We start from the raw sequence: 72,089 nt of genomic DNA on the forward strand, positions 1-72,089 counted from the left end.
CCTCACCCTTATAAGGCTCTATGTGCCTTTTAAAGTCAGCATCACCTGTCCAGTGTCGGGTCTCTAATACCCTCCTGACAGAATGGACATTGCATTAATTCTGGATGCCAGCCGGCAAAATATCCCTCTGTGCATCCCTCATATATAAGACGACGTCTTATGTTCGCAAAATAGTATCCCTGTTTGACAGGGTTACAGACCACGCTGCAGCAGCACTATCTGCAGGTCTCAGTCTAGTACCTGAGTGTGTAAATACAGACTTCAGGATAGCCTCCTGCTTTTGATCAGCAGGTACCTTCAAAGTGGCCGTAACCTAAGACGGCAGTGCCACCTTTTTTGACAAACGTGTGAGCGCCTTATCCACCCTAGGGGATATCTCCCAGCGTAACTTATCCTCTGGCGGGAAAGGGTACGCCATCAGTAACTTTTTAGAAATTACCAGTTTCTTATCGGGGGAACCCACGCTTTTTCACACTTCATTCACTCATTTGATGGGGGAACAAAACACTGCCTGCTTTTTCTCCCCAAACATAAAACCCTTTTTTAGTGGTACTTGGGTTAATGTCAGAAATGTGTAACACATTTTTTATTGCTGGGATCATGTAACGGATGTTCCTAGTGGATTGTGTATATGTCTCAACCTCGTCGACACTGGAGTCAGACTCCGTGTCGACATCTGTGTCTGCCATCTGAGGGAGCGGGCGTTTTTGAGCCCCTGATGGCCTTTGAGACGTCTGGGCAGGCGCGGGCTGAGAAGCCGGCTGTCCCATAGCTGTTACGTCATCCAGCCTTTTATGTAAGGAGTTGACACTGTCGGTTTATACCTTCCACCTATCCATCCACTCTGGTGTCGGCCCCACAGGGGGCGACATCACATTTATCGGCATCTGCTCTGCCATCACATAAGCCTCCTCATCAAACGTGTCGACACAGCCGTACCGACACACCGCACACACACACAGGGAATGCTCTGACTGAGGACAGGACCCCACACAGCCCTTTGGGGAGACAGAGAGAGAGTATGCCAGCACACACCAGAGTGCTATATAATTTTGGGATTAACACTATATTGAGTGATTTTTTCCCAATAGCTGCTTGTATATACAATATTGCGCCTAAATTTTGTGCCCCCCCTCTCTTTTTAACCCTTTGAGCCTGAAAACTACAGGGGAGAGCCTGGGGAGCTGTCTTCCAGCTGCACTGTGAAGAGAAAATGGCTCCAGTGTGCTGAGGGAGAAGCCCCGCCCCTTTTTGGCGGACTTTCTCCCGCTTTTTCTGGAATACTGGCAGGGGTAATTTTACATCTATATAGCCTCTAGGACTATATATGATGTAGATTTGCCAGCCAAGGTGTCATATATTGCCCTCAGGGCGCCCCCCCCAGCGCCCTGCACCCTCAGTGACCGGAGTGTGAAGTGTGCATGAGGAGCAATGGCGCACAGCTGCAGTGCTGTGCGCTACCTTGGTGAAGACCGAAGTCTTCTGCCGCCGATTTTCCGGACCTCTTCTTGCTTCTGGCTCTGTAAGGGGGACGGCGGCGCGGCTCCGGGAACGAACACCAAGGCCAGTTCCATGCGGTCGATCCCTCTGGAGCTAATGGTGTCCAGTAGCCTAAGAAGCCCAAGCTAGCTGCAAGCAGGTAGGTTCGTTTCTTCTCCCCTTAGTCCCTCGATGCAGTGAGTCTGTTGCCAGCAGGTCTCACTGTAAAATAAAAAACCTAAAATAAACTTTCTTTCTAGGAGCTCAGGAGAGCCCCTAGTGTGCATTCAGCTCAGCCGGGCACAGAAATCTAACTGAGGTCTGGAGGAAGGTCATAGTGGGAGGAGCCAGTGCACACCAGATAGTACCTAATCTTTCTTTTAGAGTGCCCAGTCTCCTGCGGAGCCCGTCTATTCCCCATGGTCCTTACGGAGTCCCCAGCATCCACTAGGACGTCAGAGAAATATGTTTGGCAATAATAGCTTCCTCCTGACAGTTTCTAGTCCTGTCACCTTTACATTATGAGCTCAGATAGGTGCTATACCTGTGTGCAGTGTGGCTATATTAAACACTTACGTATTCATCTGTCAGCCTGAAAGGGGAATAGCCTCTCCCTCGACTCCTCCTCCCAACTCAATTATTGGCCAGGACAACTGCCCTTCAGTCTCTAGGAGGCTGTGTCCTCTATCCAGCAGCTCCGGAGGGTCGCGTCGCTCTTAGTATCCCAGCCGCACCTCCCTTCTACCTCTCTGCCTTGCCAGTACGTACCGCCCACTCACTTAGGAGGCGGACTTCAATGCGGCTTCTGACGGGTCATAGCCGAGATCCACCCGCCTCTGTTCGGCTTACAGCGGATCGATCAATGTGGCAGGGAGCTTCGTGGATACACTCCCCCAAATCTTTCCGTAAGTTCACCTCTCCTCTATCATCCGGTGCTCACACTAGAGATGAGCGCCTGAAATTTTTCGGGTTTTGTGTTTTGGTTTTGGGTTCGGTTCCGCGGCCGTGTTTTGGGTTCGAACGCGTTTTGGCAAAACCTCACCGAATTTTTTTTGTCGGATTCGGGTGTGTTTTGGATTCGGGTGTTTTTTTCCAAAAACACTAAAAAACAGCTTAAATCATAGAATTTGGGGGTCATTTTGATCCCAAAGTATTATTAACCTCAAAAACCATAATTTACACTCATTTTCAGTCTATTCTGAATACCTCACACCTCACAATATTATTTTTAGTCCTAAAATTTGCACCGAGGTCGCTGTGTGAGTAAGATAAGCGACCCTAGTGGCCGACACAAACACCGGGCCCATCTAGGAGTGGCACTGCAGTGTCACGCAGGATGTCCCTTCCAAAAAACCCTCCCCAAACAGCACATGACGCAAAGAAAAAAAGAGGCGCAATGAGGTAGCTGTGTGAGTAAGATTAGCGACCCTAGTGGCCGACACAAACACCGGGCCCATCTAGGAGTGGCACTGCAGTGTCACGCAGGATGGCCCTTCCAAAAAACCCTCCCCAAACAGCACATGACGCAAAGAAAAAAAGAGGCGCAATGAGGTAGCTGACTGTGTGAGTAAGATTAGCGACCCTAGTGGCCGACACAAACACCGGGCCCATCTAGGAGTGGCACTGCAGTGTCACGCAGGATGGCCCTTCCAAAAAACCCTCCCCAAACAGCACATGACGCAAAGAAAAAAAGAGGCGCAATGAGGTAGCTGACTGTGTGAGTAAGATTAGCGACCCTAGTGGCCGACACAAACACCGGGCCCATCTAGGAGTGGCACTGCAGTGTCACGCAGGATGTCCCTTCCAAAAAACCCTCCCCAAACAGCACATGACGCAAAGAAAAAAAGAGGCGCAATGAGGTAGCTGTGTGAGTAAGATTAGTGACCCTAGTGGCCGACACAAACACCGGGCCCATCTAGGAGTGGCACTGCAGTGTCACGCAGGATGTCCCTTCCAAAAAACCCTCCCCAAACAGCACATGACGCAAAGAAAAAAAGAGGCGCAATGAGGTAGCTGTGTGAGTAAGATTAGCGACCCTAGTGGCCGACACAAACACCGGGCCCATCTAGGAGTGGCACTGCAGTGTCACGCAGGATGTCCCTTCCAAAAAACCCTCCCCAAACAGCACATGACGCAAAGAAAAAAAGAGGCGCAATGAGGTAGCTGACTGTGTGAGTAAGATTAGCGACCCTAGTGGCCGACACAAACACCGGGCCCATTTAGGAGTGGCACTGCAGTGTCACGCAGGATGTCCCTTCCAAAAAACCCTCCCCAATCAGCACATGATGCAAAGAAAAAGAAAAGAAAAAAGAGGTGCAAGATGGAATTATCCTTGGGCCCTCCCACCCACCCTTATGTTGTATAAACAAAACAGGACATGCACACTTTAACCAACCCATCATTTCAGTGACAGGGTCTGCCACACGACTGTGACTGATATGACGGGTTGGTTTGGACCCCCCCCAAAAAAGAAGCAATTAATCTCTGCTTGCACAAACTGGCTCTACAGAGGCAAGATGTCCACCTCATCTTCACCCTCCGATATATCACCGTGTACATCCCCCTCCTCACAGATTATCAATTCGTCCCCACTGGAATCCACCATCTCAGCTCCCTGTGTACTTTGTGGAGGCAATTGCTGCTGGTCAATGTCTCCGCGGAGGAATTGATTATAATTCATTTTAATGAACATCATCTTCTCCACATTTTCTGGATGTAACCTCTGACAATGCTAAATTCCTTTGTCGTATAACCAACCCTTTATGAAGTCTAAGAACACTGTACGCTGTTTACTTAAGAAGTATCGTATGGGTACGCTAGTTGCGTAACGATCGCTCAGCCGTAGGCGAGACGCTCAAGCGTCACGTTCGCTCACGGCCCAGAGATCACAGGACAGAATGATTCGCTATGGCGTAGCGGTTCGCTCGAGACCACGAGGAGATCACCAGCGGCGCAGACGCTCACAACGCTATACCTTTATGTCTAAACCTTATACCAATTAAATACACAGAATACCTTAATGTGAGTACAGGGTGTAAGTGCAACCTTGTGTAACCTGACTAATTACAAAGCTGCTTGAGCGTCACCGACGCTCAAGTGAACACTTAACACTATGAGAAAATACACGGATACCTGTTTAGGGTCCAAGGCCTATTATCTGTATTATATCTAATATACTTGTAAAAAGGGGATAACAGTACAAATGATACACTACAATATAACAAAGACTTCCTAACCAAAATAGCTACACTAGAAATACAATACAATACAATTACTATTTATGGGAAAATGGAAGGGGAAGAGAAGAAGAGAGAGATAGAGAGAAATGGCTCATGATAACATTAAATAAGAGACAACATGGTTGCAGATAAAACTACACATGTGAGAGACAATCGCTGCGCAGTTAGTCAATGCTGAATACAGCATGGGATGGAAGCTAGACTCCATTTTGAGAAACCTCCACTTGATTCCAAAGACCACACCACATGGCTGAAAGGGGGAGGGGAAGACATCCAGCAGCAGCCATTTTAGATTTGCAGGTCCAAACACATGGCACTTTATTCCAAAATGTCCAAGCCTCAAAACAATGCATATGTTCTGATTTTACAATTCCAAACCATCTAAATCACCTTTCACAATGTAATCCAACTTCCTAGAACCATCTCATAATTTCACATCCCAAACAACTTCAGTATCTCAATAACCAGAGCATATTCATCACAAGACCAGATCACAATGTAATTAACACAAACGTAACTGCATGGTGGTATTTGTGATTAACAGGATATATATATTATAACTAACCAGCACAATCTATTTTAAATCTCCATAGGCAAGCAAATACCACAAATACTATGCTACAGATTGTATACTGTTCCAATTCATCACGGACTTCACAGAGTATCCACAAACACCCAACAATCACACAACCAAGTTACAATATCCTATTTAAACCAGAAAGCAATCTATCTGTTTCCTTATCTAGCCATGTGAGGTTCAATACTTAGCCTTTAGTTTGGAGGATGTCCTGGGGATTCAGCCGCCATGCTGCTGGGTGCTAGGTAGCTGTGTGTGTGTGTGAGTGTAGCTACATTACATCTGTTCTCTGAGGCCACACCTGACCACTACCTTCCTGTTTGACCAGTACCTGGGGGAGGGGTCTTTCTTTCTCCTTTGTATTGAGTCACCATTCTCTTTGTATGTGCTAATCAGGTTCAGCCCTGAAAACTTAGTAAAAGGTTGTCTTGAGCATCCATTGTTCTAACAATATGATCTTAGCTTTTATACATATAATCATATCTATCCGCTGCAATGTCCCACAACAACACAACAGGCCTCAAACTAACCCACACCTCATTCTGCTTGCTTCAATACCAAACATGATGTGTTTATCTGGTTCGGTTCGAATGATACACATCCATGACATTAATTCATTAGCCAATTCTAAATCTCCATGATGTCTGGTGCTGTTCATTATTATAACCATGTACTGTATGAAACAAGTGCCGAATCCATCTCTGTGCCATGTCCGAGCAAATGCGTGTGTTTCCATATATTGCTGTGCTCGCTGCGCATATTTGCAAGTATAGCGACTTATATGTGTGCAGTTTATATGGTCTCTCTATGTAATATTTTTGACTTTGACAGTCCACCCTTTGGCAGTCACCAATAACTGCCACTTCCTAAAACATTTCAAAAAGAGAAAAATATATGTCAGGGGTTAATACATTTCCATGGTTGGGTAAGGGAGGAGAGAGGAGAAGGTGTGAAGAGGGTATGACCTAGTGAGATAGCAGAAGCATGTGTGTATGAATCCATGTTTGGGGGGTCATGTATCATCGTGCCGTACGTGTTGTACATCAAGCTTCGAGGTATTGCGAAGTATACATTTGAATTCCTTCTTATCCCGTACTAAGGGTCTGTGGATGGGCTGTCAAACTTTACCGAGCTCATTTCGGCTGTGGTTGTAACAAAATGGGGGAGCACATTTTAGTTGATGATACATGAATGGGGGAGGTATGTGGTTGCTGATATCTGTGCCTGTATTCCCTATCGACTATGTGTGTCATTACCTGAGGGTTGTAGAGATGAAGATAAAGAACACTTATGGAAAATGCAATGATATTCTATGTCAGGGAAATGTACATCTGTTGTTGAAGTTTTGTTCGGTATCTGTTGAGAGTCGTCTTCTTTGCGCTGTATTGCTCTTTGGGCATGAGCAAATAGCTTTGTCAGTGCCATCAGATTTACAAAAAATGTTGGGCTAGCGTGAGTTTAAAATACTAGGGAAACTGGGGATCCATGGCAAAGTTCATCAAGTGTCCATATCATAGGTCGTCAAAACTTCATCTTTGGTTCTTGTCTGTTGTCTGTATAGCGTCTCGTTAACTTCCTCGTCCAAGGGGTCTTTGTATCTTGGAGAAAAACAGAAAAACAGGTGAAAGAAACGGACCGTATAATCGCATTTTCATCACATCATGGTTTCTATCATTGAGTCATATACCAAATCCAGGTTAATTACAGTTTCCTCACTCCTTAGACTCATTACCTCAGGTAGTACTTTTCCAATACAACACAATCCTTCAGAGTTTGGGGCAAGCCGCTCATACGCCTTTCTCCCGCATATGAAATATGCGTCATCCTCTACTGGCTATGTGGCGTACAAGCTCTGTATCTGTAGGCATTCTATCTGCTCTATGCGAAAAGGTCATGGTTAGGTTGCTCCATGACACTTCCCAATTTCCCGGCTTTCGGGGATTGGAGATGTTAAAACATAATAGGGACCTATCCACATGGTATTGGTGGAGCTTCAAACTAGGAGGGCTGGAGATGTTAAACCTCCGGTCCACCGGTCTCCCACACTTTAGCTCAAGTACCTCCCCTACCGTTAAAGGAAATGGTACTAGCCCTGATTTACTATGACCCTGAGGTACTTGAGAGCATACCCAACAATCTGTTTTATTTAACACACTACCCACTAAGGAGTGATAGTCACTCAATGGATGCCGGTCCATATGGACATTAAAACTGGACTGGCATTTCTTTATGCATCCATCCTCCACCAGACCGTCACAGAGCCTACAGATACAATTTTCTTTTTGAACTAACAATCCTTCACAATTGTTTACAAATAACATGGTTGTTAGATCGTGCCCGGTACTCGCCTTTGCTTGGTGATTGGGTTGCTATTGGAAATTTACACCTCCGTCTCAGTCATCAGGACCTTTCTGGATCCTTTCTCGACCTCGCTGGTACTCTCACCGAAACAGACTGCTCTGGTCAACATCATGGTCAACAGGAAAATCCATATCACAGTCTCTTGGGGCAAGTCCATCTTACAGGAGGAGAAAAGAAGAAATTTGTAAAGGGGGTATAAGAAATCAGTTTGAGGGGGAGAGAACTTGTTACGATAATAAGTTCTCTCGTCTTGTTGTTCTTCTTGTTCTGCTGTCCTCTCAAAGGTGCTGTCTCTCAGTCTTCCAAACGAACATTCTGGTGATGCAATATTCCTTCCTAACCGGCGATCTTTCTGTAAGGAGAAAAAAAATCTGGCATTACCATTGGTCCAACTGAGGGGTGACATACCATCTTTAAACCATGGAAACATGAGTGGGAAGAGAGAGACAACAAAAAAACAAAAGAGATAGAGAACAATTCATGTGCATATATACATTACATAACTCGACAATAACCACCAATGAGAAAAGAGAAACAAAACATTTTTAAACATTGTCAACATTAAGAAAACATTGTTAGCATTAGAAAAACATTGTCAGACTTATTAGGCTGTCATATCTATGTGTCTACTGGTCTCCTTGAGCAGTCCCTCCCCACCAGCACCTGCATTACTCCACTGTCTGTATCTGGCCAGAAATACATTGTGGCGGAGGTCATGCTGGGGTTTGGTAGACTTCTGCAAGGACCAAGTGGGTATGCAATGTGTGAATTCTTACCAATACTCGTCAGAGATGGGGATAGAGAGAGAGAGAGAAAAAAACATTTCACTGATACATTTACAACGTTTCACCTGGTCATTCCTGTGTCTTTCAGTGAATGACCTCCCAATTTATTAACCGTTACCTCAGGCTTACCATCAGTCGTATGATCACCTTTCTTGACTACCTATCATGGGTGTGGCTCAAAATTCTTCCTATGTGATCCCTGATTATAATTTGGTGTGTCATAACTTTTGCTCATTTTCATGTCTAGGGGGTCTGATTTTATGTGGGCTGTTGCAGTTACTGGCATAATGCCCTTCTCTTTTGCACAGATCACAAATCCTTAAGTTCCTCCATGTGCCAATGGCCTGGGGTTTTGGTTGATTTGATGCCTCCTCAAACGCTTGGATGCTCATCACCATCAACCGCTTTCCCTGTACCTACCTGATTCCTTGGATACCATGATTATGTCGTTGTCTAGGGGGTTGGTATACCTTCTGTGAATCTTTGATCATACAGTTAGATCTTTCCTAGGATCTGGGTAATCAGACATGATTGATCTCAATTCTGTCCGGGACCAGGGATGGCGCATTGCACTGTCCTTGACGGGAATGGTTCCCTGATCGTCAGTCTTCCCATTGGGGACTGTGATCACCCTGACAGGACTAAACTCAATTACATCACCTTGTTTTGGTCTTATAATATGGGGTACATTTGTTTGTGCGTGATATAAAACATTGTACGTACCTGTGGACACGACCTCACCTGACCCTCCGTTAGGGGGTTTGATTATTGCCTTTACCAATTTGGTCGCGTCCACCTGGATGTCTTGTAGGATGGCTTCTTTAAGAGGTGCCGACATCGTTCTGGGCTCACTTTCTTGTTGGTAATCCTGAGGGAAGTTTAACATGGGGTGCGACTTGCACAGGTTAACATTTGTAATTTTTACACTTTCATTTTCATAAACATTATTACATTTAACACTTTCATTCTTAATACAGTTACTAAGTGCATTTTTATCGTACAACATTGTGCCATTTCTCTGCAACCATAATCCTCTTCAATGCCATGTCTCTCCTCTCAAGATGAAAGTTAGATATGTAAGTTACATTTCTTTGCATTTCACTCTCCTGTTGCCATATCTGTAAACAATCATAATGCTTGATTCGTCTCTTTGCTGATTTGATGAGACATATCCTTCGCCTTAAATTATGCAACACCTCTGAGTCAAAACTACCTATCCCGGGAAATGGTGCCTTATCCCCCGCAGTCATTCGTGTCCATTCATCACAAAAGGTCTCAGAGTGGGGACCATATTTCCCCCACATTACTAACCGAGCAGACCCTCTGGGTCTGCAAGCCTCTGGAGTCTGAATCCTGACCTCCGACCGTCTCTGTGTTGTGCACTTGGCTGCCATTGTGGACCTTTTTAACACAGAAAAACTTCCTAAAATGCACCAAACACAGAACTTCGTTGGAAATCCTTAAAGCTCTTCCACTGAACTTCTTCTGCTCCGGGTATCTCCGGTCCGCCTTCTAGCAGACACGTGTAGCCGTTGCAGGCCCTATCTCTAGAGATTTTCCTGAGAAAATTCCCTTCCTTTTTCTTTACACAAATCACGCTTGCATGTGCTCCCTACAACACGTATGAGGGCAAGATTTACGCATGGATATACGACCTCATATCACGTTGCGTTATTGGTCACACATACAACCGTGCGGTCCAATCGTACCACTTATAGACACTTGTTGCCCATAAATGGTAGGATCATTGGAGTCTCCCTACTGTGCTCCAAAACAGCCAGAGCGTAATACAACGAAAACTTTATCACACTCTGTTGCACGTTTTCACTCAGATCGTGCTCATCACGTTCCACATAGATCACACAGATCACAAAGTCCACAAAGCGGAATTCAATACCGTTTTATCACATAGATCACAAAGTCCACAAAGCGGGATTCAATACACTCATACCGTTTTCAACCCACTATCATTCTTATAGTTTTCTGATCAGAAAAATCATTTCCCGTAGTCTGATAGCTCTCCCCAGAGGCGTTACAGTAAAGTAAGGTATTTAAACTAAATTTTGGAAACTGAACAAATGTGTGCTATTGTCTTGTGGCTTCTGTATCGCCTTACTATAAGCGATATTTCACTATATAAACGCTTACCAAACACCACACAGTATCTTCTATGCTGTGTGCTTGTTTTTTCTCAGCACGTTATCAATGCAAATGGCAAACAGGAAGGTGAGATGTGAAACTTACACAGATGAAAATGCAATTCTAAATTTAATCTAATAACATACATTGATGTAAGCACACGCATATGAAATTACATATAAGTACCAATCACTATTACTTATGATTGACTATGATATAGATTAAATAAATGCCTAAAAAAAAAACTCATTAAATGATGATTTCTTTTTGACAGTGGATGGCTGATTGTTTCCTGAGTCAACTGAAAACCAGCCGCTCGGAAAAAAAAAAAAATTTGACCTTCCCAAAATGGCCGCTGCTCCTCCCCCTTCCACCTCCATGAGGGTCACACAAAATGGTGGACAGACCATGCGGCCTCTTGTCACAAAGAAAGTCATCATTCAAAACTCCTAAAGTTATTCTAGGCCTGAGTGTGTAGTTGGCACCAAATTGAAATAAAAACCAGATTTTCAAAGACAATAGCGTACTGTTCTTACCTCCGGTCCCGGATTCCCTCAGCACCCTTTACTAAGCGAAACAGACGCTTATCCAATCAGCACTGCAAGGAATATGATCCCGCCCTTTGCTGATGGATAATGTCTGCTGATATTACCTAGCAGAGATATGTGAAGGATAGGACGAGTCCCCCAATTGACAATGCTAAATTCCTTTGTCGTATAACCAACCCTTTATGAAGTCTAAGAACACTGTACGCTGTTTACTTAAGAAGTATCGTATGGGTACGCTAGTTGCGTAACGATCGCTCAGCCGTAGGCGAGACGCTCAAGCGTCACGTTCGCTCACGGCCCAGAGATCACAGGACAGAATGATTCGCTATGGCGTAGCGGTTCGCTCGAGACCACGAGGAGATCACCAGCGGCGCAGACGCTCACAACGCTATACCTTTATGTCTAAACCTTATACCAATTAAATACACAGAATACCTTAATGTGAGTACAGGGTGTAAGTGCAACCTTGTGTAACCTGACTAATTACAAAGCTGCTTGAGCGTCACCGACGCTCAAGTGAACACTTAACACTATGAGAAAATACACGGATACCTGTTTAGGGTCCAAGGCCTATTATCTGTATTATATCTAATATACTTGTAAAAAGGGGATAACAGTACAAATGATACACTACAATATAACAAAGACTTCCTAACCAAAATAGCTACACTAGAAATACAATACAATACAATTACTATTTATGGGAAAATGGAAGGGGAAGAGAAGAAGAGAGAGATAGAGAGAAATGGCTCATGATAACATTAAATAAGAGACAACATGGTTGCAGATAAAACTACACATGTGAGAGACAATCGCTGCGCAGTTAGTCAATGCTGAATACAGCATGGGATGGAAGCTAGACTCCATTTTGAGAAACCTCCACTTGATTCCAAAGACCACACCACATGGCTGAAAGGGGGAGGGGAAGACATCCAGCAGCAGCCATTTTAGATTTGCAGGTCCAAACACATGGCACTTTATTCCAAAATGTCCAAGCCTCAAAACAATGCATATGTTCTGATTTTACAATTCCAAACCATCTAAATCACCTTTCACAATGTAATCCAACTTCCTAGAACCATCTCATAATTTCACATCCCAAACAACTTCAGTATCTCAATAACCAGAGCATATTCATCACAAGACCAGATCACAATGTAATTAACACAAACGTAACTGCATGGTGGTATTTGTGATTAACAGGATATATATATTATAACTAACCAGCACAATCTATTTTAAATCTCCATAGGCAAGCAAATACCACAAATACTATGCTACAGATTGTATACTGTTCCAATTCATCACGGACTTCACAGAGTATCCACAAACACCCAACAATCACACAACCAAGTTACAATATCCTATTTAAACCAGAAAGCAATCTATCTGTTTCCTTATCTAGCCATGTGAGGTTCAATACTTAGCCTTTAGTTTGGAGGATGTCCTGGGGATTCAGCCGCCATGCTGCTGGGTGCTAGGTAGCTGTGTGTGTGTGTGAGTGTAGCTACATTACATCTGTTCTCTGAGGCCACACCTGACCACTACCTTCCTGTTTGACCAGTACCTGGGGGAGGGGTCTTTCTTTCTCCTTTGTATTGAGTCACCATTCTCTTTGTATGTGCTAATCAGGTTCAGCCCTGAAAACTTAGTAAAAGGTTGTCTTGAGCATCCATTGTTCTAACAATATGATCTTAGCTTTTATACATATAATCATATCTATCCGCTGCAATGTCCCACAACAACACAACAGGCCTCAAACTAACCCACACCTCATTCTGCTTGCTTCAATACCAAACATGATGTGTTTATCTGGTTCGGTTCGAATGATACACATCCATGACATTAATTCATTAGCCAATTCTAAATCTCCATGATGTCTGGTGCTGTTCATTATTATAACCATGTACTGTATGAAACAAGTGCCGAATCCATCTCTGTGCCATGTCCGAGCAAATGCGTGTGTTTCCATATATTGCTGTGCTCGCTGCGCATATTTGCAAGTATAGCGACTTATATGTGTGCAGTTTATATGGTCTCTCTATGTAATATTTTTGACTTTGACACCTCGTACGCCGATTGCTGACAAGGTGAGCGGCGGCACTAAACACTCTTTCGGAGTACACACTTGTGGGAGGGCAACTTAGGTAGAATAAAGCCAGTTTGTGCAAGGGCCTCCAAATTGCCTCTTTTTCCTGCCAGTATAAGTACGGACTGTGTGACGTGCCTACTTGGATGCGGTCACTCATATAATCCTCCACCATTCTATCAATGTTGAGAGAATCATATGCAGTGACAGTAGACGACATGTCCGTAATCGTTGTCAGGTCCTTCAGTCCGGACCAGATGTCAGCATCAGCAGTCGCTCCAGACTGCCCTGCATCACCGCCAGCGGGTGGGCTCGGAATTCTGAGCCTTTTCCTCGCACCCCCAGTTGCGGGAGAATGTGAAGGAGGAGATGTTGACAGGTCGCGTTCCGCTTGACTTGACAATTTTGTCACCAGCAGGTCTTTCAACCCCAGCAGACCTGTGTCTGCCGGAAAGAGAGATCCAAGGTAGGCTTTAAATCTAGGATCGAGCACGGTGGCCAAAATGTAGTGCTCTGATTTCAACAGATTGACCACCCGTGAATCCTTGTTAAGCGAATTAAGGGCTCCATCCACAAGTCCCACATGCCTAGCGGAATCGCTCCCTTTTAGCTCCTTCTTCAATGCCTCCAGCTTCTTCTGCAAAAGCCTGATGAGGGGAATGACCTGACTCAGGCTGGCAGTGTCTGAACTGACTTCACGTGTGGCAAGTTCAAAGGGCATCAGAACCTTGCACAACGTTGAAATCATTCTCCACTGCACTTGAGACAGGTGCATTCCATCTCCTATATCGTGCTCAATTGTATAGGCTTGAATGGCCTTTTGCTGCTCCTCCAACCTCTGAAGCATATAGAGGGTTGAATTCCACCTCGTTACCACTTCTTGCTTCAGATGATGGCAGGGCAGGTTCAGTAGTTTTTGGTGGTGCTCCAGTCTTCTGTACGTGGTGCCTGTACGCCGAAAGTGTCCCGCAATTTTTCTGGCCACCGACAGCATCTCTTGCACGCCCCTGTCGTTTTTAAAAAAATTCTGCACCACCAAATTCAAGGTATGTGCAAAACATGGGACGTGCTGGAATTTGCCCATATTTAATGCACACACAATATTGCTGGCGTTGTCCGATGCCACAAATCCACAGGAGAGTCCAATTGGGGTAAGCCATTCCGCGATGATCTTCCTCAGTTGCCGTAAGAGGTTTTCAGCTGTGTGCGTATTCTGGAAAGCGGTGATACAAAGCGTAGCCTGCCTAGGAAAGAGTTGGCGTTTGCGAGATGCTGCTACTGGTGCCGCCGCTGCTGTTCTTGCGGCGGGAGTCCATACATCTACCCAGTGGGCTGTCACAGTCATATAGTCCTGACCCTGCCCTGCTCCACTTGTCCACATGTCCGTGGTTAAGTGGACATTGGGTACAACTGCATTTTTTAGGAGACTGGTGAGTCTTTTTCTGACGTCCGTGTACATTCTCGGTATCGCCTGCCTAGAGAAGTGGAACCTAGATGGTATTTGGTAACGGGGGCACACTGCCTCAATAAATTGTCTAGTTCCCTGTGAACTAACGGCGGATACCGGACGCACGTCTAACACCAACATAGTTGTCAAGGACTCAGTTATCCGCTTTGCAGTAGGATGACTGCTGTGATATTTCATCTTCCTCGCAAAGGACTGTTGAACAGTCAATTGCTTACTGGAAGTAGTACAAGTGGGCTTACGACTTCCCCTCTGGGATGACCATCGACTCCCAGCGGCAACAACAGCAGCGCCAGCAGCAGTAGGCGTTACACGCAAGGATGCATCGGAGGAATCCCAGGCAGGAGAGGACTCGTCAGACTTGCCAGTGACATGGCCTGCAGGACTATTGGCATTCCTGGGGAAGGAGGAAATTGACACTGAGGGAGTTGGTGGGGTGGTTTGCGTGAGCTTGGTTACAAGAGGAAGGGATTTACTGGTCAGTGGACTGCTTCCGCTGTCACCCAAAGTTTTTGAACTTGTCACTGACTTATTATGAATGCGCTGCAGGTGACGTATAAGGGAGGATGTTCCGAGGTGGTTAACGTCCTTACCCCTACTTATTACAGCTTGACAAAGGGAACACACGGCTTGACACCTGTTGTCCGCATTTCTGGTGAAATACCTCCACACCGAAGAGCTGATTTTTTTGGTATTTTCACCTGGCATGTCAACGGCCATATTCCTCCCACGGACAACAGGTGTCTCCCCGGGTGCCTGACTTAAACAAACCACCTCACCATCAGAATCCTCCTGGTCAATTTCCTCCCCAGCGCCAGCAACACCCATATCCTCCTCATCCTGGTGTACTTCAACACTGACATCTTCAATCTGACTATCAGGAACTGGACTGCGGGTGCTCCTTCCAGCACTTGCAGGGGGCGTGCAAATGGTGGAAGGCGCATGCTCTTCACGTCCAGTGTTGGGAAGGTCAGGCATCGCAACCGACACAATTGGACTCTCCTTGTGGATTTGGGATTTCAAAGAACGCACAGTTCTTTGCGGTGCTTTTGCCAGCTTGAGTCTTTTCAGTTTTCTAGCGAGAGGCTGAGTGCTTCCATCCTCATGTGAAGCTGAACCACTAGCCATGAACATAGGCCAGGGCCTCAGCCGTTCCTTGCCACTCCGTGTGGTAAATGGCATATTGGCAAGTTTACGCTTCTCCTCCGACAATTTTATTTTAGGTTTTGGAGTCCTTTTTTTACTGATATTTGGTGTTTTGGTTTTGACATGCTCTGTACTATGCCATTGGGCATCGGCCTTGGCAGACGACGTTGCTGGCATTTCATCGTCTCGGCCATGACTAGTGGCAGCAGCTTCAGCACGAGGTGGAAGTGGATCTTGATCTTTCCCTAATTTTGGAACCTCAACATTTTTGTTCTCCATATTTTAATAGGCACAACTAAAAGGCACCTCAGGTAAACAATGCAGATGGATGGATTGGATACTAGTATACAATTATGGACGGGCTGCCGAGTGCCGACACAGAGGTAGCCACAGCCGTGAACTACCGCACTGTACTGTGTCTGCTGCTAATATATAGACTGGTTGATAAAGAGATAGTATACTCGTAACTAGTATGTATGTATAAAGAAAGAAAAAAAAACCACGGTTAGGTCACTGGTATATACAATTATGGACGGGCTGCCGAGTGCCGACACAGAGGTAGCCACAGCCGTGAACTACCGCACTGTACTGTGTCTGCTGCTAATATATAGACTGGTTGATAAAGAGATAGTATACTCGTAACTAGTATGTATGTATAAAGAAAGAAAAAAAAACCACGGTTAGGTGGTATATACAATTATGGACGGGCTGCCGAGTGCCGACACAGAGGTAGCCACAGCCGTGAACTACCGCACTGTACTGTGTCTGCTGCTAATATATAGACTGGTTGATAAAGAGATAGTATACTCGTAACTAGTATGTATGTATAAAGAAAGAAAAAAAAACCACGGTTAGGTCACTGGTATATACAATTATGGACGGGCTGCCGAGTGCCGACACAGAGGTAGCCACAGCCGTGAACTACCGCACTGTACACTGGTTGATAAAGAGATAGTAGTATACTCGTAACAACTAGTATGACGACGGTATAAAGAATGAAAAAAAAACCACGGTTAGGTGGTATATAATACAATTATGGTTGGACGGACTGCCTGCCGAGTGCCGACACAGAGGTAGCCACAGCCGTGAACTACCGCACTGTACACTGGTTGATAAAGAGATAGTAGTATACTCGTAACAACTAGTATGACGACGGTATAAAGAATGAAAAAAAAACCACGGTTAGGTGGTATATAATACAATTATGGTTGGACGGACTGCCTGCCGAGTGCCGACACAGAGGTAGCCACAGCCGTGAACTACCGCACTGTACACTGGTTGATAAAGAGATAGTAGTATACTCGTAACAACTAGTATGACGACGGTATAAAGAACGAAAAAAAAACCACGGTTAGGTGGTATATATTATAATACAATTATGGATGGACGGACTGCCTGCCGAGTTCCGACACAGAGGTAGCCACAGCCGTGAACTACCGCACTGTACACTGGTTGATAAAGAGATAGTAGTATACTCGTAACAACTAGTATGACGACGGTATAAAGAACGAAAAAAAAACCACGGTTAGGTGGTATATATTATAATACAATTATGGATGGACGGACTGCCTGCCGAGTGCCGACACAGAGGTAGCCACAGCCGTGAACTACCGCACTGTACTGTGTCTGCTGCTAATATAGACTGGTTGATAAAGAGATAGTATACAATACTACTAATATACTGGTGGTCAGGCACTGGTCACCACTAGTCACACTGGCAGTGGCACTCCTGCAGCAAAAGTGTGCACTGTTTAATTTTAATATAATATTATTTATCATGTACTCCTGGCTCCTGCTATAACAACCTGCAGTGCTCCCCAGTCTCCCCCACAATTATAAGCTTTATATACAATACATTGATGTGCAGCACACTGGGCTGAGCAGTGCACACAGACTGAGTCACTGTGTGACTGTGTATCGTTTTTTTCAGGCAGAGAACGGATATATTAAATAAAACAAACAACTGCACTGTCTCTGGTGGTCACTGGTCACTGTGGTCGTCAGTCACTAAACTCTGTCTGCACTCTGCACTCTCTTCTAATCTACAGTATCACAGCAATCTCTCTCTCTCTCTCTCTTCTAAATCTAATCTAAATGGAGAGGACGCCAGCCACGTCCTCTCCCTATCAATCTCAATGCTCGTGTGAAAATGGCGGCGACGCGCGGCTCCTTATATAGAATCCGAGTCTCACGAGAATCCGACAGCGTCATGATGACGTTCGGGCGCGCTCGGGTTAACCGAGCAAGGCGGGAAGATCCGAGTCGCTCGGACCCGTGAAAAAAAAAAGTGAAGTTCGTGCGGGTTCGGATTCAAAGAAACCGAACCCGCTCATCTCTAGCTCACACCTCCGCTGCTGCTCTGTCTCTCCTCCCTGCACCACCAACTGACGACCTCACATGAGCAACAGTCTTTTTCTCTTCCCCGTGAGTCAGTCTCAGCTCACCCCCCAGGCAGTTACCCTTGTGCACGGGGAGCCTCCAGCTCAACCTCTCCGTCCCTCGTATGCCACTCTATGCCCCCGAATATGCAGGCATTGGTTACTTGTTCACATCATGAAATTCATGCATGTACAAATAAATAAATATACAATAATTATTACAAATCATTTATGTACACATATAATATATACATATGTCACGAAAGACCACTGTGGGGCATAAATACTATTGAATACCCTCATACATACTAGGGGTTGGGGTTACACTTATGCCAGTCTCTGTGTGTGTGCCAGTCTCTGTGTGTATGTGTGCCAGTCTCTGTGTGTGTGCCAGTCTGTATGTATGCCAGTCTGTCTCTCTGTGTATGTGCTAGTCTCTGTCTCTGTGTGTATGTATGACAGTCTCTGTGTGTGTGACAGTCTCTGTGTATGCCAGTCTGTCTCTCTGTGTATGTGCTAGTCTCTGCCTCTGTGTGTGTGTGCCAGGCTCTCTCTGTTTGTGCCAGGCTCTGTCTCTGTGTGTATGTGTGCCAGTATCTGTGTGTGTGCCAGTCTGTCTCTGTGTGTGTGCCAGTCTCTGTGTGTATGTGTGCCAGTCTCTGTGTGTGTGCCAGTCTGTCTCTGTGTGTGTGCCAGTCTCTGTGTGTATGTGTGCCAGTATCTGTGTGTGTGCCAGTCTGTCTCTGTGTGTGTGCCAGTCTCTGTGTGTATGTGTGCCAGTCTCTGTGTGTGTGCCAGTCTGTATGTATGCCAATCTGTCTCTCTGTGTATGTGCTAATCCCTGCCTCTCTGTCTGTGCCAGTCTGTGTGTGTGCCAGCTCTGTCTCTGTGTGCCAGTTTCTGTGTGTATGTGTGCCAGTCTCTGTCTCTGTGTATGCTAGTTTCTGTCTCTGTGTACCAGTCTCTGTGTGTATGTGTGCCAGGGTCTGTTTCTTTGCCAGTCTGTCTGTGTGTGCTAGTCTATGTCTCTATGTGTATGTGTGCATGCCAGTCTGTCTCTCTCTGTATGTGATCTGCCTCTCCGTCTGTGACAGTCTCTGTGTGTGCCAGTCTCCGTCTCTCTCTGTGCCTGTCTGTGTGTGGGGGTGGGGGGGTCTCAGTGTGTGTGTGTGTGTGTGTGTGTGTGTGTGTGTCAGTCTCGGTGTGTGTGTGTGTGTGTGTGTGTGTGTGTGTGTGTGTGTGTGTGTGTGTGTGTGTGTGTGTGTGCGCGCCAGGCTCTGTCTCTCTCTGTGCCTGTCTCTCTGTGTGTGTGTATTGCAGTCTGTGTGTGTGTGTGTGTGTGTGTGTGTGTGTGTGTGTGTGTGTGTCAGCCTGGCTTCTGTCTGGCTTCTCTCCATTTTTCCGGGGGTAAAATGAGAGTGGCACACTGGTGGGTGAAGGCCTGTATCCAGCATTACAGACTGGGCATGGGCACGTCTCTGTACTGTAGCATAGCAGTGAGTGCGCGGTCTACAGGCGGAACAGGGGCATTCCTTGTCCTAATGGTCCCTGATCCCCACATGTTTCGCCTGATGCCCATTACTGGGATTATTACATGGTGGCAGCATTGCAGGGGCAAATGGAGGCTGTGCGCACTATAGGTGTCTAGGCACTGGGACTGGCTGCATCGCACAGAGGTGCAAACCTCGTAAATCAGCATTCCAGAATGAAGTTGTGCTGGCCCCAGTCCACACGCTATTCCTGGAGATATGTCTACGCTGGAATCAGGGGGTTCTCCTACATATACCCAATTACCCTGATTATACCCAATGAGCGTCAGGCAAATTATTCACACGTACCAAATATGTGTGGGGAGCAGGGTGCTCCTTGTATGACTGAGCCCCCCTCTTCCCATATAGGACAGTGCATCTTCTATATGACAGTGGATTACCTCTTTATATGACTGTGCTGCGCTAAGTGGGTGTCGAGGGATGGGGCCCCAGAGATATCAGTGTACAGGGCCCCATGATTTCTGTTGCCGGACCTGCTCAAACTATCCATAACATTATATTGTCGTTCCTGATTAATTCCCCTTACACTTTCTATATAGAGCCCCATTTTTTAAACCACACAATAATTAGTGTCCACGTCTGCACTGGAGCACCGTACGGTAACGTGTAATCAGTGGCAGTAAATCATGTGATCTGTGTCGCAGGCAACAGAATTCTGAATCAAGGTAAATGGTTTCATAACCTTTGAGCACAATGCATTACATATAAGTAGTATTTAGTTGATTTTAAAATGTAAATAAACAGACATACAAATGAAAAAAAGGTAACACAACTATGTGCTAAAATGACACGAAAGAACTTCACAATTTATCAATATCATGCATCACTTTTGGACTTTTTTGCTTTGTAAAGCAGCTGAACTACAAGTTTTCGTTATATCTAAACGATTTACAATGCAAATCAAGGAGAAATAAATATTTATATACACCTGAAAGTCTTTTCTGATTTTTTGCTTCCAGGTTAAATATGATGCACTTGTATTTTTTAGACACATTTATTCCTCTTATTTTTATTGGTTCTAAATAATAACTATTGTGAAACCTGTACCAGTTCTCACGAGTGAATGTTGGTGAATGCTGGAAACAGTGAAGACACTGGCAGGCACCGCAATCACCATTTGTGAATCCAACTGACGTGTTCTGCAGCCCCATTGTAACCTTTTAAATCAAATACAATGCAAAACACATCAGTGTGGGGAGCGGGGTTACATTTTTATGGTTTATGAAGGTTCTGTAGTCATTAGAGATGAGCGCCTGAAATTTTTCGGGTTTTGTGTTTTGGTTTTGGGTTCGGTTCCGCGGCCGTGTTTTGGGTTCGACCGCGTTTTGGCAAAACCTCACCGAATTTTTTTTGTCGGATTCGGGTGTGTTTTGGATTCGGGTGTTTTTTTCAAAAAACACTAAAAAACAGCTTAAATCATAGAATTTGGGGGTCATTTTGATCCCAAAGTATTATTAACCTCAAAAACCATAATTTACACTCATTTTAAGTCTATTCTGAATACCTCACACCTCACAATATTATTTTTAGTCCTAAAATTTGCACCGAGGTCGCTGTGTGAGTAAGATAAGCGACCCTAGTGGCCGACACAAACACCGGGCCCATCTAGGAGTGGCACTGCAGTGTCACGCAGGATGTCCCTTCCAAAAAACCCTCCCCAAACAGCACATGACGCAAAGAAAAAAAGAGGAGCAATGAGGTAGCTGTGTGAGTAAGATTAGCGACCCTAGTGGCCGACACAAACACCGGGCCCATCTAGGAGTTGCATTTTTGTTCTCCATATTTTAATAGGCACAACTAAAAGGCACCTCAGGTAAACAATGGAGATGGATGGATTGGATACTAGTATACAATTATGGACGGGCTGCCGAGTGCCGACACAGAGGTAGCCACAGCCGTGAACTACCGCACTGTACTGTGTCTGCTGCTAATATATAGACTGGTTGATAAAGAGATAGTATACTCGTAACTAGTATGTATGTATAAAGAAAGAAAAAAAAACCACGGTTAGGTGGTATATACAATTATGGACGGGCTGCCGAGTGCCGACACAGAGGTAGCCACAGCCGTGAACTACCGCACTGTACTGTGTCTGCTGCTAATATATAGACTGGTTGATAAAGAGATAGTATACTCGTAACTAGTATGTATGTATAAAGAAAGAAAAAAAAACCACGGTTAGGTGGTATATACAATTATGGACGGGCTGCCGAGTGCCGACACAGAGGTAGCCACAGCCGTGAACTACCGCACTGTACTGTGTCTGCTGCTAATATATAGACTGGTTGATAAAGAGATAGTATACTCGTAACTAGTATGTATGTATAAAGAAAGAAAAAAAAACCACGGTTAGGTGGTATATACAATTATGGACGGGCTGCCGAGTGCCGACACAGAGGTAGCCACAGCCGTGAACTACCGCACTGTACTGTGTCTGCTGCTAATATATAGACTGGTTGATAAAGAGATAGTATACTCGTAACTAGTATGTATGTATAAAGAAAGAAAAAAAAACCACGGTTAGGTGGTATATACAATTATGGACGGGCTGCCGAGTGCCGACACAGAGGTAGCCACAGCCGTGAACTACCGCACTGTACTGTGTCTGCTGCTAATATAGACTGGTTGATAAAGAGATAGTATACTCGTAACTAGTATGTATGTATAAAGAAAGAAAAAAAAACCACGGTTAGGTGGTATATACAATTATGGACGGGCTGCCGAGTGCCGACACAGAGGTAGCCACAGCCGTGAACTACCGCACTGTACTGTGTCTGCTGCTAATATATAGACTGGTTGATAAAGAGATAGTATACTCGTAACTAGTATGTATGTATAAGGAAAGAAAAAAAAACCACGGTTAGGTGGTATATACAATTATGGACGGGCTGCCGAGTGCCGACACAGAGGTAGCCACAGCCGTGAACTACCGCACTGTACTGTGTCTGCTGCTAATATAGACTGGTTGATAAAGAGATAGTATACTACTAATATTATATACTGGTGGTCAGGTCACTGGTCACTAGTCACACTGGCAGTGGCACTCCTGCAGCAAAAGTGTGCACTGTTTAATTTTAATATAATATTATGTACTCCTGGCTCCTGCTATAACCTATAACTGGCACTGCAGTAGTGCTCCCCAGTCTCCCCCACAATTATAAGCTGTGTGAGCTGAGCAGTCAGACAGATATATAATATATATATAGATGATGCAGCACACTGGCCTGAGCCTGAGCAGTGCACACAGATATGGTATGTGACTGACTGAGTCACTGTGTGTATCGCTTTTTTCAGGCAGAGAACGGATATATTAAATAAACTGCACTGTGTGTCTGGTGGTCACTCACTATATAATATATTATGTACTCCTGGCTCCTGCTATAACCTATAACTGGCACTGCAGTAGTGCTCCCCAGTCTCCCCCACAATTATAAGCTGTGTGAGCTGAGCAGTCAGACAGATATATATAATATTATATATAGATAATAGATGATGCAGCACACTGGCCTGAGCCTGAGCAGTGCACACAGATATGGTATGTGACTGAGTCACTGTGTGCTGTGTATCGCTTTTTTCAGGCAGAGAACGGATTATAAATAAAAGTGGTGGTCACTGGTCACTATCAGCAAAACTCTGCACTGTACACTACTGAGTACTCCTAATGCTCCCCAAAATTAGTAAATCAAGTGTCTCTCTAATCTATTCTAATTCTAAACGGAGAGGACGCCAGCCACATCCTCTCCCTATCAATCTCAATGCACGTGTGAAAATGGCGGCGACGCGCGGCTCCTTATATAGAATCCGAGTCTCGCGATAGAATCCGAGCCTCGCGAGAATCCGACAGCGTCATGATGACGTTCGGGCGCGCTCGGGTTAACCGAGCAAGGCGGGAAGATCCGAGTCGCTCGGACCCGTGAAAAAAAACATGAAGTTCTGGCGGGTTCGGATTCAGAGAAACCGAACCCGCTCATCTCTAGTAGTCATCAGAGTGTTTTCACCTAATACTCAACGTATCCCATATCCAAATATTCAGAAATATGGAATATTCCGAAATACGTGAGATACAGTAGTGAAACCTTTGTTTTCTGATGGCTCAATGTACACAAACTAGAGATGTGCACTTGAAATTTTTCGGGTTTTGTGTTTTGGTTTTGGGTTCGGTTCCGCGGCCGTGTTTTGGGTTCGACCGCGTTTTGGCAAAACCTCACCGAATTTTTTTTGTCGGATTCGGGTGTGTTTTGGATTCGGGTGTTTTTTTCAAAAAACACTAAAAAACAGCTTAAATCATAGAATTTGGGGGTCATTTTGATCCCAAAGTATTATTAACCTCAAAAACCATAATTTCCACTCATTTTCAGTCTATTCTGAACACCTCACACCTCACAATATGTTAGGGTCTCCTGCCCTGTGCTGCCACGTCGTCATGGCAACCGGGAGACAAGTGCTAGTGGAGTAACCTGAGCGCAGCTGATACTCCGGTTCGGGTCTTTTGCTGTGCAGTGGTTATAGGCTCTGTGCACGGCAGGGGATCCGGTGCTGGTTTTTGTGCTCACAGTCTGTGAGGTCTGAGTGGGGCGTGGACAGCACCTGCTTTATAAGGCCTCTTTTCAGGGTAAGCAGATGCTGCTGAATCTTTGTTGGTTAGTCAGTTCATGAACGTTAGCCAGTACTGTGTAGCTTTGTATTTGTTTGTTGCTTACTGCAAATAGGCCTGGGAATTTGGTATTACACTCTGCCAATCCAGACCTAGCAGTAAGACTGGAGTCAGTCGTTTAGCTTGCTGGGGTTCTGTTACTACTCTGTGAACTTAGCAAGTTTGCGGCTGTATTCTAAGACTTGCCTGTCTAATCCTGTCTCACTGTGCTAGGTGTCAGGGGTCAGTTTAGTGGCAGTAAGCTAAAACCTGTGCACTGCAAGTGAGAATTTGGATTGTGGAGATTCTCCTTGTGTCTATCATTCCATCTCTGACCAAGGAGTTTACTGCCACACCCGTTGGTAACCCTTTAGGGTTTTGCTGTTGCCCTTAGCAACAGCATTTCGGGTACTCTACGTATTAAAACACAACATCTTGCTTTTTCCATCTTAGCAGTTCTAATACAAGGGAGATACCCAGTTCCTTAGCCTCTGGGCTTCTCTGTTCACTTTGTGTGTATTTTGTTACCCTATCACCTTCTGTGTACGTTATGTCATATCCCCCAGTTTGTCTGTGAGTCCATCTGTTTTGCATAACAGTTCAAACACCAGTACATTCCTGCAGACACTGGAGTGCATAACAGTTCTGACACCAGTACTTTCCTGCTGGCACTGGTGTGCATAACATATTCAGCAGCCAAATACTCCTGTTGAAATTTTGTGGGAATATGGAGCATACCCCTCAAAATACGTTGCAACAGGTGGTCGATCAGGTGCAGGTCCTGACTCGACAATTTAATGATTTGTCCATTAAAATGCACACCTCCCAGGCTGCTGGCGGAGCTCCCGCAGCAGCAGCACCTGCAGGGGTTAAGGAGCCGAAAGTAAATCTCCCGGATCGTTTTTCTGGAGATCGCTCGCAGTTCTTTTGTTTCAAGGAGAGCTGCAAGCTATACTTCCGGCTTAGGCCTCAGTCTTCTGGGTCGGAGATTCAGCGGGTGGGCATAGTGATTTCCTTGCTACAAGGAGACCCACAGGTCTGGGCATATGGGTTGCAGCCTGATTGTCCGTCGCTTAAAAGTGTTGATGCTTTTTTTACGGCACTGGGCATGTTGTATGATGACCCTGACAAGACGGCCTCAGCCGAGGCTCAGATTTCGATCCTTAAGCAAGGGCGCAGGCCAGTTGAGGTTTACTGTACGGAGTTTCGGAGGTTGGCCCATGATACCCAGTGGAATGACCCAGCCCAGAGACACCAGTACCGAAGAGGTCTTTCTAACCAGATAAAGGACCAACTGGTACAATATCCCTTGCCTGATAGCTTGGATCAGCTCATGCAGTTATCCATCCGGGTGGATAGACGGCTGAGAGAGCGTAGGCTTGAAAGGGAGACAGATTTCCTTCCTTCCCAAGGGAACCTCAGACTCTGAGGAATTTTCTGAGGAGCCTATGCAGATTGGGGCTACCCGCCTCTCCTCGCGTGAGAAGACGCGGAGGAGACAGCAGGGGTTGTGTTTGTACTGTGGGAATAAAGGTCATGTGGTAGTATCATGCCCAGAAAAGCCGGAAAACTTCAGGGCCTGAGGGTGATGGGAAATATCCTGTCAGGCCAGAAGTCAGAATTTCCCAAGAAGACTTTTATCATTCCGGTGACCTTGAAGATCCTCGGTCAAACTGTCAAGACTGAGGCCTTTGTGGACAGTGGGGCCGACGGGGTTTTTATGGACCGCCAATTCGCCCTGAAACACTCTGTTCCCTTAGTACCCTTGGCATCGGAAATTGAGATTTGTGGGTTAAACGGGGAACCATTATCCCAAGGTAAAATTACCTCTTGCACTAGCCAGATTTCTTTGTTTATTGGAGCCACACACTCTGAAAAATTGTCCTTTTATGTGACTGTCTGTACTTTTGCCCCATTGGTGTTGGGGTTACCCTGGTTAAGGGCCCACAATCCTCAATTTGACTGGGTCTCTGGGGAGATTCTTAGTTGGGGTACTGATTGTTTCAGGAGTTGCTTGAGCCTTCCAGTCAGGCTCTCGCAGCTAAGTTTGCCAGGATTGCCAGGGTGTTATGCAGATTTTGCGGACGTGTTCTCCAAAAAAGTTGCAGAGGTACTACCTCCCCATCGCCCCTATGACTGTGCCATTGATTTGTTGCCAAATGCTAAGCTTCCCAAGAGCAGGTTGTACTCCCTGTCACGTCCTGAGACTCAGGCTATGGCAGAGTACATTCAGGAGAACTTGGCTAAGGGATTTATCAGACCTTCACAGTCTCCAGTTGGGTCGGGGTTCTTCTTCGTGGGTAAAAAGGACGGTTCGTTGCGACCCTGCATCGACTTCAGGGAATTGAACCGTATCACGATTAAAAACTCATACCCACTGCCTCTCATTTCGGTCTTGTTTGACCAGCTTCGTACTGCCACCATTTTTTCTAAGATTGACCTACGCGGTGCGTACAATCTAATCCGAATAAGAGAGGGGGATGAATGGAAGACTGCCTTTAATACCCACTCAGGGCATTATGAATATTTGGTGATGCCTTTTGGGCTCTGTAATGCCCCGGCAGTCTTCCAGGATTTCATGAATGATGTGCTCAGGGAATATTTGGATAGATTCTTAGTTGTATACTTAGATGACATCCTAATCTTCTCCCATTCCCTGGAGGAACATCGGAAGCATGTACGCTTAGTCCTCCAGAAACTCAGAGACCACCGGCTTGGGGCAAAGCTGGAGAAGTGCGAATTTGAAGTTCAGCAAATCGCATTTCTAGGATATATTATCTCCCCAGAAGGTTTCCAAATGGAGGGTTCCAAGGTACAGGCAGTCCTGGATTGGGTGCAGCCCACTAGTTTGAAGGCGCTTCAGCGTTTCCTGGGCTTTGCGAATTTTTATAGACGATTTATCGCTGGATTTTCGTCTATAGTGGCGCCCTTGGTGGCACTCACTAAGAAAGGGGCGGATGTTGCTCACTGGTCTTGTGAGGCTAAAGCGGCTTTTGCCCGTCTCAAAAGGGCATTTGTTTCGGCCAAGGTGCTGCGACACCCAGATCCAGAGCGTCCTTTTGTGGTGGAGGTGGATGCCTCTGAGATGGGTATTGGGGCAGTGCTTTCTCAGATGGGAGTGTCTGATAATCGCCTTCATCCCTGTGCTTACTTTTCCCGTAAATTTTCGCCTGCCGAGATGAATTATGACGTGGGTAACCGGGAATTGTTGGCTATTAAGGATGCACTCGAGGAGTGGAGACACTGGCTTGAGGGGGCTAAGTTTGTGGTCTCAATTCTCACTGACCATAAGAATCTGGCATATTTAGAGTCAGCGAAGCGTCTCAATGCCAGGCAGGCACGATGGGCTTTGTTTTTTGCTCGCTTTAATTTTTTGATAACATATCGCCCTGGGTCAAAAAACATCAAGGCTGATGCGCTCTCGCGGAGTTTTGCTCCAATCCAGGAGACCACCGAGGAGCCGTTGCCCATTGTTTCCCCATCATGTATTAAAGTGGGCATTATCCAGGACCTCTTATCATTAGTCCTTAGAGCACAGGAGCAGGCTCCTCCAGACCTTCCGGTAGGTCTTTTGTTTGTGCCTCCTAGGTTAAGACAGCGAGTGTTCCTGGAATTCCATGCCAAGAAGTCGGCAGGTCACCCGGGTATTGCCAGAACTCGGGAGTTGCTATCTAGGGCGGTGTGGTGGCCCTCGGTGGCTAAGGATGTGGATCAGTGGGTTCGGGCATGTGACATCTGTGCCCAAAATAAGACTCCTAGAGGGGTTCCTGTTGGCCCATTACATCCACTCTCTATCCCATCTAAGCCATGGACCCACATTTCAATGGATTTTGTGGTGGACTTGCCCAAATCCTCGGGGATGACAGCCATCTGGGTTGTCGTTGACAGGTTTTCGAAGATGGCGCACTTCGTTCCACTGGTTGGGCTGCCATCAGCCAGACGCCTGTCTGAATTATTTATGCTGCATGTTGTGCGTCTCCACGGGTTGCCACTTGATGTGGTCTCTGACCGCGGATCCCAGTTTGTGGCCAAATTCTGGAGGGCATTTTGTTCCGATCTCCAGATTTCTGTCAGCTTGTCGTCAGGCTACCATCCGCAGTCTAATGGGCAGACTGAAAGGGTGAACCAGTCCTTGGAGCAGTTCCTCAGGTGTTATGTCTCCAAGTGTCAGACTGACTGGGTTGCTCATCTGTCCATGGCGGAGTTTGCCTATAACAACGCGGCTCACTCTGCTACAGGGATCTCTCCCTTCCTTTGTGTGTATGGGCATCATCCTAAGGCCAATTCTTTTGACCCCGTGGACTCCACGCCTGGTGGTTCCTCTGTGGTTTCGGTCCTTAGAGGTATTTGGCGGAAAGTGAAGAAAGCCCTTGTGTCTGTGTCATTAGTGACCAAAAGGGTTTTTGATAAGCGGAAAAGACCCTGCAGCTTCAAATTAGGAGACTTCGTCTGGTTGTCTACCAAGAATTTGAAGTTGAGACAGCCATCTCATAAGTTAGGGCCCCGGTTCATCGGCCCTTATAAGATCACCAGGGTTATCAATCCGGTGGCATTTCAGTTAGATCTGCCCCGTTCTTTGGGTATCAATAAAACATTTCATTGTTCCCTTTTAAAACGGGCGATTAGTAATCCTTCTACCAGTGGAAGACCTTCCCCTCTTCTGATACGTGGCCAGAGGGAGTTTGTTGTTGAAAGGATTCTTGACTCCAAGGTGGTTCGGGGTCGGCTGTCATTTTTGGTGCACTGGAAGGGGTATGGCCCGGAGGAGCGGTCGTGGGTGCGCAGTTGTGATCTTCATGCCCCCAGACTGATACGCTCTTTCTTCTCGCAGTTCCCCGATAAACCCGGTGGTAGGGGTTCTTTGACCCCTCGTCAGAGGGGGGGTACTGTTAGGGTCTCCTGCCCTGTGCTGCCACGTCGTCATGGCAACCGGGAGACAAGTGCTAGTGGAGTAACCTGAGCGCAGCTGATACTCCGGTTCGGGTCTTTTGCTGTGCAGTGGTTATAGGCTCTGTGCACGGCAGGGGATCCGGTGCTGGTTTTTGTGCTCACAGTCTGTGAGGTCTGAGTGGGGCGTGGACAGCACCTGCTTTATAAGGCCTCTTTTCAGGGTAAGCAGATGCTGCTGAATCTTTGTTGGTTAGTCAGTTCATGAACGTTAGCCAGTACTGTGTAGCTTTGTATTTGTTTGTTGCTTACTGCAAATAGGCCTGGGAATTTGGTATTACACTCTGCCAATCCAGACCTAGCAGTAAGACTGGAGTCAGTCGTTTAGCTTGCTGGGGTTCTGTTACTACTCTGTGAACTTAGCAAGTTTGCGGCTGTATTCTCTGACTTGCCTGTCTAATCCTGTCTCACTGTGCTAGGTGTCAGGGGTCAGTTTAGTGGCAGTAAGCTAAAACCTGTGCACTGCAAGTGAGAATTTGGATTGTGGAGATTCTCCTTGTGTCTATCATTCCATCTCTGACCAAGGAGTTTACTGCCACACCCGTTGGTAACCCTTTAGGGTTTTGCTGTTGCCCTTAGCAACAGCATTTCGGGTACTCTACGTATTAAAACACAACATCTTGCTTTTTCCATCTTAGCAGTTCTAATACAAGGGAGATACCCAGTTCCTTAGCCTCTGGGCTTCTCTGTTCACTTTGTGTGTATTTTGTTACCCTATCACCTTCTGTGTACGTTATGTCATATCCCCCAGTTTGTCTGTGAGTCCATCTGTTTTGCATAACAGTTCAAACACCAGTACATTCCTGCAGACACTGGAGTGCATAACAGTTCTGACACCAGTACTTTCCTGCTGGCACTGGTGTGCATAACACAATATTATTTTTAGTCCTAAAATTTGCACCGAGGTCGCTGGATGACTAAGCTAAGCGACCCTAGTGGCCGACACAAACACCTGGCCCATCTAGGAGTGGCACTGCAGTGTCACGCAGGATGGCCCTTCCAAAAAACACTCCCCAAACAGCACATGACGCAAAGAAGAAAAAAAGAGGCGCTATGAGGTAGCTGTGTGAGTAAGCTAAGCAACCCTAGTGGCCGACACAAACACCTGGCCCATCTAGGAGTGGCACTGCAGTGTCACGCAGGATGGCCCTTCCAAAAAACACTCCCCAAACAGCACATGACGCAAAGAAGAAAAAAAGAGGCGCAATGAGGTAGCTGTGTGAGTAAGATAAGCGACCCTAGTGGCCGACACAAACACCTGGCCCATCTAGGAGTGGCACTGCAGTGTCACGCAGGATGGCCCTTCCAAAAAACACTCCCCAAACAGCACATGACGCAAAGAAGAAAAAAAGAGGCGCAATGAGGTAGCTGTGTGAGTAAGATAAGCGACCCTAGTGGTCGACACAAACACCTGGCCCATCTAGGAGTGGCACTGCAGTGTCACGCAGGATGGCCCTTCCAAAAAACACTCCCCAAACAGCACATGACGCAAAGAAGAAAAAAAGAGGCGCAATGAGGTAGCTGTGTGAGTAAGCTAAGCGACCCTAGTGGCCGACACAAACACCTGGCCCATCTAGGAGTGGCACTGCAGTGTCACGCAGGATGGCCCTTCCAAAAAACACTCCCCAAACAGCACATGACGCAAAGAAGAAAAAAAGAGGCGCAATGAGGTAGCTGTGTGAGTAAGATAAGCGACCCTAGTGGCCGACACAAACACCTGGCCCATCTAGGAGTGGCACTGCAGTGTCAAGCAGGATGGCCCTTCCAAAAAAAACTCCCCAAACAGCACATGACGCAAATAAAAATGAAAGAAAAAAGAGGTGCAAGATGGAATTGTCCTTGGGCCCTCCCACCCACCCTTATGTTGTATAAACAGGACATGCACACTTTAACCAACCCATCATTTCAGTGACAGGGTCTGCCACACGACTGTGACTGAAATGACGGGTTGGTTTGGACCCCCACCGAAAAAGAAGCAATTAATCTCTCCTTGCACAAACTGGCTCTACAGAGGCAAGATGTCCACCTCATCATCATCCTCCGATATATCACCGTGTACATCCCGCTCCTCACAGATTATCAATTCGTCCCCACTGGAATCCACCATCTCAGCTCCCTGTGTACTTTGTGGAGGCAATTGCTGCTGGTCAATGTCTCCACGGAGGAATTGATTATAATTCATTTTAATGAACATCATCTTCTCCACATTTTCTGGAAGTAACCTCGTACCCCGATTGCTGACAAGGTGAGCGGTGGCACTAAACACTCTTTCGGAGTACACACTTGTGGGAGGGCAACTTAGGTAGAATAAAGCCAGTTTGTGCAAGGGCCTCCAAATTGCCTCTTTTTCCTGCCAGTATAAGTACGGACTGTCTGACGTGCCTACTTGGATGCGGTCACTCATATAATCCTCCACCATTCTTTCAATGGGGAGAGAATCATATGCAGTGACAGTAGACGACATGTCCGTAATCGTTGTCAGGTCCTTCAGTCCGGACCAGATGTCAGCATCAGCAGTCGCTCCAGACTGCCCTGCATCACCGCCAGCGGGTGGGCTCGGAATTCTGAGCCTTTTCCTCGCACCCCCAGTTGCGGGAGAATGTGAAGGAGGAGATGTTGACAGGTCGCGTTCCGCTTGACTTGACAATTTTCTCACTAGCAGGTCTTTGAACCCCAGCAGACTTGTGTCTGCCGGAAAGAGAGATCCAAGGTAGGTTTTAAATCTAGGATCGAGCACGGTGGCCAAAATGTAGTGCTCTGATTTCAACAGATTGACCACCCGTGAATCCTTGTTAAGCGAATTAAGGGCTCCATCCACAAGTCCCACATGCCTAGCGGAATCGCTCCCTTTTAGCTCCTCCTTCAATGCCTCCAGCTTCTTCTGCAAAAGCCTGATGAGGGGAATGACCTGACTCAGGCTGGCAGTGTCTGAACTGACTTCACGTATGGCAAGTTCAAAAGGTTGCAGAACCTTGCACAACGTTGAAATCATTCTCCACTGCGCTTGAGACAGGTACATTCCACCTCCTATATCGTGCTTAATTGTATAGGCTTGAATGGCCTTTTGCTGCTCCTCCAACCTCTGAAGCATATATAGGGTCGAATTCCACCTCGTTATCACTTCTTGCTTCAGATGATGGCAGGGCAGGTTCAGGCGTTTTTGGTGGTGCTCCAGTCTTCTGTACGTGGTGCCTGTACGCCGAAAGTGTCCCGCAATTCTTCTGGCCACCGACAGCATCTCTTGCACGCCCCTGTCGTTTTTTAAAAAATTCTGCACCACCAAATTCAAGGTATGTGCAAAACATGGGACGTGCTGGAATTTGCCCATATTTAATGCACACACAATATTGCTGGCGTTGTCCGATGCCACAAATCCACAGGAAAGTCCAATTGGGGTAAGCCATTCCGCGATGATCTTCCTCAGTTGCCGTAAGAGGTTTTCAGCTGTGTGCGTATTCTGGAAACCGGTGATACAAAGCGTAGCCTGCCTAGGAAAGAGTTGGCGTTTGCGAGATGCTGCTACTGGTGCCGCCGCTGCTGTTCTTGCGGCGGGAGTCCATACATCTACCCAGTGGGCTGTCACAGTCATATAGTCCTGACCCTGCCCTGCTCCACTTGTCCACATGTCCGTGGTTAAGTGGACATTGGGTACAACTGCATTTTTTAGGACACTGGTGAGTCTTTTTCTGACGTCCGTGTACATTCTCGGTATCGCCTGCCTAGAGAAGTGGAACCTAGATGGTATTTGGTAACGGGGGTACACTACCTCAAGAAATTGTCTAGTTCCCTGTGAACTAACGGCGGATACCGGACGCACGTCTAACACCAACATAGTTGTCAAGGCCTCAGTTATCCGCTTTGCAACAGGATGACTGCTGTGATATTTCATCTTCCTCGCAAAGGACTGTTGGACAGTCAATTGCTTGGCGGAAGTAGTAAAAGTGGGCTTACGACTTCCCCTCTGGGATGACCATCGACTCCCAGCAGCAACAACAGCAGCGCCAGCAGCAGTAGGCGTTACACGCAAGGATGCATCGGAGGAATCCCAGGCAGGAGAGGAATCGTCAGAATTGCCAGTGACATGGCCTGCAGGACTATTGGCATTCCTGGGGAAGGAGGAAATTGACACTGAGGGAGTTGGTGGGGTGGTTTGCGTGAGCTTGGTTACAAGAGGAAGAGATTTACTGGTCAGTGGACTGCTTCCGCTGTCGCCCAAAGTTTTTGAACTTGTCACTGACTTATTATGAATGCGCTGCAGGTGACGTATAAGGGAGGATGTTCCGAGGTGGTTAACGTCCTTACCCCTACTTATTACAGCTTGACAAAGGCAACACACGGCTTGACAAATGTTGTCCGCATTTCTGGTGAAATACTTCCACACCGAAGAGCTGATTTTTTGGGTATTTTCACCAGGCATGTCAACGGCCCTATTCCTCCCACGGACAACAGGTGTCTCCCCGGGTGCCTGACTTAAACAAACCACCTCACCATCAGAATCCTCCTTGTCAATTTCCTCCCCAGCGCCAGCAACACCCATATCCTCCTCATCCTGGTGTACTTCAACACTGACATCTTCAATCTGACTATCAGGAACTGGACTGCGGGTGCTCCTTCCAGCACTTGCAGGGGGCGTGCAAATGGTGGAAGGCGCATGCTCTTCACGTCCAGTGTTGGGAAGGTCAGGCATCGCAACCGACACAATTGGACTCTCCTTGTGGATTTGGGATTTGGAAGAACGCACAGTTCTTTGCGGTGCTTTTGCCAGCTTGAGTCTTTTCATTTTTTTAGCGAGAGGCTGAGTGCTTCCATCCTCATGTGAAGCTGAACCACTAGCCATGAACATAGGCAAGGGCCTCAGCCGTTCCTTGCCACTTCGTGTGGTAAATGGCATATTGGCAAGTTTACGCTTCTCCTCCGACAATTTTATTTTAGATTTTGGAGTCCTTTTTTTACTGATATTTGGTGTTTTGGATTTTACATGCTCTGTACTATGACATTGGGCATCGGCCTTGGCAGACGACGTTGCTGGCATTTCATCGTCTCGGCCATGACTAGTGGCAGCAGCTTCAGCACGAGGTGGAAGTGGATCTTGATCTTTCCCTAATTTTGGAACCTCAACATTTTTGTTCTCCATATTTTAATAGGCACAACTAAAAGGCACCTCAGGTAAACAATGGAGATGGATGGATACTAGTATACTTATGGATGGACCAGCGACTGCCGACACAGAGGTAGCTACAGCCGTGGACTACCGTACTGTGTCTGCTGCTAATATAGACTGGATGATAATGAGATGAAATTAATATATATATATATATATATATAATATCACTAGTACTGCAGCCGGACAGGTACATATATTTATTATGTAATGACTGATGACGGACCTGCTGGACACTGTCAGCTCAGCAGCACCGCAGACTGCTACAGTAAGCTACTATAGTAGTATGTATCAAGAAGAAAGAGAGAAAAAAAAAACCACGGGTAGGTGGTATACAATTATGGATGGACCAGCGACTGCCGACACAGAGGTAGCTACAGCCGTGGACTACCATACTGTGTCTGCTGCTAATATAGACTGGATGATAATGAGATGAAATCAATATATATTATATCACACTAGTACTGCAGCCGGACAGGTATATATATTTATTATGTAATGACTGATGACGGACCTGCTGGACACTGTCAGCTCAGCAGCACCGCAGACTGCTACAGTAAGCTACTATAGTAGTATGTATCAAGAAGAAAGAAAGAAAAAAAAAACACGGGTAGGTGGTATACAATTATGGATGGACCAGCGACTGCCGACACAGAGGTAGCTACAGCCGTGGACTACCGTACTGTGTCTGCTGCTAATATAGACTGGATGATAATGAGATGAAATCAATATATATTATATCACACTAGTACTGCAGCCGGACAGGTAGATATATTTATTATGTAATGACTGATGACGGACCTGCTGGACACTGTCAGCTCAGCAGCACCGCAGACTGCTACAGTAAGCTACTATAGTAGTATGTATAAAGAAGAAAGAAAAAAAAAACCACGGGTAGGTGGTATACAATTATGGATGGACGAGCGACTGCCGACACAGAGGTAGCTACAGCTGTGGACTACCGTACTGTGTCTGCTGCTAATATAGACTGGATGATAATGAGATGAAATCAATATATATTATATCACACTAGTACTGCAGCCGGACAGGTAGATATATTTATTATGTAATGACTGATGACGGACCTGCTGGACACTGTCAGCTCAGCAGCACCGCAGACTGCTACAGTAAGCTACTATAGTAGTATGTATAAAGAAGAAAGAAAAAAAAACTACGGGTAGGTGGTATACAATTATGGATGGACGAGCGACTGCCGACACAGAGGTAGCTACAGCCGTGGACTACCGTACTGTGTCTGCTGCTAATATAGACTGGATGATAATGAGATGAAATCAATATATATTATATCACACTAGTACTGCAGCCGGACAGGTAGATATATTTATTATATAATGACTGATGACGGACCTGCTGGACACTGTCAGCTCAGCAGCACTGCAGACTGCTACAGTAAGCTACTATAGTAGTATGTATAAAGAAGAAAGAAAAAAAAAAAAAAACACGGGTAGGTGGTATACAATTATGGATGGACGAGCGACTGCCGACACAGAGGTAGCTACAGCCGTGGACTACCGTACTGTGTCTGCTGCTAATATAGACTGGATGATAATGAGATGAAATCAATATATATTATATCACACTAGTACTGCAGCCGGACAGGTAGATATATTTATTATGTAATGACTGATGACGGACCTGCTGGACACTGTCAGCTCAGCAGCACCGCAGACTGCTACAGTAAGCTACTATAGTAGTATGTATAAAGAAGAAAGAAAAAAAAAAACCACGGGTAGGTGGTATACAATTATGGATGGACGAGCGACTGCCGACACAGAGGTAGCTACAGCCGTGGACTACCGTACTGTGTCTGCTGCTAATATAGACTGGATGATAATGAGATGAAATCAATATATATTATATCACACTAGTACTGCAGCCGGACAGGTAGATATATTTATTATGTAATGACTGATGACGGACCTGCTGGACACTGTCAGCTCAGCAGCACCGCAGACTGCTACAGTAAGCTACTATAGTAGTATGTATAAAGAAGAAAGAAGAAAAAAAAACCACGGGTAGGTGGTATACAATTATGGATGGACGAGCGACTGCCGACACAGAGGTAGCTACAGCCGTGGACTACCGTACTGTGTCTGCTGCTAATATAGACTGGATGATAATGAGATGAAATCAATATATATTATATCACACTAGTACTGCAGCCGGACAGGTAGATATATTTATTATGTAATGACTGATGACGGACCTGCTGGACACTGTCAGCTCAGCAGCACCGCAGACTGCTACAGTAAGCTACTATAGTAGTATGTATAAAGAAGAAAGAAAAAAAAAACCACGGGTAGGTGGTATACAATTATGGATGGACGAGCGACTGCCGACACAGAGGTAGCTACAGCCGTGGACTACCGTACTGTGTCTGCTGCTAATATAGACTGGATGATAATGAGATGAAATCAATATATATTATATCACACTAGTACTGCAGCCGGACAGGTAGATATATTTATTATGTAATGACTGATGACGGACCTGCTGGACACTGTCAGCTCAGCAGCACCGCAGACTGCTACAGTAAGCTACTATAGTAGTATGTATAAAGAAGAAAGAAAAGAAAAAAACACGGGTAGGTGGTATACAATATTATATATATATTATATACAATTATATATATATATATATATATATATTAAACTGGTGGTGATTATTAAACTGGTGGTCAGGTCACTGGTCACACTATCAGCAACTTGCAAGTAGTACTCCTAAGCAGACAATCACAATATATATTATACTGGTGGTCAGTGTGGTCACAATGGCAGTGTGGCACTCTGGCAGCAAAAGTGTGCACTGTACGTTATATGTACTCCTGAGTCCTGCTCTCAGACTTTAACTGCTCCCCACTGTCAGTGTCTCCCCCACAAGTCAGATAATACAGTCACACTATCTATCACTTCAGCAAGTAACTAGTCTAGTACTCCTCCTAATGCTCCCCAAAATTACTACTGTGTCTCTCTCTACTGTCTCACTCTCTTCTCTATAAACGGAGAGGACGCCAGCCACGTCCTCTCCCTATGAATCTCAATGCACGTGTGAAAATGGCGGCGACGCGCGGCTCCTTATATAGAATCCGAGTCTCGCGATAGAATCCGAGCCTCGCGAGAATCCGACAGCGGGATGATGACGTTCGGGCGCGCTCGGGTTAACCGAGCAAGGCGGGAAGATCCGAGTCGCTCGGACCCGTGTAAAAAAAAAATGAAGTTCGGGCGGGTTCGGATTCCGAGGAACCGAACCCGCTCATCTCTAACACAAACTTTGTTTAATACACAAATTTATTAAAAATATTATATTTACTGACCTTCAGCCTGTGTATATAAGGTGTATATGAAACATAAATGAATTGTGTGAATGTACACACACTTTGTTTAATGCACAAAGTTATAAAAAATATTGGCTAAAATTACTTTCAGGCTGTGTGTATAAGGTGTATATGAAACATAAATGCATTCTGTGCTTAGACTTAGGTCTCATCGCCATGATATCTCATTATGGTATGCAATTATTCCAAAATACAGAAAAATCCCATATCCAAAATACCTCTGGTCCCAAGCATTTTGGATAAGGGATACTCAATCTGTATCTATATATCTATATTGATATTTTTTTGTGCACAAAATCCGTACTACTATAACTGTGTCCATGCATGGCAAGGACATATAACACAGGTACTATGGTAGCGTGAATGACTATTTAAGTCAATTTCATTAACAGACAGACCACAATACCTGTCCTATTTCAATGTATTCTTAAGGAGAGGTCCTAGGCTGGTCCCTTGCAGTTTTGGTCTATTTAGAAAATTCATGCTGCACTGCAAATATATTATATTGGGTAATTACACCAATAATATTTTCATCAGTAGTTATTATTGTATACCAGGATGACACTTAATTTCAACTTTCTAAATTGCTCGTAATCTACTATCAGTGTTTATGCTAGTGTAGTTTTATTGTATCCTCTGTAACTGGGGGTGGGGTGTTAGGCCTTGATTGGAATTATTAGACACACATGGATAGAATCCATTCTTAAGGAGAGGTCCTAGGCTGATCAGGGTTGCATTAGAAGGGTTGTTTAAAAGGGTTATGAAACATTATAAAAAGGACTTATTCAGGACTTACATAGTGGCTGTATCTGTGCCAGACATTGAAGGACTGTATTGTGCTAGGATGTGACAATTTGCTCCTTTCTCTTCTTTCATTGCAGGTAATTACACCGGTCCCTTGCAGTTTTGGTCTATTTAGATAATTCATGCTGCAGTACAAATATATTATATTGGATAATTACACCAATAATATTTTCATCAGTAGTTATTATTGTACACTAGGATGACACTTTATTTCAACTTTCTAAATTGTTGGTAATCTGCTATCAGTGTTTATGCTAGTGGAGTTTTATTGCATCCTCTGTAACTGGGGGTGGGGTGTTAGGCCTTGATTGGAATTATTGGACACACATGGATAGAATCCATTCTTAAGGAGAGGTCCTAGGCTGATCATGTGGGCTGATCAGGGTTGTATTAGAAGGGTTGTTTAAAAGGGTTATGAAATATTATAAAAAGGACTTATTCAGGACTTAAACAGGATCGAAAAAGACAAACAACATTACAGCAAAGGAACAGATATACAAAATGCCTTTCAACCTCATGCAAACTCATTTGTCCATTTAAACATATGTACATATTTTTCTCTCTCACATCCTCATGCAGTCTAAGAACAGTTGTTATATCATGATTTGCATGCGACTTAATACCTGGGTTCCAATTTTTGCTTAGCTATGCTTAGTCAATGAAAGCATGCTGGCCTGGCGTTTGCATACTCACAAAGTACTCACTTTCACCTATAACCAACTAAACTTTTGCCACACTGGTAGCCTTTATTCATTTGCCAAGAATTCCTTTAGATGCAATCTAGGTTCAGCTGTGCTGATCAATTTGCCTTCACATACGTAAATTATTCATAATACTAAGTGTTTGTAAATGAACAGCTGAACAACACCAGTAAATAGGTATTTGGACGTTTACATTTAAATATTGCAACATTTTACACTCCAAGCCTAAAGAACTCTACTTTTATCTGAAACGAACCATGTACCACAAATTAATTTTCTTCATTGTACTCCATAGTTTTTTCTCTGAAACAATAACATTCTTCATTCTCCCTGCTGCTCACCCCTCTGTAAACATTGCTGCCTCAATTATTCACTCCCCTCTTATTAACACTCATGAGATTTTTACTTATCTCTCTACTTTGACAATAGCATCCACAACCAGATGTTATGAGCCACGGCTGTGGCTCATTCCTGTTTTGCATTTTGGTTATGTATTTTATGTTATACTTCTGTTTATGTTCCCCGTGGGTGTCATGGGGTGCTCGGAGCTCACCCTTAAGGAGAGGATACTGTTATGAACCACAGGTAGTGGTTCATTCCTATTTTATGTTTTTAGTTCTCTTGCAGGCCAGGATTTCCCTTTGCTCTGGTTTAGAAGATTATTGTTTTCTGTCAGTGGTGAGTCTGTGTAATTGCAGCCTGTTTCCATGTGGTTGGCCTCACCTGTCTGCTAATTGCATCTTGTCAGTTTGGAGTCATGCAACAGGGCAGCTGCACGACATAATTAATTAGGCCTCTGTTATATGCTGGCTCAGTGCAATTCAGAGACGCTGGTGATATTTCCTGGGTTCCAGAGTTCTTGAGTTCTGAGCTAGTCCCTGCCAGTGCCTGAGCTCCTGTCTAGCTGCTTCCGGTGTCGGTTCCTGTGTCGATTCCTGTGTCAGTTCCTGTGTCTGATTCCGTGTCCTGCCGTGAAGCATTCCTGTCCAGAAGTCCTGTGGCTTTGCCTGTGCCTGGTCGAGTTTCTGGCTTCTTGGTGTCCACCGGTCTGTCGTTTGGGATTCTGCCTGTCCTCCAGTTCTGAGAGTCTGTGTCTGCAGCATTGGGGGTTCCTGTCCGTTTGCCAGTATTTGTACCGGTTCTGTGAGTAGCGGCTTTGCCGCGTCCGTCGGCCTAGGCCGCTGTATTCCTTTGTTATATTTAGTTACTGGTGTTTTGCAGAGGGTTCTGCTTATGCTGTCACCGCCGGTACACAAAAGTATTGTGTCGGCGTGTGGACAGCATTTCCTTTGGTTGTTCTTTTCCTTTGGCGGCAAGCCGCACATACATTTAGTTTTAGGCTAGTCAGTAGCCCCTGGCTTTGGTTGTTTCAGTTAGAGGTCCCCTTGTTATTACCCTGTCTCAGTTCACGCTTTGTCTCCCTTTAAGACCTGCGGGGGCATCGGAGTTGGGCAGACCTAATCTGCCCTTCAAACGCGGCTGCCATGGGCCCAAGAAACCATAGTCATGCAGGCGTGAACTGACCATACGGGTAAAACAACGGAGGTAGGGTGCTAGGGGCTATTTCCACACCACACCTTGTTTCAGCGTCACGTTCTGGTGCTCAGGACTTACTACGCAACATCTCCCTTGTTCTGAGCACCAGGAACCTAACACCAGACACCATAAAAACATTTACAAACCTCCAACTTTATCTCTTTTTCCTGCTGCTTTTAGCTGGTGACATTTCCCCACAATCCAGGACCCAATCACTTGCCCCACTCAGACCCACCTGATTCGCAGCAATATAGAAATCCAGCCAACCTCATAAACATCACATGTCTCCCTGCACACTCCAAATCACTAAAATGTGCCTTATGGAATGCATGCTCTGTTTGTAACAAATTAACATCCATACATGACCTCTTCATATCTAACAACTTTAATCTGCGTGCTATAACAGAAACATGGCTCACACAATCAGACACGGCCTCCCCTGCAGCACTGTCACATGGTGGTCTCAACTTCACACATACCTCCAGGCCTGGTAACAGTAAAGGAGGTGGGGTTGGATTATTACTTTTCCAATCTTTCACATACACAGTTCTACCACAAGTACCATCACTCACATTCACATAATTTGAAGTACATTCCATCAGGATTTACACTCCTTTCTCTCTGCGTGTTGCAGCTATCTATCACCCACCTGGGCAACCCAAGCAATTTCTGGAAGATTTTTCTGCCTGGCTCCCTTACTTCCTATCCTCTGACATCTCCACCATTATCATAGGTAATTTCAATATTGTAAAATCTTCTGCTCATGCCTCCAAACTACTCTCTCTAATCTCCTCTCTCGGCCTCTCCCAATGGACTGACTCCGCTACTCATCATGAGGGCCACTGCCTTGATCTAGTATTCACCAGAGTATGCTCAGTTTCTGAATTCACTAACACCCCTTTCCCTCTCTCAGATCACAACCTTATCACCTGTATGCTCTCCACCATTACTTCAAACTCAGAGTCATTGAAGTCCTCTAATCCTCCTCAAACCCGCAGAAATATTAACACAATTAATTTTCAAGAACTGTCCACCTCTCTGCAACAACTGCTCTCATCTATTTCTACATTTACTTCTCCTGAGACTGCTGTATCACACCTGAACCAGACTCTAGAAATAGCCCTTGACCAAGTGGCTCCAGCTACCCATCACACTCCACGCAGGTCAAGACACCTACAAAAACTCTCACGCAAAGCTGAACATCAGTGGCATAAATATCGTATTCCTAGCGACTTTCTCACATATAAGACTGTCTGTCTACCACTCTTATCATAATGCCCTGGACTCTGCCAAACAAACATATTTCCAAACTGTCATCTCTGCTCAAGCCTCTAACCCCAAATGACTTTTTAACACATTTAAATCACTTCTGAACCCTCCCTCACCCAACCCACCAGCCACTATCAAGGCGCAAGATATTTCTTCCTGCTTCAAGGACAAGATTGATGGGATCCGAGATGAAATGGTATGCTCTTCCTCAGCCAGTGACCTGCTCAATTCTCTACCTGAACCCTCTGCCACTCTCTCCTCATTTGATCCCACAAGTATAGATGAAGTGTCAACACTCTTCTCAGCCTGCTACTCTACTACCTCTCCTCTTGAGCCTATACCCTCACAAGTAAGTAAGTCTCCTGTGCTCATCCCAACCTTAACTAACATCTGTAATCTCTCGCTCTCTCTCTCTACTGGTATCTTTCCTTCACTGTTCAAGCATGCAGTGATTACTCTCATTCTGAAAAAAACAACATTCTGACCCTAACACTCTCTCAAACTATCATTCCATCTCTCAGCTGCCATGCCTCTCTAAGCTACTTGAGACACTTGCCTACACTCGCCTCACATACTTTCATGAATCACATAATTTATTTGACCCACTTCAGTCAGGCTTCCATTCCCAGCACTCCACAGAGACAGGACTGACTAAAGTAGTGAATGATCTAGTCACTGTAAAGTCCAAATGCCATTACTCACTTCTTATTCCTCTAGATCTCTCTGCTGCTTTTGACACTGTTGACGATTTTCTTCTCATACAAACACTACAATCCCTAGGTCTTAAAGACATAGTCCTCTCTTGGTTCCTATCCTACCTATCTAATATTTCCTTCAGTGTTCGCTTCTTTGAATCCACCTCCTCTTTGCTACCTCTTTCAGTTGGCGTACCACAAGGCTCGGTCTTAGGTCCTCTGCTTTTCTCAATCTATACCTCATCTCTTGGTAAAGTAATCAGCTCTTTTGGATTTCAGTATCATCTGTACGCAGATGATACTAAAAACTACCTATCCTCCCCAGATTTGTCACCATCTGTATTGGTCAGGGTCACTGAATTCTTTCTGCTGTTTCATCTTGGATGTCATCTCACCACCTCAAATGTAATATTTCCAAAATAGAGCTACTTATATTTCCAATAGCCAATAGTAGTTACCAACCTGATATCTCTATCACTGTTGAGAACTCAACAATCAAGCATACCCCACAAGCTCGATGCCTAGGTGTCATACTTGACTCAGTACTGTCCTTTGCTACCCACATTCAATCTGTCTCAAAATCATGTTACATGCATCTAAAAAAAATATCCAAAATACAACCATACCTTACACAAGACACTGCAAAAACTCTAATCCACGCTCTCATTATCTCCCGCATTGATTATTGTAATAGTCTTCTTACTGGTCTTACTAAAAAGAGACTCTCACCACTACAATCCATTTTGAATGAAGCTGCGAGGCTAATCTTCCTTGTTAGACGTTCATCATCTGCAGATCCACTCTGTCAGTCCCTCCATTGGTTACCTGTATTCTACCGTATTCAATATAAAATACTTTTACTCACACATAAGGCCATTAACCATACTACACCAATGTACATCTCTTCGCTCATCTCAAAATATCTCCCAACCATACCTCTCTGCTCTTCACAAGATCTACGTCTCTCATCCACACTCATTACTTGCTCCCATGCATGATTGCAGGACTTTCTTCGGGCTGCACCCACTCTGTGGAATGCCCTACCACACACAATAAGACTCTCCCCTAGTCTCCAAACCTTCAAACGCTCCCTGAAAACTTACCTCTTCAGGCTAGCTTATCACATTCCAGAACCGCTCACTCAACCTTTATAAGTTTTCCTATCCGATTATATCCCCACTGTACAGTCTGCACATAACCTTCACATATTTTCTCTTTCTTCACTTTCCCTTCTTTCTGACCATGGTTCATCATTGCTGTGATGTGATATCATGCAACCCAGCTAGAACCTTTGCAATCCGGTGGACAAATATGCAATAGATAATGCCTTTCCTTGTGCATCAATGCCTATTTCCCTATAGATTGTAAGCTTGCGAGCAGGGCCTTCCTACCTCTATGACTGTTTCTTTATTACCCAGTTTTGTTTTATCATTGTGTCCAATTGTTAAGCGCAACTGAATTTGCTGCACTATATAAGAAACTGTTAATAAGTAAATAAATAATGTATGTGTTCACACTCCGCCTGATTCAGAGTTGGAATGCTGATATTTTGCGGGCATATCCTCGGAAACCCTTACTGCTCATGCAGATGCATACTAATTTGGAAATACAAAAGATCATTGCGAAGGATTTGCAAATCTGGGTGGGGAATGAGTGGTAACTAAACGTCAACACAAAAAGAGGCGGTGTTGTGGGCGTGTACAGGGAGTGTCATGGGTGGGCTTGTGCTTGCAGCTGAGTTCTCTCTCTTGCAGTACCGCAGACTCAGTGGCCAGATTTTGTGGAAGCTGCACAGTTGAATATCAGGATTTACTCGAGCAGTCGATGTTGGTCCGATGTTTGGGTGGTGGAGGAGCGCACAGATCTGGCAAAGGACCTGCACTTTTTTGCTTTACTTCCAAACAAGAATCAGGACCAATAATTGGTGATACACTGCATAACTCCCAATATTGACTTCGCTTTTATGATTCTGGGTCACAGAGAAACTAACATTTGGAAATGTAGTTACATGTTGAGCTCAGAGCTGAATATATGCAACTTCACTGCTGGAACAGGGCTCTTTGCTGGCCCTACCCCAGGACATGTGGTATCATGATGTCACACTGAGGGGCCTAGACTGCTGGAACCAGGACATAGGGCCCTGCCTAGAGCATCCATAGTAGACACCATTTTTCTAGCTGTCCTGGGTGGGGAAAGCAGATTACGTTAATTGTATAAAGTTGCATTTTAAAGAGCTGCCAAACCTTGTGCTTCATTACCGGCAGTCAGTGTCGGACTGGGACATAAAGGGCCCACCGGGTGAATGCTGTTATAGGGGCCCATGGTTAAGGGTGTGGCTAGGCTCCACTGGGGTGTGGCCAGCCACCACAGAGGTTTGGCTACCCATTACAGAGTACATGTTCTGTACCCCTTGGTAAATATATAATAAACCGTATTCTTGTGAAGTATAATGTAACATAAGTATAATGCATAATTCAAGTGTACTAGGATAGAGTCTGGAACCTGATCCCTAGAGGAGGAGGTGGGCCCACAGGCAGTGGGGCCTACCAGTGGTTTCCCCTGTTCCCCTGTGGGCCAGTCCGACCCTGCCGGCAGTGTATAAATCTGAGCATGCATTCTAATGTCAGTGTTTTCCTCACTCAAATCTTACTATACTTTTTTATATCTACTATATATAGTTTTATTATTTTCCCGCATGTTATTTTTATTTAAGATTTAATTGGATGAAATCCAAATGTGTGAACAAACACATTAAATGAAATGTATTTGCATAAAATATTCATGATTGCTGATTCAACTACAACATTTCATGGAAAATGTGTTAAGCATTTTGACAATATACCCTTTAGAAACTAGTTTAAAATAATAGTTGATTTTTGCTCACACAAATGAAAAGATGTAACTGCAACATCTCGTTTTTCCTATGCGCTGAAAATAGGCATTAAGTGCCCAGATGCACTTTGTCAAGAGCAATTTTGGGCCACCTGCTGTGTTTCCTATTCTAGAATTCAGATGATCATGTATTACTGCTCCTTGAGACACATACTGTAGTTGTTCCTTTGTATTTTTCATTTCTACAAATCTTCAGTGATGTTTCTTTTTTCCTACTCAGACTTTCCAAGTGGTCTTCAATATTAACATTCACATTATGATAGAAGATGAGATGATCAACATTGCATTTTACATTTGCTGCACCCCTGAAATAAGCAATTATTCACAGGTATAAGCCAGTTTATATCTAAATGTGACCATACACATGAAAATCCTTGGATCCGAGGATCGTTGGGTCAACAGTAACTAGGTCGACAGTCATTAGGTCAACCACTATTGGTCAACAGTGACTGGGTCAACACCTGAAATAGGTCGATGCGGTCATTAGTTCAACATGGAAAATGTTGACATGGAAAAAGGTCGACGTGAGTTTAAAAAAAAACATTGGCCCTCATTCCGAGTTGTTCGCTCGTTCTTTTTCATCGCATCGCAGTGAAAATCCGCTTAGTACGCATGCGCAAAGTTCGCACTGCGACTGCGCCAAGTAACTTTACTATGAAGAAAGTATTTTTACTCACGGCTTTTTCTTCGCTCCGGCGATCGTAATGTGATTGACAGGAAATGGGTGTTACTGGGCGGAAACACGGCGTTTTAGGGGCGTGTGGCTGAAAACGCTACCGTTTCCGGAAAAAACGCAGGAGTGGCTGGAGAAACGGTGGGAGTGCCTGGGCGAACGCTGGGTGTGTTTGTGACGTCAACCAGGAACGACAAGCACTGAACTGATCGCACAGGCAGAGTAAGTCTGGAGCTACTCTGAAACTGCTAAGTAGTTAGTAATCGCAATATTGCGAATACATCGGTCGCAATTTTAAGAAGCTAAGATTCACTCCCAGTAGGCGGCGGCTTAGCGTGTGTAACTCTGCTAAATTCGCCTTGCGACCGATCAACTCGGAATGAGGGCCATTGTCTCGTTTTTTTTGTAAAATGACCTGGATCCCCAATTAGTGCACTGTGTTCCCTCACATACTGTAGCTTGCTTCGGTCACCATGCTTCTGGCAAGGTTACTGTTCCCAATCGTAGTCCACGTGGATCGTAATGTATGAAAAAGTTTTCAAAAATTTTAAAAAGTGAAAAACTCACGTCGATCTTTTCATGTGTTGACCTTTGCCATGTCAACCTAGTAACCATGTTGACCTAATGTTCATGTCCACCTAATGCATGTCGACCAATAGTGGTCGACCTAATGAGTGTCGACCTTAGTGTTGTCGACCTAAAGACCGGATACCGAAAATCCTGATGCTCAGCCCCACCAATAAGTGACATGGGGGTGTTATTTACTAAAGTCACGATTTTGTCCGATTTTGTTTTTCTTTTCTAAGTGTCAACACGGGAATTTACTAAGCACAAATCTCGGCAGTGTTGGGGCTATTCGTAATGGTTTTCATGGCAGAGATCAGAAATACGAATGAATAGACCATCGGTCAAACACGGCTGTTTGTTCATACAACACGGGAATTTACTAGTCATTCGTATTTGGGTGTTTGTCTCTGAATGGTCAATTGCGGGTGTATTTTTTTGCGATTCTTTAAAAAAAAACAGCAAAAAAATAGACCTGCTTTTTCCTGGCGTGTTTGGATAATCATGCACGGATCAGTGAGATCTGTGCATGGTTATCTGTGGGAATGGGTCTGTTTAGCTTAAAAATGTTAAAAAGAAATTGTTTGGGGTCCCCCCTCCTATGTGTAAACAGCCTCGGGCTCTTTGAGTCGGTCCTGGTTGTAAAAATACAGGGAAAAAATTGTGTAGGGTTCCCCCATATTTAAACAACCAGCACTGGGCTCTGCGTCCGGTCCTGGTTCAAAAAATACGGGGGACAAAACACGTTGGGGTCCCCCGTACTTTTTAAACCAGCACCGGGCTCCACTAGCCAGAGAGATAATGCCACAGCTGGAGGACACTTTTATACTGGTCCCTGCGGCCGTGGCATTACCCCCCCTTCCCCCCCAAGTAGTCACCCCTGGCCGGGTACCCTGGAGAAGTGGGGACCTCTTAAATCAAGGGGTCCCCCCCTCCAGATGCTAAAATCATCTCCATACATATTTTTGAATCCTACAGGTAGCTCCTTTGCATGAATGTCTAAAAGTTCTCTTACAGATGTGTCCTTATCCAACATTGCATTATGTATATGCATAGCGGCAGATCCATCCAAAATGCTGCATATAAGACAGGTTCTGTCAGACTTGTAGCTCTAGACCATGGTGACTGTAGATTGTGCTGCACTAGGTTGGACTGAGTTGTCCCATCAAGGTAGCAGATAATCGGTTCTGCTTTATTCCCTAGCAGTTAACAAGTTACAGCTGCTTACTGGCACATAAACTATTCAAGGAGAGGTCATTGGTGAGCTTATTGTATGTCAGGATATAAGTTTTTGTTTCACAAATATTGTGTTGTGGATTCCAATGACAGGAACCATCTGTCACAGTTCTTAGGGAAATAATGCATTTAGATCCATACGTCAGTATCTGCACCACTGGTAGCAAGGGTACAGAGCCTTACATATTCACCAGGGCCTTCAGCAAGGAGGTTTGAACTTCACTGCTGATAGTGTGCAGGCTGCAGTCCCTACTACTGGTCACTTGCGTGTTAGGTTGGTGGTAGATAACACAAAGGGAAGTCAGCAAGTCCAACTTGAGGTATTGTATAAGCCACAGAGTGTATGCAAAGGATAGTCATGACCAAAGAACAAAGCCAACATCAGAATACAGTAACATCTTGAATAAGCCATATGGACAAAGCTGAGAGGAGTCAAGGACAGTAGGTAAGGTCTTAATAATGAGACGTCATGGAAAAGTCAGAGGGATACTAGCTGGATCATATGCAGCAACATACTGTGTGCAATAGTAACCCCTAGACACTGGAGCTAAGTAGTAAGACTAATACTCTGGCAGCAATCTACAGTCAGAGTGTGGTGCTTAAATAGAGAAGACTAATTTGAACAGCATCTGTGATGACAGCAATCACAAGACCGCAGGCATAAAATCAGGGAGGCACGTTGCCCCCCACCCCTACCCCACTACAGCACAGGGCAATGGCACCAATCAGCAAGTTCCTATGTTTTGTGACACCATCAATACATTTATGTATATGAAGTTACATTACACTGCAGAAATATAGCAAGTCCAGGGAAGAGCCAGGGTTCCAGAACCAGAGAGGTTGCCATCTAAGTGACAGTTATGGGCGGTATTCAATTCTATTCACCCCCTTCCACACCCGTTCTGTTTCTGCTGACGGGCATAATATAATCATTTCAGCTTGCTACCCCTGGAGTAGCGAGGGCATCCAACCCTTTACGCAGCTAAACCGGATTACCATGGGCGTGATATGCACGATAATGAGGATCACTTTAGAAAGGAGATTGGGTGTGATATATCATTTGAATACCACCCACTGAGTCAGGGTGATAGTTGTCAAAGAGCCAGGAGTCAATAATTAGAGAGGTAGATGTCTGAGAACGAGGTAATTAATTAGAGGAAAGCTAGTAGTCAAAACAGGATAGTAGACAGGGAGGTTCAAGATTCAGAATGTACGATCCCATAGATAAACAAACATCATCTGGCAATATGTAGCTAATAGGAAGCTGCTCATATAGGCCTGAGATTCTAGTAACAAGCCTCAGGTGCTGGCAACTCATTACTAGCAGTAAGTCATTAGGGCATTCCTGAAGTGGTGATGTTAAAGGATGCAATAGATTGTTAGATGAGCCTGTGGCTACCTATGCAGCTGCAAGTTACTGGGATAGCACACTGCTGTCCATCCGTGCTCAGTGTGTTCCTGACACTATGCTACCCATGTGCAATCCTGTGTTCATGGTGCTCTGCTACACATGTGCTAGCCTGAAGACCTGTTATATGCCTCTGCTGCATTACCTCTGTGTCATTCTGATATACTGTACATTCATGTGAAAGGACTCCAGATTATTGTCTTTTACTTAAAGTGTTTCAGTGCAATAAAGGATTCAGCATTTTCACGGATCTCAGACTCCATTTATGGCATAATTCCTGACATCCTGGCAGGTCCATTACCACTCGCCTATGGATTTCTAAAATGGAAAACTACTCATTAACAATCCTTTGTTCTTCAGTGATTGTATACAGCAAGTCATCTAGTCACTAGAACCCTATTTGCATAATTTTGAACCTACTGAAACTGTTGTCCAGGCACATTTTCCTGCCGAGTCCTTGAGGCATTTATTCTTTTTTAATACATCACTGTGGCTGCTTAAGAGAAATCTTTCTATTTACCATTTTTCATTTGGTTTCAATCTTCAGGTTGCTAATAATGATTTATAATTCTGCACAATGTTGTGGACAACGACGGCAACCAAAGTCGCATGACACATGGGGCCTAATTCAGACCTGATCGCTTGCTAGTGTTTTTGTACAGCTGTGATCAAGTCGAACTGTGCATTCGTATACACCGCAATGCGCAGGCGCGTTGCATGGGTACAAAGCGGATCGCTGCTCAGCTATCGGTTTGTACGATGAATCTGTTCGCACGGGCGTTTGCAAGGAGATTGACAGGAAGAAGGTGTTTGTGGGTGGCAACTGACTGTTTTCTGGGAGTGGTTGGAAAAACGCAGGCGTGTCCAAGCGTTTGCAGGGTGGGTGTCTGACGTCAATTCCGGGACCAGACAGGCTGAAGTGATCGCAAGGGCTGAGTAAGTTCTGGGCTATTCAGAAACTGCACAAACTCTTTTTGTACCGCTCGGCTGCACATGTGATCGCACACTTGCACAGCTAAAATACACTTCCCGGTGGGTGGCGACTATGCGAACGCAAGACTGCAAAAAAAGCCTAGCGGGCGATCGGGTCTGAACTCCATAATGGAGTGAGGTTTTAGAATGACGCTCTCTGAGTTCTCTCTGCTATGTGTTCTGTAAAATCTCTTAATTTTCCTTCCTCTGTCTTGTTATGAGATGAAAAGCTACGACCCTTTGTGTGACTGGCAGCAGAACTTTACACTTTAAAGAGAGATTTTGAAAAAGACAATGATTTGTTTGAGGACAGCTAAGAAAAAAAAACAGATACGTGCAACTTGCTATTTATGCTACTGTACGTTGGATTAATTCTTTAAAATGAAAAAAAAAAAGTGTGAATCTAGTTGAATATCTTGATTTATGGATCTATCTGCTTCCAACCCCATATCTACCACACCCTGGGGCTGATTCAGAGAAGAACGCTAATGCAGCCGCAAATGGGATTATCTCCACAACGCAACTGCTGATGTCAGTAAGTGAAGCTGTCGCCCAGAAATGAAAAGAGACGCCTGCCTTAGCCACCGCAACTCATTTGCAATTACGTACACATACGAAGCCTAAATGGTAGAACAAGGACATCGAGCTGAAAGGGGGGTCTATTGCTACGCACACTGGACCCAGCGTTAGCCACGTAGGAACCATGTTTATGTATGTTAGGGCTTGCAGCTGATATCAGATACATGACCTGAAAACAACCATCACACCCCTGCATTTTTACAACCCCTCCCTGCTAACACCATGTTAACACCCCCAAATGGTCACTTCCTGTCAATCACTTTGCGATGGAATACTCATTGCGTGAGGGTTCGCAGCGGTACCTTGATGTATGTGCAATATGACCACAGCACATGTGCAGTATGCTGATAATCGCTCAGCTCCATGGAACATCGGCTTTGTGTACTTCTCTGAATCAGGCACACTGTACAGTGTAACGGCCAGGGAATTGTGGACTAGCCCCACTGAATCTGAAACAGTCTTGAAATTATTATTTTGATACTTCCCAATTCTGAAATATTATTGTGAAACAATGTCCGCCTATTGCAGAAGGGTGGTGCTCCCTGAGAGTATGGCTATTGTGCAAAAAATGGATTACCAAAAGAATAAATGGTAGTAGACTCTCCTATTTGTGGGGCACTCATGTATCCACATAGGTATGGCCCATACAGTATTGAAAAAGATTCTTATAAAACTCAACTTTTATTTGAATATTAATAAAATGGAGTGTACTCACTCCTGTTTAAAAGGCGAAATATTGTCAAAAAAAAAAACAATAACATATAACATAGCACATAAAACATGTACAGGTTAGTAGATATTAGATTGGATTGTCCGCAGGATGAATGAGTATAGGCAAGGCCTTAGTTCCTGGGTTCTGCTACCCCGTATCTGCTCCAGCATAGATACGGGTTGAGAGACCCCTACTTACACCAGCCAATGTAGCTTTAAAGTAATACCAGGGTTTATAGGTGTACCTTAAGTCTTCTACTGTTGGCTGATGACCTTATGTCAGCACAGCCAATGAGAAGACCCATCGGCGCTCCTGGGCCCTGATAATAAGAATGAGAGATGAAAATTTGAAAAATTGAAAACACACAGATGTATATTTGATAAGAATATGGCTCTGCTATCTCCTGACCATATGTTCAGTAGAGGAACAAATAACTCTAATCACCAGCAGGCCGTTGTGAATCAAATTTCAACTGATAATTCAGGTAATGAGATGATGGCATACAGTGGTGGTGGGCTATCTCTCTCAGACTAATGATCTAAATGGCTAAAGAGCCATCAGATGAGGAAGGCAAGTCCTGAAGACCGTATTCGGGGTTCTGCTTCTGCGCATGTGCTAAAGCATTATATGCGCAGTGGGAGACCCTTACTAGTGTCAGCCTCTGGAAAATATAGACAGTGCCAGGGTATAATTGTCTCGCCTATGAGTTTCTGCTTTTGGCTGATGACATTACATCAGCACAGCCAATGAGAGAACTCTAGGTGTTACAACCCTGGTGTTGAAAAATATAGAAACATAAGAAATATGGATCAAAATATTATCCGTGCTCTATATCATTGACAATGTAGGGAAGCTGTATTGTACTTTCATGTTACTGTCAAAGGATTGTATAGCTGATTGGTACAGTCATTCCTTGCTCCTCTATAGAGATTGAGCCCACAATTTAGTGTAATATGTCTATAACACCACTTTATGCCCACTGATTAGCCAAGAGCGTCTTTCTCAATTCTTAGCCTATCCAATGCCCAAGGGGTCAGATCAACACATCTATATTACGGATATTAATTATTGTGTCTTTCTATAGCACAAACACGGCATGGTTTGCCCTTATCTGCTATTAAAATAATATTAGATCAGTGCAGACAGTCATTTCGGTACAGAAACCTCTGTTGAATCTCTCTCATAGCCAAAAAGCTTGAAGGGAATAAATTATACACATAATATATAACACAGCATTAAATTAAACATGATGATTATTACATAATCCTTTTAACCCTTCTGTGGCCATAGAAACACATACTTCGTATGTCATAGATAGTTGTTGCACCTTCTGAATAATAACAATATAATATTTGTATAATTGCACTGTAAAGGCTGCAAGCTCGCTGATTTTATCTTAACCAGATGTACTAAAATTATTCACATATATATGTAAAAGCAGCGCTTTTAATTATACTGACATGTGAAGGTTTCTAAGTTGTTACTATTAAACCTAGTTTCCTTTTATCCGCATATATGGATCAATTAGTGACTCAAAACCCGCTATAGTGTTTGTTGAGCACCAGAATCTCATGAACTGCATTAACAGAAAAAAATGTCATAGATATTTTTACCAGAAAAAGTGTCTTGCGGCTCTAGGCATAAGACAGCCCTCTGACTGTTTATCATGTATGACTTAATGTCAATGCCGCTAGTGTGCTACCTGGTTTGCAGACAATTAAACATATTTAAAAGGACAATCAAAGAAATGAAATCAAACTAATAAGTAGTGAAAATTATTTCATGACCTGTACATGACGGGCCACCCGCTGTGCGAAATCAGCGGGTGGTCCGAAAAGCTCCTTCCTTCCTGTACAGCAAGCTTTTTCAACCAGTGTGCCGTGGCACACTAGTGTGCCGCGACCAGTTGCAAGGTGTGCCGCGGAGCAAGAGCAGCTTCCTGCACCTTCAGAGTGAACTGTTGGCCCGGGCTCTTCTTAGAGGATCAGTCATGCTCCGGCCGTGAAGTATGCCTTGAAGATGCGGCAGTATGATATCATAGGTTACGGACGCTGCGTTTCACCAACCAGCCAGCCCACCCGCCTGCACACACATCTTCCAGTTCCTGCCTGCATACACAGCTTTCCTTGCCCACCCACGTCCACACCTGCCTGACCGCCCACTGCTCAGTATTCGCAGCACTCCACTATGAACAATCCCCGCCACTGAGAGACAGGGAGGAGGACAGCTGATAATATTGGTTATTTTATTTCTCCTGTGGGGAACAATAGGATTTGTGTGGGGAGAATAAGGATTTATGGATTTATGGGGGGAACAATGTGAATAATTCATGTGGGGAGCAATAGGATTTATGTAGGGAGCAATATGATTTTAGTGAGGAGCAATGTGATTGTTTTTTCTGTCTAGGCCAATGTATGTGTGGATTTTTTTTTACTATGAGGGCCAATGTGTGTTTTTTGTTTTTTTTTCTGTGGGGAACTGATGGTGTGCCTTGGCAATTTTAAAAAATAGTTCGGTGTGCCGCGAGTGAAAAAAGGTTGAAAATCACTGCTGTACAGTATATCAGCCTTCGTCTATATTTCTGTTTCTTCAAAATAAGAGAATAAGTACTATACACCTACTTCTGTCTTGTCATGACATATGAAGGCTAAGACCCTTTGTGTGACTGGCAGCAGAACTTTACACCCTGAAGAGAGATTTTGAAAAAGACATAATGAATTGTAAAAGGATGCTTCATTCCCTTGCCAAGGTGGCCACCGTAGTTACTACTTCACATGCGCAGCGCCATTTTGTTACTGCACAGAGTGACATAATGGAAGGTGGACATCTCCCCCTTAGCTTCGGGAGACCTGCTGATATTACCCGTGTTACAGCAACCTGCACTTTTACCAGCATCCAGAAGACAGTCACCAGCTGGTGAGGTATCACAACCTCGCTCCGCTCAATGGGCCTAATTCAGATCTGTTCGCTCGCTAGCGTTTTTTGCTGCGCAGCGATCAGGTAACTACTGCACATGCGTATGCATCACAATGCGCAGGTGCGCCGTACGGTTACAAAGCGGATCGTTGTTGCGCACTGGTTCTAGCGAAGAAACCATTCGCACAGCCGTTCGCAAGGAGATTGGCAGGAATAAGGCGTTTGTGGGTGGCAACTGACCGTTTTCTGGGAGTGGTTGGAAAAACACAGGCGTGTCCAAGGTGTCTGACGTCAATTCCGGGCTCGAATAGGCTGAAGTGATGGCAGCGGCTGAGTAAGGTCAGAGCTACTCAGAAACTGCACAAACTCTTTTTGTACAGGGTGGCGGCACGTGCGATCGCACACTTCAACAGCTAAAATACACTCCCCTATAGGCGGCGTCTATCTGATCGCAGCGCTGCAAAAACTAGCTAGTGAGCGATCAGATCTGAATTAGGCCCAATGCCTTAACCAATGTAACCACAGTGAGTACAGGTGTACCTTCACTTCTTAATTAACCACACTACTTGTCCTTGGGTGAGAAACACTCCGCTGGTGTGTACACTACTCTGCCATACACTATTCCTTGTACCCACATATTTCCATCAAACCAACCTTCCTGGTTTTGCCTTGTAAATGATTGCCACTTTAAAAATACAGATAGACTCACAGAAATGCTTTGGCATGTACCATGCAGCCTGTAGAGCTGTCCAGAGAATCCTAAGAATGCTCCGGGCAGTGTTGTACTTCCTAGTGCAGGGGTCAGGAGTGTGGCTGGCACAGCGCAGTAGAGCTCTGCTCCATATCTTCCTGGGTTATTTGGCACACTAAACACACTGCAGGTAATATATGGTATATTTATTTTCAGATTTTTACGATACCATAATTCTGTTGCTAATCTAGTGTGATGACTTGGGGTAATAAGGTCAGTAGAGGGGTGTATTGATGCAGTGTCTAGGTGCTTAAACAGAGTCCACACACTTGGGCAGCTAGTCTGCAAACAAAGCAGAGGCAGAACTCTGGGAGGCAACGGAGTCAGCTGCCGCCGGGCTCCTGCTTTGAAGGGGGGGCACCTCTCCTCCTGTTCTGTGTGTTCAGCGACATTAATCAATTAAGTTAAATGACAGCAGCCGGTATCTCTTCTGTAGCCGACTTCCCCACTAGTCACTACACCTTACAAAATCACACCCTCTTTATTATACTGTAGATACACTGGAAGCAGATACCTTACAGATGAAGCTATTTGCCCCTATAAAGGAAGCATGAGAATTCTAACTATATGAAGTTATTTCTTAGACAATTACAAGTAACTTCATATACTGTAGTTAGAATTCTCATACTTCCTATGCAAGAGCAGATATCTCCATCAGTAAGGTGCATGTTTCCAGTGTAATAGGTTGTGGGTTCTAATCCTGGATATGACACTTGCAAATTAATTGTCAGAGAAATAATCAGCATTGTGAGTGACTGAGCAGATCTGTGTAGTGTGTGGTTGGACCCCTACATAGATCTGCCTAGTTGCAACGGTTTTGTAGTAGCTTCATATAGGGGGTCATTCCGAGTTGTTCGCTCGGTAATTTTTTTCGCATCGCAGCGATTTTCCGCTTAGTGCGCATGCGCAATGTCTGCAGTGCGACTGCGCCAAGTAAATTTGCTATGCAGTTAGGAATTTTACTCACGGTTTTTTCATCGTTCTGGTGATCGTAATGTGATTGACAGGAAGTGGGTGTTACTGGGCGGAAACTGGCCGTTTTATGGGCGTGTGTGAAAAAACGCTACCGTTTCTGGGAAAAACGCGGGAGTGGCTGGAGAAACGGAGGAGTGTCTGGGCGAACGCTGGGTGTGTTTATGACGTCAAACCAGGAACGACAAGCACTGAACTGATCGCAGATGCCGAGTAAGTCTGGAGCTACTCAGAAACTGCTAAGAGAGGTGTAATCGCAATATTGCGAATACGTCGTTCGCAATTTTAAGAAGCTAAGATTCACTCCCAGTAGGCGGCGGCTTAGCATGAGTAAATCTGCTAAAAGCAGCTTGCGAGCGAACAACTCGGAATGAGGGCCATAGTTAGAATCTGCAGGCTTGCTATGCAGGAGCAAATATGTGTACTGTATTATATATATGGGGGCACCAATATTTTTCTTGCCTCCGGGCAACTGTGACAAACTTACGCCACTGAAACAAAGTCTCACAGTCTGCTTCCTGACACAGGCTCCATCTTGCCTCGCAGCAACAGCTCCACGGAAGCAATGTCAGAGTTTGGTGGTCATTCCTGTCTTCTACAAGTGTAGACAGTGGCCTCCTGGACCCAAGTGGCTTCCAAGCACACACTGATCTATGACTGCAGGACCCACTGCTAGAACCCCAAATGGGTTCTGTCTAGTAATCGTATTATATACTATTTCTATCGTAATTTGAGCTGCTGGCAAAGAGGAGGGATTTTCCAGACAACCGGAAACCCCCCCCCCATGTTTGCATATGACATGGGGTGTGCAGCTAGGCTACTCCCCTGTGACTCGCTCCCATGATGCATGCATGCACGCCTACGGCAAGGACACGGAAAGTATGCCGGGGGTGGCGTTTTAGCCACAGTCTATCAACCTGAAGGCAACTGAGCAGCGTCAATGAGAGCATAGCCAAGAGGTCTGTCTCATATGAGTGCGGTAGGTGTGTAGCTTGAGCTACATGCTTTTCTCAGTGGTGCATATGGAGAAGGAACGCCTGTTTATGATGGAACTCTTGCATTTAGCGCAGGACTGGTGCAAGCGCAGATACTAATCATGGCGACTGTGTATGGAAAAACACTGGACAGGGCGGCCTATTGCTTGCAGCCACCCGGATCTTTGCATTAGCCCTACGGAAACTTGCATTACCAAAAATGAGCAAATCTGGCTTCTGCAGAACCGCGCAAATACAGATTACAGACACTTAACGTCCAACTCAGAATCAGTCCTTATGCCTTTATTTTATTTTATTTTTTACCTTGAATATCGCTAGTTTTTTTGTGTGGCTTTTATCCACTCTCGTAGACACCAACCAACAAGGAAAAAGCAATCTCCCAGTCTCTTTGATTCACTCCTTTCAGTGACAGAATATTGCAGCCATTTTCATATTTTTTCCTTGTCAGATTGTTTGCAGAGTAGCTACTTAAAAATCTGGCGTAATCCCGCACAAGATTAACTCCCGACTGCCTTCTCGGTTTTGCGCGGCACGTTGTACACTGCACACCTTTCCCTCTCCAGCACACAGCCACTCCATCACAATGTGACACCATCACAAGACAAAATTGAAACGGATCCAACAAATGGAAAATCAGTTTGTTTCAAGGTTGTACGGGAAATACATACAGACAGGAAATTAGTAATAATGTTTCATTCCAGCACTGTTCCATAACACACATTCCCACTCGTAAATGTGTTATTTTGCCAAGTAACATTTCCCTACTCAAGCACTGTGGCTTTTTCATAATGTCATGCATCTCACTCACAATAATTCTTTCCTATTAACTGCTTGGGTGCAATTTATTTTCCTCTGAGGCAACAGAAGCGAATGTAAGTGTAGCAGGCTCTGGTTTGAGCTGATAAGCCGCTCCATAGAAGCTACACGGCTGGTGTGAGGAGATTTGTTAAAAAAAAGAGACAATATTCCATTGGCTCAGTTGAGACTATGTTGTATGTCATACGTATCAACAACAGTATCTACAAAACAATGCCGTTACATGTCCGCCTTCTTCAAAGAATGCCATCTTCTGTTCCTTTGTAACAGCAGCTCGAGTCGTTTTGCTCCAGTATAAAAACACCCAGACTTTTGTACATAATCAATCTCTAAATTTATGCTTACTGTATTTATTTCGTTATTTATTTATTTATATGAGCTTATATGCCATTATATGCAGATTTTTCATGTTTCCACTAAAATATAAAATATAGTTTTACTGGACTAATGTACTTGTCTAGAAGAGCGTTATGTGTAAAATAACGGCAATTGCACAAGGAAGTGACGCTATACAGAGCTCAGATCTAGATTTCAATCACAGCTAACTGGACTTCCCCCAGGTCCTGCAATTTCATGCGAATCACATTGCCATAGCCCTGCCCTCTGTGATGTAGTGCAACGAATCACGCCGTTACACCCAGGGGCAGGGATAGGAATGGCCATCGGTGTTCACCATCAATGTTGAAATGGTGAGCGACCATTGATGGTTGCAATGGATGACCATCAATGGTTTCACCAACTGATGGTCATCCTGTTCTTTCACTGACTGGCCCATGGTCTTCACGGGTATCAGTGGCGGAGCTATGGTCCCGGCATCTTGTAGGGAAAAAAAAAGAACAATCAGGTGGTTCTGTAGCATCGATGGAGGGAAACCATCTGGTTCTCTCCCATCGATGGCAAAAGTATTCAACATCAGCCATATACCATCAATGAATTTGGAATCATTGATGGTTAATGGTCATCCCTAGGCAGGGAAACAATGATGCAATTCTTGGAGTCACATATCCGCCCTTCTCCCCTGGACCGCTCACTCCTGGATTCCCCCGGAGAAAATTAAGGTAAGATTAAATACAATAGAACAGGGAGCCCTTTAACTACTAGCTAGCAATGTTCTATATAAATATATATATATATATATATATATATATATATATATCATTGGTGATCCGCACTCACATCAAAAAATACATAAATATATGTTTTGGGTGCACCCAGTGGAACTGACAAGGTCAGCCACAAATACAAAACAAGGGTTCCACACAAGTGGAAGGGGCACTCACAATTGAATAATGCATACATACAATTGAATTGCATAAAATATTCATAGTTTAATAGTTGGATATTCAATTACACCAACTCGCCCTTTGATCGACGTTTCGACCCCATGACTGGGTCTTTCTCAAGATCGGCAGGATCGGTGAAAGTTCAAATAACTTTTAACGATGTACACATAATAACATCAGTAGAGATCTGGGAAAAAGGAACATAAGAACACACTTAGTGCCTCCCAGGCCCCATTGTTGCGCATTAACCATATATTAAATAGCACACGGCGCACTTCACAGTGCACTCCTCAGATAAACCTTAAAACCCAGTGGGTAACAACATGCTACAGTGACCACCATCGTGAATCCAATTGGCAAAAAAAGGCTTACATGGACAAATCTCTTGAGGGAGATGTCCAGACCACATCTATCCACTCAACTGGTGTGCAGCTCGAACGCCTAAGAAACCAATATAAGTGATGTGTCAGTGAATTAACAAATATATACGTAAATGGACCCGATGTTAATTAGCTCAAGAGACACGTGAATATATAATATAATACATACTCCAGCAACTCTGCCTCCACAGGTAAATGCCTGTAAGTTTCTTAGCATGTGGTTCACGTGATAGTCACCCTATAGGCAAGAATAAGGAGTAACGTTGGAGACTATAAGCATATGCAGATGTAATATGTGGGTATAGTGAAAACTAACTACTCACTGTATACCAGCAATCATTCAAGTGTAAATGAATCCAGGTTGGCCACTAAATAAATTTCACAGCGCATCAAAAACGGTCACTGGAATAAAGTATGCAGTCCAAATATCAGTCATCTAAAGTATAACCTTAAAGGCAAAGTTAATGGCCACTAAAAAGTAGATACTTACATAGCCATGTCCACACAGTCACAAGGCACCTGGTTCTATACATGCTGTCTGGACGCCAGGGGATATAACCCTGAGCGACCGGAAGTGAACGCAGTGTCACTTCCGCTCCACACTTACGTGACAAAGCTACCACATAATCTAAATCTACTTAACTGCCCACACAAATACAAAAGCTCCCCACCTGCGGGTGACAATACTCGCGAGCCTGACACCTTGTAAAATTACACCCGCTATACATCGCGGTCCGGGGCGTTCACTACGCCTTACGGACCGGAAGTGCATCAAATTACACTATCCGCGACGCATCATGCGTTCCATATACCGGAAGTATGCGTTCCACCAAGTACTGGTGAGACGCACAGCTGCCTATAGAGAATAATCAACTCACTCTCTCTAATTACACCATCAAAGTGAAACCATAGATATTAGTTACTAACCACGATGAGTAGGTCCTGGGCAATTATACCCACTGGGTTGGCAATAAACACAGAATTAAATAGTTAAATAGCTAGTAACATACACAAATGTATGTATGTTAATCAAAATAGGATATTCAAGACATCATGCAACAATGGAACCAAGGGGCTCAAGGTAGTGTAACATCCACATTGGTCCAGCCCACCCGTCCGTATCTCCTATTTTGATTAACATACATACATTTGTGTATGTTACTAGCTATTTAACTATTTAATTCTGTGTTTATTGCCAACCCAGTGGGTATAATTGCCCAGGACCTACTCATCGTGGTTAGTAACTAATATCTATGGTTTCACTTTGATGGTGTAATTAGAGAGAGTGAGTTGATTATTCTCTATAGGCAGCTGTGCGTCTCACCAGTACTTGGTGGAACGCATACTTCCGGTATATGGAACGCATGATGCGTCGCGGATAGTGTAATTTGATGCACTTCCGGTCCGTAAGGCGTAGTGAACGCCCCGGACCGCGATGTATAGCGGGTGTAATTTTACAAGGTGTCAGGCTCGCGAGTATTGTCACCCGCAGGTGGGGAGCTTTTGTATTTGGGTGGGCAGTTAAGTAGATTTAGATTATGCGGTAGCTTTGTCACGTAAGTGTGGAGCGGAAGTGACACTGCGTTCACTTCCGGTCGCTCAGGGTTATATCCCCTGGCGTCCAGACAGCATGTATAGAACCAGGTGCCTTGTGACTGTGTGGACATGGCTATGTAAGTATCTACTTTTTAGTGGCCATTAACTTTGCCTTTAAGGTTATACTTTAGATGACTGATATTTGGACTGCATACTTTATTCCAGTGACCGTTTTTGATGCGCTGTGAAATTTATTTAGTGGCCAACCTGGATTCATTTACACTGGAATGATTGCTGGTATACAGTGAGTAGTTAGTTTTCACTATACCCACATATTACATCTGCATATGCTTATAGTCTCCAACGTTACTCCTTATTCTTGCCTATAGGGTGACTATCACGTGAACCACATGCTAAGAAACTTACAGGCATTTACCTGTGGAGGCAGAGTTGCTGGAGTATGTATTATATTATATATTCACGTGTCTCTTGAGCTAATTAACATCGGGTCCATTTACGTATATATTTGTTTATTCACTGACACATCACTTATATTGGTTTCTTAGGCGTTCGAGCTGCACACCAGTTGAGTGGATAGATGTGGTCTGGACATCTCCCTCAAGAGATTTGTCCATGTAAGCCTTTTTTTGCCAATTGGATTCACGATGGTGGTCACTGTAGCATGTTGTTACCCACTGGGTTTTAAGGTTTATCTGAGGAGTGCACTGTGAAGTGCGCCGTGTGCTATTTAATATATGGTTAATGCGCAACAATGGGGCCTGGGAGGCACTAAGTGTGTTCTTATGTTCCTTTTTCTCAGATCTCTACTGATGTTATTATGTGTACATCGTTAAAAGTTATTTGAACTTTCACCGATCCTGCCGATCTTGAGAAAGACCCAGTCATGGGGTCGAAAACGTCGATCAAAGGGCGAGTTGGTGTAATTGAATATCCAACTATTAAACTATGAATATTTTATGCAATTCAATTGTATGTATGCATTATTCAATTGTGAGTGCCCCTTCCACTTGTGTGGAACCCTTGTTTTTTATATATATATATATATATATATATTTGTCTGATAAGAGAGCCATACATAATATTATAATGGTATAGACCAGAGGTTCTCAAACTCGGTCCTCAGGACCCCACACAGTGCATGTTTTGCAGGTCTCCTCACAGAATCGCAAGTGAAATAATTAGCTCCACCTGTGGACCTTTTAAAATGTGTCAGTGAGTAATTAATACACCTGTGCACCTGCTGGGTTGCCTGCAAAACATGCACTGTGTGGGCTCCCAAGGACCGAGTTTGAGAACCTCTGGTATAGACCAAATTTTCCTTTTATCACAGGAACATGCAAAAGGAAAGAAAATTGTATTTTCACTCCTGTAACTGGGGCGTTCTAAAAACAAAAGAAAAAAAAATGCTCATATTTCTGAATTTTCTTTTACTATACTACACAGTAATGGAGGAACACCTTAGTAGGAATAGTCACTAGTAAAAGAAAAAATGGAAAATAAAATTGCGTCCTTAAGCTATCAAAGGTCCCTGCTGGTGAATAGTGTCACCTAGCAACATGCAAACAAATAAAATGTCAAAACAAAGTCACCACTGGGTCCATAAGCATGGTAAACAAACTGTTTGGAGTCCTCAGAAGATTTCTCCTGGTCAATGGGGGGTCATTCTGACCCGATCACTCGCTGCAGTTTTTCTCGCAGCCCAGCGATCGGGTCAGAACTGCGCATGTGCCGGCACCGCAGTGCGCCGGCGCATGGCAGCTATTGTTGCCTAGCGATCGCCTCTGAGGCAGAGGCGGTCACTGGGCGGGAGGGGGCTGGACGGCGGCGTTAAGCCGCCATTCAGGGGGGCGCGGTCCGGCAAACGCAGGCGTGGCCGGACCATTGGGGGGGTGGGCCGCGGCGGCTGCGTGACGTCACACGCAGCCGCTGCGGGCCGGGGTGCGACAAGTAGCTCCCGGCCAGCACGCTAAAGCTGCGCTGGTCGGGAGCTACTCTTGAAGTGCTCGCTACGATCAACTTGGAATGACCCTCAGTAGATACACTCCAAAGGAGAAAGGAAAAAAAAACACAATAGCATAATATTGTTTTATCCCAGGTAAAAATGAAAAAAATATCAAGTTTTTTGGAGCCCACACCAGTGATAGGGGTCTACTAATTATAGCAGACTTATTTGCATATTATGGAGAAGGTCATGTTTCATAATATGCAATTAATAAAATCTCCTTGTCCTCTTCCTCCATCTCTGTTCTTTATTCACCTCATACTCCCCATTATATAGTACATAAAAAGGACAAAAAAACGCTCCAAATAGTGCAGTAAAGTATTTAAGGACTCATTCAGGTTTGTTATCAAACCAAAAAAGTACACAATTGGGCAAATCCATGTTGCAGTGCAGGGGAGGCAGATATAACATGTGCAGAGAGAGTTAGATTTGGGTAGGGTGTGTTCAAACTGAAATCCAAATTGCAGTGTAAAAATTAAGCAAACAATATTTACCATGCACAGAAACAACATAACCCACCCAAATCTAATTCTGTCTGCACATCTGCCCCCATCTCCACTGCAACATGGTTTTACCCATTTGCTTACGTCTTTGGTTTGCTAACAAACCTGAATAAGTCCCTTATTCCAAAAGTAACACAAACAATGCATTCATTTAAAAGAGAGGGTTAGAATGGACTTGTACTATGGCTCTTCAGTGCCTAGGCAGCCGGTGCTGCCACCATTGCATGATGTCACAGGAGAGGAGGCTTGGCAACATGTGGTCACACCCAGCACACTTCTTCTCCAGGCACCCCACAAGCTGCGGCACCCTGCTGTTCCAGCATCTGTGCCGCCACTTTGGTCTTGCACCCTGGGCACCGGCCGCAGCACCCTCAGTATGGCCCTGACAATGTTTCAGCAGTGTAGAAAGAGACAAGCATTGTATAACCTATTGGTGGCATCAGGACATCCACCTCGGCCATATTGAGCATAGTGAATCTTCACCAAAGTCAAGATTTTGATCAAAGTTCTTTTTTAAAATGTGACTACAAATTGGCTCAACTAAAACAATAGTTAAATTCATCAAAGGAAGTAGCAGCAGTAGCTGCATGCCTAGATATTCACGCTCTTTATGTAATATTTCAGTATAGTATATTGTAGAGTATTCTTGACTATAACAAGCAACAAAAGCGCAGCGTCTTCTAACAAATAAAGACGACCGGTCCTAACCTCCGGTTGATTTTAAGTAAACGGTGGGTGGTCGTTTATTTTTTACGACACCTAAAAAATAAATGATATCTAAAATAAAACATGCCTAATAAAAAGCAAAATATAAAACCCATAAAAAAAAAAGCAAGTGTTTCTCTCTGCGGGGAACGCGCATTTATAACAAGTGTTTTCGATTGCTTTGAATAATAACACAAAATGTTAAATTCAACAAGGTCCAATGAAGTGAAGACGTGTACTAAATCTGCTAAAAGATGATACCTCTTACCTACTTTATGAGTTGTCTCCTCTTTAGTATTTTGTATGACAAATAGAATTACATAGTGAACCTGACTCAGAAGGAAGCTACGCCATCAATCATCTGCCTGTATATGCACAAACCCTGGAGGGCATTCAGGACATTTTACTGTCCATGAATATTTTAGACAAGTAGGAGCAATGAATGCTTCCTGATAGATTAATAGAGGGAAAAGTGGGCTTTCTTCTTGTTTTATAAGTGTTTGCAGAAATATTTGTCAAGAGCTCAGGGCATACTGGCGAATTCCCATCTCTATCCTCAAACAAACGCCCCTTCCCTCTCTTCAATGCATGATAGAACCTTACAGTATAGTAAATTCCATTTAAACGTAATTACTTCCAATAGCGTGTGCAAGAATGCCTGAATATTTCATGAAGCCGCGACAGAAATATTGATATCTATACTCTTTAAATTCTTAATATTGTGCTAAGTAAAATAAATGAGATCTCTTAAGTATTTCATGGGCTGAAATAGCAAGAAATTAAGGAGAAAACCGTTTAGGATGACGAATAGTTCCTGCTAACTTCTTCCATTTATCCCATGGTTATGTAAGAATAAAACTGTTACATTAATTAGGTTTAAAAGCGACCCTGATCCAAAGCTATTAAAGCGTAGCAAAATAAATAACATTAAAACAATTGTATTAGAAGACCAATTAAGGGACATTTATAATTGGAAATGATAAAAGTATAGCAAAAAAATCCAGTTTTTACTGCCATGATGACCACACCCAAAGTGGGTGGGGCTATGGGGAATGTGTGTAAACCGGGCACAGAGACATTTTCCGCTGAGTTCTATTGACTTAAACTATGAGCTGACATGATCAAAGTTTATTAAGAAAAAAAGCCCACCATACATTTCCATTTTGAAGATACAGTATACATCCACCTTGAAGGGCGTGTGATACCCCTGATTTGTCCACCACCAACACTAGGCATTACACAAGTCAAAGGGACAACCAGCCCTGTGCTGATAGCACTCAGGTTATTCCCCCACACCCCTGGACGATGGGTTGTAAATTTAATGTCGGGTTCAGCGCCTGGGAGTAGTCCTATTTGGGGAAACAGGAGGTGCTTTTGATTTAATGGCATATTTGGCTGGGGTGGGGCCTAGGTTCTGACAACTGTCCTGAATCTGATTGGGCGGCCCTGATTTTAGGAGACTTCACCACTCAGTCAAAACTTGTAGGGCACACATCATTGCACGTGTAATTGAATTGGAAGGGTGGGGGTTGAAGAGTGATCTTGCTCTGACTAAAATTGTAGCCAAACCCCTTGCCTGATACTCTGGTTGCATGGTACCGAAACCCGTCTCTACATATCCTGCATTAGTTCTTGCAGATGCTCGCTCTGCCTTCCAAAATGCCAACTTGTGCGCATGTGATAGCATAACGTCACCAATGCAACACAACCTTGCCAGACTTTTTTCATCCCTTCTACATTATACATCTGCTGGGGCATGCAATCCATACACAAAACCCCTCTGGTGGCATGCTGCACACAATAAAATAGTAACAAAAATACTTTTGCTAAAAAAAGTAATGATACATTCTGTTTAAATAGACAATAGATATCTTAAAAAGTCACCCCAATCTAAGTCACCTGAATCCGAGAACAACAAACAAATAAAAAAAAGAGCATTTAGAAAAAGGACGTTGTTAGTAGCTTAGCAATGTTACTTAGTTCCTGATGGGAAATAATCATGATTAATAGACTAACTTTTGGGGCTAAGAATTATTTTGGGAAAAGAATGTTATGACAGTGTCCAGTTCTCCGAGCAGCCTGAGGTGTAGTACACCACCGCCGGCGTGAAAGTGATAGTGTTTCGGTAATTTCTGTAACCACACTGTCGCAGCTATAAAATGTCAGTAAATATTGCAGTCTTTAGGCTACATTGTGGATATAAAAAGGAGCATTTACTCAGTGTGAAATTGAATGGACTTTCAGAGATTAGTTGTCGCTTACAAGATGTATCTTTCTCTTTGCTACATTAATTTTTATTCCAAAGTGTTGTAAAGCAGCGTAATATTTTTTATTGACACTAACATAAGAATATTTCTGTTCTTTGTTGAATTTGTCATTCATTCAATATAAAGGTTACATTTGGCTTTTGTAACAAGAGGGGCACAATCTTATTTTGTGTGTTTTGTTTTCAATTTTTAACTAATAGTACACATAGGGGCTGATCCTCTGTGCAGACACAAATGGCAATTGTTGCATACAGTGCATCCACGTATGTGGATTTATGCATTTTTGCATATGTCCGTCCCATTAAGAACCATAGGGAGCTCATTCAGATCTGCTTTCCATGAACATTTCCATTTGGACATTTTGGGGTGACAACTGGCTAGCAACAATGCGATAGCATGGAACTGCCCTAGCTTGAGTAAGTGCCATGGCAGTGTTGTGGGCATGTAGGTAAAGGTCCGTGTAATTTATTATGCGCATTGTCATGCACGGCGTAAGTTGGGGTTCCGACAACCGAAGTTTTGGCTGAAGGGACAGCTACCTGTGAGGAGAGTAAACGAGGTGGCTGAATGTAATTCCTCCTCATGGGGTGGAGGCCAAACTAATTGTTAACGTTGGCCGGAGGGCGTAAAGGACAAGGAGGACTCCGTAGGAAGGTAACTGTAGTTTTAATGAATAACAAGCTGTACACGAATATTGGAGAAATTGACGAAACTGGAAAAATTAGAGTCTATGGTTAAATGTCTTGAAGAGTGAAGCTGAAGAACTCCGGTAAAGAAGAACTGGAGACTGTGATTAAAAGACGAGGCTGAAGAACTTGGATTTTGAAGAAATGAAGACTTGTGATTTGTGATTGAAAGACGAGGCTGGAGAACTTGGACTTTGAAGAAATGAAGACTTGTGATTTGTGATTGAAAGATGAGGCTGAAGAACTTGGACTTTGAAGAAATGAAGACGTCTGCGAGAACTGCCGTTAGCACCTGAAGCTCCTCTATGATCTGGGACCCCGTGAGCGCTTTCACGAGTAGCGACGGACTTAGACAACAGGACTGCAGCAGCGTTTAGGTAACCGATAGATGAGAGCAACCAGGACCAGGGCACCAGAAGTAACCTGGGAGCACAGAGCTGGAGAACCTTTCACAAGGAGGTAACTTGAAGCACTGGCAATCTTCCTCTGGGCCAGTCCCCTTTTGTAAGGGGGAGAACACGCAGGATTGGATGGACACAGAATGGGACCTTAATTGGTAATGCTCTGGTCTCCAACATGGCTGCCGACAGCACAGGAGACATACTCAGCTGTTAGCACACAGCTTTAGCCAGCTTCTGACTCTGACACACTATACTGTGTCACACTAGATGACCTTACCGCAGCGACCTCCGCCGCAGCGACTGGCTCTCCAGAACCCCGGCCCCCTACCCTCGGCAGCTGCACATCTGTCCAGGAGGACCCACTGCCAGCAGCTCCCTGTCGCCTCAGCTGCGCCAACCAGCGGGACAGCAACCCCAGGGAGCACCCGCCGGAGGTAAGGCTCTGGAGCCTGACACGCTTGGGGAAAGGAAGCCTGTTTCTGATGGACCTCTTGGACATACTGTAGCATAGGGCTGGTGCAAGTGCAGATACTAATACCAATGTGGTTGCTACAGCTGGTTTAAATCAATGGGCGTTGCAGCTTCCCGCTTGGCGATGCACAGACCCCCGCACAAGCTGAATGGAATGTTGCATTAGTATAAGGTAATAAATCAGGACTCCATAATCCTGACGAAGCCTACACAGGCGAAATGCGTCAATAACAGAGCTAATTGAACCCAGAAGATTTATCACTGCCACAGAAGAATGCACCAGGTATAGGGCCTAATTGAGACCTGATCACTAGGCTGCATTTTCGTACAGCCTGCGATCAGGTCTAAACTGCGCATGTGTATGTACCGCAATGCGCAGGCGCATCGCATGGGTACAAAGCGGATCGCCGCTCAGCAATGGGTTTGTGCGAAGGATCCATTCGCACGGGCTTTCGCAAGTAGATTGACAGGAAGAAGGCGTTTGTGGGTGGCATCTGACCATTTTCTAGGAGTGTTTGTAAAAATGCAGGCGTGTCCATGCGTTTGCAGGGCGGGATCCTGACGTCAATTTCGGTCCTGGACATACTGAAGCAATCGCAGCAGCTGAGTAAGTCCTGGGCTGTGTAGGGACTGCACAAGATCTGTTTGTACAGCTCTGCTACACAAGCGTTCGCACACTTGCAAAGCTAAAATACACTCCCCCTGTAGACAGTGACTATCTGATCACAGCAGTGCAAAAATCGCCTGCTAGCAATCAGGTCTGAATTAGGCCCTTAGTCTGCCAGCAGACCCTCAGTCAATAGTGAGCATCTCAGAAGGGAGGACACATGGGACAACCAACCAAGCCAACTAATAGCTACAGCCCACACTTGTTTATCAGTGAGGACAAACCTTCAGTGCAATCAGCCAGTCAGTGTACATGGCGGGGAAAAAGGGTACAGAAAAGAGAAAAAGGGCATAGGGAAGGGAAGGGGGGGGGGGGGGGGGGGTCTAAGTCCAACTTTCAAAAGCACAAGCGTATTTACAAATAATATACATACAAATAATATACATTGTTAGCATAATTGAGAAGCATAACTGGAAAGCAAATCAGGAATCTGAATGCAGGTCTCAGTACATATACACACATGTAAACTCCCATTTAATTGATTAATCCGATTCAAATAATAATTTAGCCCTGTCACTTGATGTCAAATACTCTTGCCAACGGAACCACTTAACTAGCGGAGAGTTAGATGTCAAAGAATAAAGTAAACTCATGGTCTCCATCTGAAAAGAGTGATGGATTTTTTGAACGATTTTAAGGAGTGAAGGGTTCTTCCAATATTGTGCTATCGCAGCTCTAGTTGCTATAAAAATATGACTTAAAACATAGCGATCTTCATTAGCAATATCAGTTGGGTAAACATGCAGTAGAGCCAATGAAGGTGATTCTGGGAGGGGGATCTGGAGAATGTTAGAAACAAGAGCAAATACCTCTCTCCACAGCTGATGGATTTTTGGGCATGACCTAAAGATATGAAAAGTGTCAGCTATCCCTGAGCAATTCCCCCAGCATAAATTGGAAACCGTAGGCCAGATTTTGTGAAGTTTGACGGGAGTAAAATAAAGACCATGTCACAATTTAAAGTGCATTTCTATGTAGTTGTTGCATATGGACATCTTATGAGACGAGAGGAAAATCGACTCCCACTGTTGCTGAGAAAAAGAGCATGTTAAATCTGTTTCCCATTTAATTTGTATGGAAGATTTTTTAACCCACTCAACATCCTGTACAATATAATACCAAAATCTTATGGATCCTCTGCAATCAGTCAATATCATTTTTGCCAATATGATGGGTGATGGCAAGTTTATTGGACCTGAAGATCATAAGGAACTAGTCAGCCAGTGAACAATATGATTAGATGAAAATAGTTCTCCAGCAGGGAGATTATACTGATGTTGTAAAACACCAAACGGAGTAAGTGCTGTACCATCCACCAGTGCAGAGATGGTGTCTATACCACAAGAAATCCACTTAGTAAGACTTACGTCTCGAGAAAGCAAGCAGGGACAGCTTGCGAGAAGGGAGGGAAATAGTTTTAGAGGAAACCACTAACGAAGTCCACGCAGTGAGAGAGTCTATGGTAGCAAGGACAGTGATGAATGAGGAGGGTCCCTGCTGGGTCGGGATCCACAGTAAGTCTATTAAGGGAGTGTGAGTGTACAGCTGTTTCTCTAAGTCCACCCATTGTTTCTTGCTAGTAGGTAGAGACCAGTCACTCAGTTGAGCCACTAGGCAAGCAAACTGGTATTTTTTTTAAGTCCGGCACCTCCAGACCACCAAATTTCCTTGGTCTAGTTAAGCGCCTATATGCTATTCGGGAGGGTTTCTTCTTCCAGATATATTTTAATATTAATGAGTATATTCGACCTATAACCTTCTGGGGAACTATATAGGGGATTGCTCGGAAAAGATACATAAGTCTCTGCAAAATCGACATTTTGAATGCAGCAATTCTGCCCAACCAAGATACCTCCAGGCCAAACCATGATTTAAATAAGGAATCAATCTGGGACATCAAAGGATTGTAGTGTATTTCTGTTACTGTACATAGGAAATTAGGGATATTAATACCAAGATACATAAGAAATTCCTTCTTCCAGTTATATTTATAGCACTGTTGGAGTGTGGAAAGCTTATCTAAATTCAAATTAAATAGTAATGCCTCTGATTTGGATGTGTTCAGTTTAAAAAATGACGCTGCACTGAAGAGGTCAATAATCTCATGGAGGACCGGTAGTGTAGTTACGGGTTTCGTAAGCAGTAAAAGGACTTCATCTGCAAATATGCTGATCTTATGAAGAGATGACCCTACTTGTATACCTGGGAAGGCAGAGGGCTGATGTATCGCCATTGCGAGTGGTTCTTTTGCTAATACATACATAAGGGGACAGAGGACAACCTTGCCTGGTTCCGTTAGAGATTTTAAAAGATGAAGAAGAGAAACTTACTAAATACCACAGCAGTTGGAAAACTATACAGTGCTGAAATTGAGGACAAAATGGAACCCTGTAAACCAAATTTGGACAGAGTGTCGCGGAGAAAGCCCCAATGCAGCCTGTCGAACGCTTTCTCAGTGTCTAGGGAAAGGAAAATTGCCTCTTCACCCCTATTCGAGATATATTCGGCTAGATCGAAAACTCTTCTCGTATTGTCTGAAGCCTGTCGCCCTCTTACAAAGCCTACTTGGTCCAGATGGATTAAGGGGAGAAAGCCTATTTGCAATAAGTTTGGATTTTTTTTTTTAGATCAGTGTTAAGCAATGCTATCGGTCTTTAATTCTGACACAAAGATGGGTCCTTTCCTTGTTTGTGGATCATGATAATACGTGCTTGTAACATTTCCTCTGGGAGAGATCCGCACTCAGTAGCATAGTTATATAGAGAGTGACGGAACGAGGTCCAACGCGTATTTTTTATAGAAAGAGTTAGTAAATCCATCCGGG

This window comes from Pseudophryne corroboree, chromosome 5 (assembly GCF_028390025.1).
Source record: "Pseudophryne corroboree isolate aPseCor3 chromosome 5, aPseCor3.hap2, whole genome shotgun sequence".
In the NCBI taxonomy this organism is placed as follows: Eukaryota; Metazoa; Chordata; class Amphibia; order Anura; family Myobatrachidae; genus Pseudophryne; species Pseudophryne corroboree.